This window comes from Callithrix jacchus, chromosome 5, assembly GCF_049354715.1.
Source record: "Callithrix jacchus isolate 240 chromosome 5, calJac240_pri, whole genome shotgun sequence".
In the NCBI taxonomy this organism is placed as follows: domain Eukaryota; kingdom Metazoa; phylum Chordata; class Mammalia; order Primates; family Cebidae; genus Callithrix; species Callithrix jacchus.
Window position 1 is genome coordinate 158,235,289 of NC_133506.1, and position 72,089 is coordinate 158,307,377.

General features: G+C 38.4%; 2 protein-coding genes and 1 pseudogene across 9 annotated transcripts; 1 reads left to right on the top strand and 2 right to left on the bottom strand.

The window, feature by feature from the left end:
• Positions 1-4,781: 4,781 nt before the first annotated feature.
• Positions 4,782-34,177, bottom strand: PROSER1 (proline and serine rich 1). Of its 3 annotated transcripts, XM_078375325.1 has the most exons (15): positions 33,592-34,144; positions 33,263-33,459; positions 30,017-30,082; positions 27,500-27,568; positions 24,715-24,809; positions 23,656-23,749; positions 21,745-21,855; positions 19,948-20,031; positions 18,522-18,600; positions 17,766-17,861; positions 12,406-12,450; positions 8,806-9,084; positions 7,302-8,388; positions 6,695-6,845; positions 4,782-6,112 (listed from the first exon to the last, which is right to left on the bottom strand). In XM_078375325.1, exons 2-15 carry the CDS (start codon positions 33,305-33,307, stop codon positions 5,990-5,992), a joined length of 2,424 nt encoding a protein of 807 aa, XP_078231451.1. In that variant the 5' UTR covers positions 33,308-33,459; positions 33,592-34,144; the 3' UTR covers positions 4,782-5,989. The 3 variants fall into 3 exon arrangements, with proteins under 3 accessions (XP_078231451.1, XP_035158414.1, XP_008996413.1); XM_035302523.3 differs by having other exon boundaries at positions 7,302-9,084; positions 34,108-34,177; XM_008998165.5 differs by having other exon boundaries at positions 7,302-9,084.
• A 241-nt stretch (positions 34,178-34,418) lies between these two features.
• Positions 34,419-60,217, top strand: NHLRC3 (NHL repeat containing 3). 6 transcript variants are annotated; one of them, XR_004743777.3, is made up of 10 exons: positions 34,419-34,806; positions 35,214-35,366; positions 35,625-35,772; positions 38,145-38,345; positions 40,084-40,175; positions 43,065-43,177; positions 43,689-44,665; positions 52,945-53,055; positions 56,797-57,047; positions 58,403-60,217. XR_004743777.3 is itself a non-coding variant. In XM_002748991.7 (7 exons), the coding sequence occupies exons 1-7, from the start codon at positions 34,723-34,725 to the stop codon at positions 43,939-43,941; spliced, it is 1,044 nt and encodes a 347-aa protein (XP_002749037.4). In that variant the 5' UTR covers positions 34,419-34,722; the 3' UTR covers positions 43,942-47,753. The 6 variants fall into 6 exon arrangements, 3 of the variants coding, with proteins under 3 accessions (XP_002749037.4, XP_008996415.4, XP_002749038.4); XR_004743778.3 differs by lacking the exon at positions 52,945-53,055; XR_004743779.3 differs by lacking the exons at positions 52,945-53,055; positions 56,797-57,047.
• On the bottom strand, positions 50,785-53,136 carry LOC128931993 (anaphase-promoting complex subunit 10 pseudogene; annotated as a pseudogene).
• Positions 60,218-72,089: the final 11,872 nt, after the last annotated feature.

A 72,089-nucleotide genomic window follows, 5' to 3' on the forward strand; every position in this document is an offset into this window, starting at 1 on the left:
CTACACAGTGTGTGGGTGTATATGTACACTTTATACGTTGTATATACTTAAGTATACTTGATACAACAGCAGTAAGTAGCAAATATATTTTTCCAGTTGTCACCTGTTATTTCACCTTTTTAATGATGAATTTGATACCAAATAAATATAATTTCAATATATTTAGTGCTTGGTGTGCCTTGTTTAAAAATCCTTCCCTTCCTAAAATCTTAAAGACTGAAATATCAAGTCTTGATATTTAGTAGAGAAGGTCTCTCTGCTTTATTCATTCTCTTCAGAAGAATTTGGACTATTCTTCATCCTCTGGTCACCCATATAGTTTAGAATAAGTTTGTAAATCTTATTTAAAACTTGTTTCGGATTTTGATTGGAATTGTGTGGAATTTAGAGATTGAGAGATTCTATATTCTAGGGCTATGATTCATAAATATGATCACTGTGTATTCGCCATTTAAGTAGGTTTTCTTTAATGATGATTATGAAGTTTAAAAACAAATTCACCACAAAATTCTTACTCATCTTTTGTTGGATTTATTCCTAGGTGACATGTCACTGTTTTCTTTTTTTGAAAAGAACATACTGGCCAGGCATGGTGGCTTATGCCTGTAGTCCCAGTACTTTGGGAGGACAAGGTAGGTGGATTGTCTGAGCCCGGGAGTTCAAGATCAGCCTGGGCAATATGGCAAAACCCCTTCTCTACAAAAAATAAAATAAAATAAAATTAGCCACGCATGGTGGCATGCACCTGTAGTCCCAGCTCAAGAAGCTGGAAGATTCCCTGACCCAGGGAGGTGCAGGCTGCAGTGAGACATGATTGCTTCAGTACACTTCAGCCTGGGTGAGAGAGTGAGACTGTGCCAGAAAGAAAGAGAGAGAGAGAGACAGAGGACAGAGAGAGAAAGAAGAGAGAAAGAGAAAGAAGAAAGAAAGAGAGACGAAGAAAGAAGAAGAGAGAGAATGAGAAAGAAGAGAAAGAGAAAGAAGGAAAGAAGAGAACATGCTATTAGCTCATGTTTATATAATGCATCTGAATCTCACTAAGCTTTATTAATTCTAATATTTGTCATCTCTGAATATTGTCAGCTTTATATCTTCCTTTCCAATCCTTATACTTTTTACTTTTTTTGTACCTTATTGCACTAGCTAGGATGTCTAATGCAATGCTAAATTACTTTCCTTGACTGATATCTGATTTTAAAGAGGTATTTCTAGCATTTCATAATTAAAAATAAAGTATGCCATAAATACTTTTATAGATTTCTTTTACCTGATAGTTTTTTTTTAACCTAGTTGGCTAAGGTATGTTTTAAAATATTTTAGCCATTATGGTGGTTGAATTTTATCAAATGTTTGTTTTTGATTCATAGACTGAGAATGTTTTTTGTCTGTGTGGCAAATTGCACTTTTAGATTTCTTCATGTTATTTTGCCCTTGCATTCCAGATGTAAATACAACTTGATCATGCTGTCATCTTTTTTAAAAAAAGTGCTCCACTTGTATTGCTAGCAATTTATGACTCTGTGCTATTCCCTTGAGTAAGCTGACATGTATTTTTTATTTTTCATACTATTCTTGTCTGAGTTTTGGTATCATGGTTAATTAAGCTGGTCTTTAAGAATGACTTGAGGAGTGCTCTCTCTTTCTACTGGAAGAGTTTGTATGTTGAAAGGACCCATCCCTCAAAGCTCAGGACTCAGAAAAGCCTTCTGGCACTGTTTGCTTTCCAAGTGTTGAGATTACTAACATAGGAGGTCCTCAGATAACATCCTTTCATTCAACATTGTTTCATTATCACCTGAGTGGCTGGGGCCTCTCTCTGCGTGGTTTGCATTCTTCCTATATCTCTGTCTGTACGTATTCCGGTTTCTTCCACATCCCAAATTGCCTGTTAGGTTCACTCGCATGTCTAGATTGTCTCAGTCTAGTGAGCATGGGTGTGTGAGTGTATCCTGGGATGGGATGTCCTGTCCAGGGTGGGTTCCTGCCTTGCATCTTGAGCTGCAAGGATCAGCTCCAGCCACCAGTGACCCTAAACTGGAATAACTGGGTTGGAAAATGAATACAAATAGTAAAATAAAGGTTTGTAAAGTCCACGATAATCACAGAAATGCATGACAGTAAATGATGCGGTGCCTAAGTGCTCAGCGAGGCGGCCACGGTTGATTGTTTCTGAACTTGGTGGTGGTGGGAGGTGCTCCTGACGGTTTTCATTTTGTAAAGGATATGTACGCGTATTGCTTGACTTAGCTTGCCACCGTGACCACCACCACTCACTGACTGACAAAAAGTTGGATAATTTTCTAGTTTTTATTAATCTTTCCTAAATGTTTGTTTAGCTCCCATTTATTTCAATGTTTAATTAGAAGTGTTCTGGGCTTTGCTTAGACATCTGGTGCAGTTTTTGTGGCCAGAAACATGCCATAGGAACTTAATTTTGCTTACATCAATTAGCCTATGGTAAAATTGTTTCAGTATAGTTACTCTTAAAGTCGCAGTTTCCAAAAACCTACTGATGACCCAAATGAAGACACACTGGACAGGAAAGCATAACTAACATCTTGCCGTGTACTTACTTCTTACACGTGTCTGTGCCTTTCTTCTTGTCTTTTATATGATTTTGCTTATTCCAATTACCCTCTCTACAAATTAGGAGTTAGGAACACCACTGACTTTTAGCTCTTACCATAAAATTTTCGGAGACACTTCAGTATCGTGCCTCATCTGACTACAGGCCCTTGGGGATGTTAAAGCAAACAATAAGGCCTGAGAACTCTGCATTTCTATATTTGAGTCCTTCCGGGTGAACTGCAACCTAGCTTAACAGTCAGCCAAAATTGAAAACCTAATTTAGGAGCATGTGCCTGTAACAGTAACTGAGTCTTGGCCAATCCCAGCGGCCATACTTCAACCTCTCAAACACGGCCAAGTGTTCAAATGAGGCAAACGCCAGCCTGTAAGCAATCCAGCTGCTTCTGCGCCTCACTGCCCATTTCTGTACATCGTTTCCTTTTTTTGGTCTATAAATCTTCTTCCACCACGTGGCTGCACTTGAGTCTGTGCAACTGCTGTGATTCTGGAGGCTGCCCAATTTGTGAATTGTTCATTCTCAATTAAACTCCTTTAAGTTTAATTTGGCTTAAGTTTTTACCCAGGACAATTTAGATTGCCCTTTCCAACTTACTTGCTAATGTTCGGTATTTAGTCTTGTAAGTGATCAAATTCTATAGTGTTTGCCAATATGCTGTCACCTCTAAAAACACAAAACCTTGGAGTCCTCACTAAATTTGGAGTCTTTTCTGCAATTCTGAAACCAACTGTATTTTATAAATATACAAAGTAAGCTTATCTGGCAAATCAAATGGTGAGGCTTAAAGTTCGTCAATTATGTGCATTAACTAACAGCTTTTGCAGATCTTATATATATTACTAGCCTTTACATAAGGGGGATAGAGAGGAACACAATCTTCATTTTTGTGTTTCTTCAGTAACCTCTAATCCAACCTCCATGCTGCAGTCTAAGTGATTTTTCTAAAGCCTTATAATGCATTTCCAGACTTAACCAGAGAACAAATCCCCAGTTCCCTGGTGGTATGGTTTAAAGGTCTTTCATGATCAGGTACCTCTCTTGCTTTTCATCCTCATTCACATTAGTATGCTCCATCCAGCTGTATTATATTGCTATGCTATTGTCATATTCTGTGCCTTTATTAATCATGTAATTCTTAGTCATTCTTTAAGACTTTAATGTCACTGAGAAATCTTTCTAGACTCCCTCAGGTAGTAAGGTATTCCCTCACTTCTCATGTTTTCTTAGCACTTGGCAGTAGTATTCATAGTAGATGCTTGATTCAGATTTACCACTTACCGTGTGACTTACATCTTGGATTCTTTAGTTACTTTAGAATTAGGTTACTTATCCCATAGAGTTGGGAAACACCTACATAAAACTAGCCTCGAGGAATTAGTGCAAGGATTCTAAAAACATTCACTTTTATATATATCTTTGAATGCCCAATTATGTGTGAGGCCATGGACCTATGAGATGAACAGGATATAGCTCCTCTCCTCAAGGGGCTCATCAAAAAGCAGAAATACACTTTGTAGTGGCATCATATTGTATCAAGACTCATTCAATAATTATTTTCTGAATGGTCAACACATATAAAAAACACCATTATCATTTTTAAAAAGTTTTATGGGTACAGATTTAAAAAAAACAAATGACAACTTTCAGCAACCGGTATCAGATTCAACTACAGCTTATATTCTGTGTTTAAAGATAAAAGACATGGGCTGGGCGCGGTGGCTCACACCTGTAATCCCGGCACTTTGGGAGGCTGGGGAGGGCGGATCACAAGGTCAGGAGATCGAGATCATCATGGCTAACATGGTGAAAGTCTCTACTAAAAATACAACAGTTAGCTGGGTGTGGTGGCACGTGCCTGTAATCCCAGCTACTCGGGAGGCTGAGGCAGGAGAATCACTTGAACCCAGGAGGCAGAGATTGCAGTTAGCCAAGATCGTGCCATTGCACTCCAGCCTGGGTGACAGAGTGAGACTCTTGTCTCAAAAAAAAAAAAAAAAAAAAGATAAGACATAAATCAGTCTGTTCATGTGTTGGTTATGACTTTTACAAAAGATATCATTTAAACGAATGAGAAATCAGTAGTATAAACTGAGTTACAACTAAATTTGGATTAAAATGTTCAACATATTAACTCTTAGCACATCCACAAAATTAGAAAGCCTATTCAAGCACTTAGCAACACACACAGAATATCTGTCATATCCATAAAGTTTATTTTAAAAAATCGTTAAAAACCATACAGGTTTAATAATATACTTAAAAAGTTGTTCCCTATGTTGAAGGAAAATACATTGGCAACATCTTCCAGACACCATCTTTATAAAAGTAAAACTTCTAGATCCTGAAATGTACTACAGTAGAGTGTACAGTGTACACTTTTCATCACAGGATTGGAATTCATTCGCCTCACTCCCCTACGCCCCACATGTGGCAGTTATTACTCCTAAATTAATGACACTCTCTCATGTTATACTACCACAGATCCTTAAATAGAGTCCATACTGCATAATTACTAACAGAGCCAGTCTTCTCTATTTGTTGTCACATATTTCATATAAGCATTTGACTTAAAGTACAAATAGAAACACTACATCCCATAATTGTAAACATTCACCAAGAGCTTCCGGAGTACATTAAGTAATAGAGGTGGCCCAAGAGTCAGTCAAGTGTTCTTCACTCACTGGATACTGCTGAGATTAGAAAAACTGTTTTGAAGGCAAATTTTCGTACGTCTTACTTGTATTTCTATAAGGACGCGGTTCTGGATATATATTTTTAGTTCAAAACACCTGAAAGTCATTCTAAAGACTACATTAAGCACCATTTTTACTTACCTGAACTATATTGAGTTAAATTCAGCAGTATGTATGATTGTTAACATCAGAAATTAAAAATAACTGCGGGTCTCCAGTTCCCTTTTGTGTATACATATAGAGTACTGAGTTCCCACTGATGCTAACAGAAACCGCTCATGCACACCAAGGGCAGTAACTCCCCCAGGGCCACGTGCAACCCCGACGTCTGAGGCACAACTATTACTTCTGTCAGTGGATGCTATACAAGCATGTTTAAGGCTGTATTCGGCTATAAAGAGTTCAATCTACTCTTTAATATTCTTTCTATTAGATCACATACACAATTCAAAATTTTATAGGACAGGAGGTGAAAAGTCTCCAAACACCTTTGAAATACCATTCTCCGTACAACTTACTGTCAGCATATTTACATAGGGGAGTGTTCCATACTTAAAACCATCCTTTAAAATGCAATCACAATTTTCAAATTGTTGTCACAATTTCTCCAGGATTATCCTCATTCTCATTTTCTGACTTTCGGCCACCTTCACATTTGTCAGATTGTTCACTGCAGTTCTTAGGCAATTCTGATGCTGTTACAAAGTAGTCACTGCCACCCACTTTGGGACAGGCTTGGTTGCAAAGAAAATGGTGTTCCTGGCGCTGGAGGATAAGTAGGGAGCCCATCAGGCTGAGCTGCATAGCTCTCCAGAGCAGAGGCTGAATGCACCTGAGGGAAACAAGAGACTGCGGTTTAGCAGAATGCCAAGTTCAGTCAAGCCTGCGCTCGCTTGCTCATGCCACACAAACATATCCAGAATAGGAAAGAAAGACAAAACTCGGAGGCACAATAAAGTCTGCTCAGTCACCTAAATTTTTAAGAAAATGCTCAATTTTTTTCAGGTGAAGGAGATGCACAGAACTGTCGTTAAAACGTTTAATATTCTCTCAAAAGTCAATAGGTTTTCCACAGACAATCTGCTTCCACGGTCGATCGTTTTAGCTTAAATTATTATAGAAAACAAGTTAACAGTTAACTGTCATGAATAGATTCTTAAACTTTATTAAGTAAAGTCTATAAGCAGGAAAAACAATTCGTACAGATGACTACATCCTACCACGCTTGTTACGCTCCTGAAAGAAGACAAGAATAATCTGCAAATTTGGGGAGAGCTAATCATCAAATCTCTACCCATTCTGCTAAGAGCCATTTTTTGCCGAAGTTGGGATAGTGCAAATGATACTGGCAACGTCATCACTACACAAGCTAGTTACATGTTAATGGTACTGACGCCAGCCACCGCCTGCTTACCTGCTGTAACAATGCGGACTGTGCAGCTGCATTATGCTGTGATTCTTGCAACGATGACTGTGAAGGATTCTGGGAAAACCCCGGGATACCCGGGAGAGACAAAAGGCCTGGAAAAACACAACTGCCTGCAGCTTGAAGTCCAGGTGATAAACTAAAGCAATTGATAGAAAAAGAATTTAACTGCAGAGAAGACATAAAAGCCACTGCTTCCATATTTTCCAAATACAATCTTAAGATATTAAAGACCAAACATCCCTTAGAATGTATTCCTCTTTAGGAAGGACCATAAAAATCAGCCATTCTCTGATATGAAACTTCCTTTCTACTTTTAAAGTATATTATTTGAAATTCAGTAAGTCTGTTTTGCATATAATCCTTTCTGCTGTCTTATAAATAACTATCAAATACAAATCCGAAAATTATGTCAACAGGCATTAATATTTTATACAGTTATCTTAACATGGTTCATAAGATGTTTTGAGTACTGAAGTTTCAGCCCAGAAAAACATCATTTAGATTTTGACATTCATTTGGAGGACTTAAAATAAGGCTGAACTACAAGTCAGATGAAAAATAATTTTACCCTATTTGCAAAGCATCCACATACCCGGCTTGTGCAACAAGAGCAGAGTTGAAATTGGAACTGAATGCTGAGGCGAATCCTGGGAGGACCGGAGCCGGGGATGGGGCTGTGGCAGCCACAGGTAGTGGTGTGACAGCTGCAACTGTAGAGGGTGCCTGCAGCCCCGGGAATGAGGCAAGAGCAGGGGTAACGCTTGGGGTATTAGAGACAGAAAAGCCTGGGTAGGAGGGATTTGAGGATGACAGAGGTCCTTGAGTAACTGAGAACAGGGAGGGAACAGCAGTGGACAGGCTGAGGGGGAAAGGTGCTGCTGAGACTGGTGCTGAAGCAGAAAGCCCTGAGAGAACAGCTGCCGTGGAGCTGGCATGAGGGACGGATGTGGAGGTGGCAGTGGTAGATGAGGTGGCTATCAGTGACCCTGGGACAGATACTGCTGGATTAAGAGATGGGTTGCCAGTTAAAGGAAAACTGTTGGTCAATGAAGTAAAAGGAGGAAGAGCAGTGAATACTGGTGCGATAGGAGTGGAGGACCCATGTGGGGGAAGGGAAATAGAGGAAAGGGGATTTGAACCATTTAAGGGAGTACTCAAGCTGGAGAGACCGGACAATGCAGGATTAAGGCAAGTAGATAAACTGATGGGCACAGATGTTGAAGTATACGCACGGCCCAATGTCCCTGACAAACCTAAAGTGCCATGAGAGGAATTCCCGGAATGAGACGGGCCCTTGAAGGCCGAGGGAGTAGGACTCGTGGGCTCAGTTTTGATCATAACAGGAAGAGTTGTTATAGCAGGGGTAGATGAAATATGCAGATCTGAGGTACCTGGGTGGGGGCCATGCAAAAGGGGGACTGAGGAGCCACAGCTAACTGGTGCTGACGTGGCAGCTGACACAGCAGTGGCTAAAGGAGACTGTACAGGCAAAGTCGGGGGAGTGGAAGTTGAGTTAGCCACAGGAGATGACAGGCCTGGGAACAGGGCCAACCCTGGAGTGGAAGTCCTCTGTGGGGCGGGGATGGCCGATGGAGCAAAGCACTTGTTAGGGGCTGAAGCAGAAGAGTCAGAGTTCTGAAGAGTAAGAGAAGACATGGAAGCCAGCCCACTTGTGACAGCTGGGGATAAAACAGAGGAGTTGATTAAATTGGTGTCATTGGATGTCAGAAAGCCTTTTAAAGCAGACAAAAGAGGACTGTTCACACCAAGTGAACCGGCAACACTGGGAGTACAACCACCAGCAATCACAGGAGTCAGGTTGGACAGGCCTTGGGATGTTGGTGGCAAGGGCAAAGGGAGCCCTGCAAAAACTGATGACAATGAAGCAGAATTGGGGTTGCTGGTGGAAGCAGCAGCAGAGCTGGTGGAAAAGGGGAGGCCAGTGAAAGGGGCAGACGAAGAAGCAAATGTTTCACTGGAAGCAAGAGTGGACCTTGGTGCAGATGTGGCCTGAGGGGCGGGGGTAGGAGTAGCAGAAGGACCTGGCAGTGACACTAGGCCAGAAAAAATGGAAGGAATAGGAGCAGTGGTCGTACTGTGGATGGATGTAACAGGTGCAGCGGCCAACGAAGGGGTTCTGATAACTGTTGGGTTTGGCGTTGATGGCTGAGCTGTGTGAATGGCTGAGGAGACCTGCCCTGGGAACACAGGAAGGACAGTATTCGGCAGGTTCATTGCAGAAACGGTGGCAGCTGCTGATGCTGATGGATGACTGATTGCCTTGACTGGGGATGCAGTAGGAACAGGAGTTGCAGCAGGTGTTGAAGGATTAGAACCATGAGGAGAAAAGAGTTGACTTGCTGGGGTGGAAAATGCTATATGGAAGGGGAAAAAGGCAAGAAAGAATGTATCATCATGCCGAAATGTCAAATTTTAAATAAAAAAAAGCATAACCATTTTTTCTAATATGTAACAAATACCAAAGAAAAACTGACAGGTGTGTAACAGGCTCTTATCATATCTAAATTGCTGGGTTCCATTTCTTAGATCTCTACTCTGGAGCCAGTCAGATCCAGTTGTTGTCTACATCCTGCTCTTGAGAAGCTTGCAAAGCGTCCTTTCATATTTTTCCACTTTTTAAAAATTCAAAGCATTTATTTTAATTTTGATTAGTGATGCTTCACTGACTGTACCTCTAATTCTTTCAATCGATTTATCTAGAATAATAAACAAACACAAGCCGGTCCCTCTCATAGGAGCCTTCACAACATGGCTTCTCTCGCAGGGCCAAACAAGGAACGGTTCCAAGGATTCATACCCATCTCTCAAGCATAGTTTGTTGCCACTCCGGGAGTTGAATCTAATATTCCAGATGGTTAACCTGTACAGTTCCCTCACCCCACCCCCATACATGTGCTCACACAGACCACTCTACACAACATTAACCCCCAACCTTTACCTGGCAATTCCTTTAGGGGCACAAGCTGTGTCTAATTCATCTTTATAGTCTGAGTACTAGTGCAGAGCACAGCACCTGCGTACCTGATGAGTGTCTGCTGTGCTGGATATATCATGATTACCTCAAACTGCAGTTCCCAAACCCACTCAAGGACTATTCTCAACACTGTTTCTAGAGTTGACTATAGTATTTTTATTCTGACAAACTCTACAAATAATAAGCATTTTGGGGGATGACGTGGGTTCCTCTGTGAATGTACTTCACCTGTGACAATCTTGGCGTCAAGGGAAACTAGGACTTAGGTAGCTAACATCATAAAGACAACTATCATCTGGTACTGTACTCACATCCAATTCTGTTTCAGTTGTAAACAGAGAATGTTCCTGTTGCAGTGACAATCAACTGACAAATATTTTCAGGGACTAAGACATCTTAAAATGTATGTATAATTGACTCTTTTGACATAAGAAAGCTGACATGGTCAATGAATACACTATGCTACTCATAGATGGGAAGGGACAATATTAAAAAAATGGAGGTAAACAACACATACACAGTTCATTTGCACTAAGTGCAGGCCAAAGGGTGTCACATTGGGCTGAACAAATTTTGTAGTTGTTTTAGAAAAAAAAAAAATGGCTTGTCAATTGACAAGCAGTATATTAGAGTACATAAACTGCAAACTCAAAAGTCCTTAAGTCTGGACGAATCTTCTTTTTCTGAGACAGAGTCTTGCTGTCACCCAGGCTGGAGCGCAGCGGCACAATCTCAGCTCACTGCAACCTCCACCTCCTGGTTCAAGCGATTCTCCTGCCTCAGCCTCCTTCATAGCTGGGATTACAGGCACACGCCACCAAGCCCAGCTAATTTTTGTATATTTAGTATAGATAGAGTTTCACCATGCTGGTCAGGCTGGTCTCGAACTCCTGACCTCGTGATCTGCCCGCCTCGGCCTCCCAAAGTGCTGGGATTATAGGTGTGAAGCACTGTGTCAGGGCCATCCGAACCCTTTTAATGGTTGTAAGCAGTGTTTTGGTTTCAGCAAAATAAGACTATCATTTAAAACTTAAGAGTACTTATAAAAATGGATTTGTACTTTTTTGTATTTAATTTCTTTTAATAAGAACTAGAAGCATAAGGAATATATACCTAATCTTTTGTTTGTAAATAATGTACCAAAAAGGCATTAAGTCCATAGATGTTGGATACCATTTGAGAATTCACCATCTTATTAAACTACATGTTGAAGACCACGCAGCTAATGACGAATCTAAGGTAAAACCAAGTTATCCTAGAGTGTTCTCTATAGGAGCCTCTGTTGGGTATCTTTTTATTTAATAAAGCAAAAGCTATGCATTATTACTCAGCACCTGCGGGTAAAAATGAAACAAAAATCAAAACATTCCAACCACATACCTTAATAAACAGCACTTTCCTGTCATTTAATGTGGTTATTAACCATAAAACATGATCTGCCTGTCAAATCCTGTGCTAAGTCAGGCCCATGATTTCACTTGTCCTCAAAATAACCCTCTGACCAACACCCTCATTTTATAGATGGGCAATCTGAGGCTTGCTGTGGCTAAGCAACTAGATAAAATATCATGCAGCTACTACATAGTGGAGCCAAGACTTGAACCTGGGTCTTTCAGACTGACATCTTTAACTGCTATACTAGTTTATCTTAATTTCTGTTCTTGATATAGTTCCAAAAGGAAAAAACAAAATCTTAATCATGCTAACATCATACAACATAGGAAACGAAATATGCTATTCCTGCCCATGGTACTTAACAACAACTGACCTGACTGATTACTACCCTTCAAAAACATTTGAACATAAAATAATGAAGTTTAACACACAAGCAGAAGTTTCCTTACTCTCCGTTACACAGGAGTTACATTACCAGTATAAGGTCACAAAGCTAGGTGGTGCCAGAGGAAGGATAAGAAACTGGGTGTCCTGACACCTCCCTTAGCGTTCTTCATACCCCACTATGCTACCTCCTTTAGAAACGACCAGCTCAGAAGCACCTGCTAAGCACTGTTCTCAGGGAATGGAATTCTCCCACTGAGACTCCTAACCATGTACAATGGTTAGACTCATGTGCTACTTTGCTACACAAGAATCCATGTCAGTTTTTGTCTCATACAAGGAAGCCTCTCCTTCCTGACCACACAGATTTTTATCTAGGGAGAAAACACAACGTTGCAGCACTGCTGCCATCTGGAGGCACTATGTAGGACACACTTCATTGTTATTTCTCAATTCCATTTTCTGCTTTGGTGCCCCTTGTTCTTTTCTACATTAAGATATGCTTAATATCACTTATTGAAATAATTAAATCTAAAAATAGAATCTGACTAGCATTTGTCAAAAAGGATTTTTATCACCCCATGTGTTTATATCAAAAAAGAAACGAGGTTTCCAGTATCACAGAATGTAAAGTGAATGCGGACGTAACTCTACGTAGTATTTAAATTAGACTGCGAGGTTTGCAAATTGCATACAAGGTTCTAAGATTAATTTTAAATCCAGTTAATATGTGCATTTCATGTTATGTATATAAAATGTAACACCAGCAAACCAATTTTAACAAGCGTTATATTCTTTAACTTGAAATTTTTCCTAAAACCTAACAATTCCAAATACACTCAACTCAAATTATTCTCGGTGAAAAACAGAACAGACAACCATGACAGATATCCATCATCTTTGGATCAAATTTGGTACTTACTTTGATTCTGTATAGGTTTTGACTGATTGGAAAGGTCTTCACTCTCTGTATAAAAATAAATAAAAGTTCATTTTAAAATTTAATAAAAAATCTGCCAACACAATAAACAGAGATTTGGATTAAAAAGAAAAATGCAAGATATAAATATATATGTACACTGTGTTAGGAAACAAAATGTACACATATGGAAAAAGAAAACAGAAGAAAAATGGTAGTAACTCTACTACTATTACTACTAATACTTTACTACTCTATGTGAAGATCAGGAGGATTACAAGCAACTGAGCAAGCGCTCTTTTCTCCCCTAGCATCTCCATCTCAGCTTGTCAAGTTTTAAATACACACTGTTAATTTTATATATGCACTGTATTCAAGAGCACTTTCTGGAAAGATGCTGGCTCGAGGGTGCCATCCACAAGAAAGTGCACTCTGCAGCTGCAGTGCAGAGAGGACCACTGTCACTGGCTGAGCTGACAGCTCCGAGCACCAGTGTTTACAGGAATGGGAAAACTGGGAAGTGAAAGGTGGCAGCTGGATAGAATTCACTGCCATTCACTGTGAATTGCCCAAGCCAACAGAAAGAAATTGCTCTGCCCATTTGCTGTACGCAGCTCTGGGAAAGGCCCTGTATTAGGTAGTTGAGGCTGAATGGAAGTCTGTGATATTGACAACCTAAAGCATACCCCTCAAGGGAAAGGATCTATCCAACCAGCCCATTAGCAAAGGATATAAAGGAGGAAAAATTTACCCTCTTAGAGCTTGACAACAACTGCCCAAGAAACCAATACTGTGACAGGCATATGGTGTAAAAGAAACCTCCATGCCTTGGTATAATGAGCAAAGAAAAAGCACAGCTAGTTTAAGGAATTCACAAGTTTGACTGAGGTGACAACAAATAACCACCAAAACAATGGAGATTACATTAAAGAAAAAGGAGTTTTAAAACCTGTACTTCTCTCTCCCTCCCTCTCTCCCTGTCTCTCTCTCTCTCACACACACACACACACACACACACACCCCTCTATACCAGGAAATAAGCAGAGAAGACTTCTACATATAAAAATCTGATTCCAAATTAACAAATGAAAAGAATAAACATTAGAAATAAAATGACTAAAAGTTATGGTTGGAAATGAAACAAATACCACTTAGAATGTCAACAAATAAAAACAAAAAATTTAAAGGAAAAGTTGTCATAAATGAATAGGTAACAGGCTTCTTAGAAGGCAAATTTAATACATGTGAAATAAGAGTAGTGGAAGGAGGGGAAAAAAAGCAGATGAAAATGCAACAATTAAAAGAATAAAAATAAAATTTTCCTAAGCTTCAAAGACTTGAGTTCTCACATCCAAACGACTTACAGAGTGACAGAAAAGATTAATGACAAGCTGCACACCTAAACATCCTGGTAAGATTTCTGAAATCCAAAGATAAGAAACATTCTTTGTAAGCTTACAGAAAGACACTAAGTTCCCAATAAAGAAAATTATCTGGAATTGGATTTTCCATCCACAACTCTATACATGTGTCCTTTCTGAATAAATTTCTTAAAGACGTTTTCTACCAAAAAAATTGGCACATCCGGACAAAGAATGAAACAACGGAAGAAACAAGAAGTCAAGATCAAAGGCAATTTTAAAGAAATTAAATATCAGAACCAAAATGTATAGTACCCCAACCAGACACACAAACTGATTTCAAAAAGGAGAGAAGATGGAATTGAAATGATGAATAAACAGTCTTCAGTTTTGTATATCGACAACCATTAAGAACAGGAAGGTAACCATTGGTGAAAATTTCTAAGATTGGGTAGGGTCAAGAAGAGAATAGTTGTTAAAAAAATAAAATGGCAATTTGACCTATACAATTTAGCAAAGGTAAGGAAAAAAACGAATAAAAGAATAATAAAAATAAAAAGGAAGGACTAAGAACAAATGTGTAATATTATTAAAAACTCCTATTAAAAGTCTAATAGGTTTAAAAATAAAAATTCAGCTATATATAATTTACAAACCAAGACAACCTACCAAATAAAATCATGGGGGAAAAAAATGGAAAATAAAGGTACAGGCAAAATCTTTTTTTTTTTTTTTTTTTTTTGAGATGGGAGTTTCACTCTTGTTACCCAGGCTGGAGTGCAATGGCGCGATCTCAGCTCACCGCAACCTCCGCCTCCTGGGTTCAGGCAATTCTCCTGCCTCAGCCTCCTGAGTAGTTGGGATTACGGGCACTCGCCACCATGCCCAGCTAATTTTTTGTATTTTTAGTAGAGATGGGGTTTCACCATGTTGACCAGGATGGTCTCGATCTCTTGACCTCGGGATCCACCCGCCTCGGCCTCCCAAAGTGCTGGGATTACAGGCTTGAGCCACCACGCCCGGCCCAGGCAAAATAATTTTTATAAAATAAGTCAGAATAATATTATTACTCAATAAGGCCTATGAAACAAAGAAATGTTTTATAGTTAAGACTGTAACTCAGTTGATATTTTATATTTAGAAAACTCAAGAGACTTAAAAAAAAGAAAAAAAACTAGAGAAACTGGTAATAAGCACCTAGAAATGAAATATTCTATTTATAATTGTAACCAAAAAATCTCTAAATTCCATAGATACAGATTTAAGGCATAGAATCTACAGGTAGAAAACTACAGTATCTTCTTGAAAAGGAATAAAATAAATCCTGGGGAAGAAAACACTACCAGCTTGACATGATATAAAGATATACACACATGACTGAATGGTAAGACTCATAAAAAGGTCAGTTCTCCTGAAATTACTATACAGCGCTCTCCTCTCTCTCTCTGTGCCCCCCACACCTGTTATTTTAAGTTGCATAAAATGATCTTAAGATTCAGATACAAGTTTTCTAGTAAGAAAAATATAAAAACATTATAGGTGGGAGCTTGTCTTATGAAATATCAGGACACGCTACAAACCTGCTAGTAACATTAGTATGAATATAATCATAAAGTAATGGCAGTGGAATTTTAATAAATAACTCATACCTGTGTGTGTGTGTGTGTGTGTGTGTGTGTGTGTGTGTGTATGAAACGTAAGATAAATGTGGTATTTCCAATTAGTGGGGATGACAGATTAGTTAATAAATGGTGCTAGCACAACTGGCCACCATTTGGGGAAAGATTAAGACAAACCTCTATTTCATCCCCTTCATGAAATGAGATTCCAGATGGAGTTATCTTTTAAGACCTACACTATCTAAACCACCCCAGGATAAGAAGATCTTAACCAAGGCAACTTGGTTCCAAGTTTGCTCTCATAGCTTGTTTTTGTCTAGGCAAATGTATAAAACTCAAACTCTAAGGGCAAAAGGTACCATAAAAAAGGGCAGGAAATAAAATGATAATTTTGGAAAAAATCTTTGCAACTTTCATCAGTCAGTGTACTCAACTCCTGCCTAGTAAAACAACAACAAAAGAATTATATATTATTAACCAACTTAAAAGTCTCTAGGAAGGGCAAGAAAATAATTAAGCTCTATTCCTATTGCACACATATACAAAAATATGAAGGCTGGTCAAACTAAAAGCTATACATTTTAAAGAACCACTTTAAAACTAATTAGAGAATATACATGGTATTTTCATACTGCTGGGGTGAGGAAGAATTTCCTAAGCAAGATACAAACTCATGAGTCAAACAAACGACAATTGACATAAATAAAAGTTAAATTTCTGTTACAAAAAAACCCCCCACAAAAACGTAAGCTAAATTAGTCTCCCAGACTGGCAACGTTAAAAACGGGAAATCTTCCGTGTTGAAAGGGTTTGAAGAAACCATTCTCACATACTGTTATGGACAGGTATAAACTGGTAAAGGGTTTTTGGAGAATAGTTTGACAATATATGGGGAACCACTTATTCTTCATATCCCATGTTACCGAAAGACCGAATGAAGAAGGTCGGCCTGGTAAGTGTTGGGGAGTCTTAGTCCTTCTCACTGCTTTATAATGAGCCCTTCCTCGCCATGATAGGAGTAATTTACCCAAATGATGGCATGTGTTAAGTAATGACGCTTCTCCATAGCACATCAAAGTTTTACTACTCATGAGAAATAGTTCTTTTTCCCATAACTAGCCTGTGTTCACATATGTGGCCCAAGGCCACTCGAATTGTCTTTATGCCATTAGCGAAGTGAATAGGGAGACAACCATGCCAACTGGCAGTGGAACTCAGGCTACAGTGGGCTGAATTCCAGCTCCCTTCCTACCTCTGCTAGGCTCCCTCCCCAAGTAATTACTCTTGTCAACTGCATGTGATAAACTGCCTTTGGGCAGAGTATTCTTTGCTACCCTGTCAACTCCATACATATTCATCCATCAATTTCAGTTTCTGACACCTCAATTTCAGTTTCTCAGCTTGCTGAGTCAGAAAGATGCCTAGCTTAGTGTCCAAAGATTCTTAACAAAAGTCTGGAGGCAGAAAGTCCCCCAGATCTCTTCAACCTGGCACTTAATAAAGATCCTTGAAAAAAGGTTGATACTTTGATCTCTCTTGGGTTTTCTGTGCACAAATCCTAGTATTCCCTAAACTTGCTTGAAGAACCACCAGTAGATCATTAAAAAATAAAAATACCAGGCACCCCGCACAATACACTGAATAGAATCGCTACAAGTGGGGAACTAAGGATATTTTTTAAAAGCCCTGGGTAGTTCTAGGCTACAGAGAAACCACCACATTGTTACCTTGTCATTCCTCATATTTCACTATCAGTCTGTTTTTACCTGTTTCTTCCTCAACTTAATTAAATGACAACTTCATTATTGGGGCAACAAGCTTTAGCAGTTTATCATGTAAGCAGCTCTATTTACTTTAGTGAGGCTGGTTTGCACACCCCTCCTATAAGGCTCCATAGCACCCTGGAACACTGATCATTCCAACTTATCTCTTTGAATCTATGATGCCACTTGATGTAAACCACATTCTAATTTCAGAGAAATTAAATTATAAAAAATGTGCAATTCAGAACTAATGATGTAGAATATATAGAAATGGCCTTCTCCTTCCTCATCTGTATTTTTTCACTAAACTCTCTGCAAACATGACTGTGTAGCTTTGTATCCACAGCATATAGCAGGTGATAGGCTCATCTAATATTCATTAAATGTTACTGAACAAATACTATTAAAATGTTATCCTCTACTACAAATAGGGAACGTGAAGTCCATCAAGACTACAAAAACTGTCCAATTATTACCAAGGATTCACTTCCAGATCCTTCAGGCTCCTGAGCTTGCTCTCCCTCTGTTAGAATACGTCATGTGTCAAACAACTGTCCCTTTCAAGTGTACATTTGTGTATGAATAAGTTACTTAAACACCTGCAAATAACATGACTTTACCTGTTCCTACAGGATTAGGAGTATACGGAGGTGGAGGGGGCACACCTGGAGCTATGACATTGGCTAACGGTACCAGACCTGCATTGTTATAAGCACCTAAAATAAAAACAGAAAAAAATATAATTTAGTATTGTTCTGTGATTAATACTGTCTGGTGACTAGGAGTTCAAACTGTATTAATGCAGTTATTCATTTTTATTTTAAAACTCCTATAGAGTTGAATTTTAGATGGAGGTTTAGGTCTAGAGTTAAGTGAAAACTGAGACCAAAGGGAATAGGTCTCAGTTCCTAAAACAGGAATCAACCAGAGATTCTTATTTCCCACTGCACTGCGTGCTCACTGCAGGGATAAGCTCAGCAAATGGCACGGTGGACAGAACCTGCTATACTTACACTGTTTGTCTTTTCTGCCAAACACCCATATTTGACCTTCTTAAGTGAAATGCATCAATGATGCCTCTGAACACCAACTACCAAAAAAGGAATTCAAGATGATTTACCAAAGTAAAACCCCATAAATTGTAACAGATGACTAAAAATAATCTGTAATTAATTTATCATAAAGAAAACATCCTAAATAAACTTGGTCTGCTGCAGTGTTGTAGACCAGGACACTACTAGCTAACTATGTGCAGAATTAAGCTCACAGTAGCATTTCCTAAGTGCTACAGATTTCCCAAGCACTTACTTTCAATCTAATAAATAAACAGTATAAAAAACAAACAAGAAAGAGTAAAAAATAAGGGAACTCCTTACTTGGTGCAATAGTTGCATGTGGCCGGCATGGAGGTATCGGATAAGGAACAGGTTTATGTGGATTATATGTTGAAGGAGGCTAAATGATGGGGGAAAATATAGTAGTTAGAAAATAACCAAGTAAGCTGTCTTCTGGCAACCTGTTTTTCAAAATATTTAGTCCTAATGGGCTAAAAATGTCCCAGCATATCAAATACTACTGGACTACATGGCACAAATGAGGTAAATTTTTTGCTTTAATAAATGTGGTTGCTATTAAATTCCAAAGGTAGATCTCGCCAGACGGCCACGGAGGTATTTATTTTTTAAATCTTCTTCAATAAGGGGTCAGAACTCATCCTAAACAGCAAACTCCTCTCAGGTCCAGCCTAAGCTAATCCAAGAATTCCTGTTTCCTCCTACATAACAAAGACAAGAAACCTTCTAGGTTTTACAATCTCAAATTACACAAGACCTCCCAATGGCAACATTGTCCTAAACTGATAGGAATTCATTCTCTCAATCCCATCCTCTTTTCTCCTTTTGGAAGAAAAAAGCACTGTTTGCGTTAGCATTAGGCTTTCTGACACTTCTAGTAGAATGTAGAATGGAATTGGGAATTCGGTATTTTAGCTGTTCTTTCAAAATCCATAAATCCACAAATACTTATTTTACAGTTGATGGAGCTTATCTAAGTAACACAAAGCATTCAAAGAACTGGTCTTTAGAAAACAAGAAGTACCAGAAATTAAGCAAAATGCTGTACTTTTTACCTGCAGAGAGCATGTGCATGCCTGTGAGGCAGGGGAAAGGATCCACTGGTGGTAAGGGAGGCAGATTCTTTCCAGCTCCCCTAAGTGGGGCCCTATCTGAAGTCTTGTGCAAGGACTATCACCTGTGACTATTCTGCGATCAACGACTCCACTGGAGTTCTTGCCATGTGGACGGGCAGGTTTTGCAAGGTGGTTGTATGCAGGCCTGTAGTATGTCAGCTCCAAAGATCCTTCAACCTATGGGGTTGTCTTCTCCTGTCTAGTTTACATTGTAGTTACTATAATCACTATCTTATAAATACCTTCAACTTCCTGGCTTCACTGTGGTTTCATGAACACTAATTCAGCTAAACTACAAACTTAGTTAAAACAAACTCTCCACACTCCGTATCTCCAGCTGAGCAGCTAAATGTGTCTAGAGAAAAAAATTTAAAGCAATTTGACTGATTTTACTCTAAAATAAAAACCATTTGACTGATTTTACTTTATCCTCAAAAGGGCTCTTACTAATGTTAAATATTTATATTCCCCTCAACCACTCCCCTCCCCCACTCTCCTACAATTTCTAGAATACTTCAAACTTTACAACACAAAAATAAAATGTATGCATTGAGTAAATGGAAAACTTTATGTAGGAAGGAGTTTCGGCTCTTCTCCTCATCTTCTAAACATACCGGTTTGGATGGTCCAAGAATTCGTGCAGCTATTCCTTTGCCTTCATTGGTACATTCTTCACCATCTTTTTTCAAAGGAGTTCCCTATTAAAAAAATAAGAGAGAGAAAGGTAATTGAAACTTAAAAAAACCCTCAAGCGAGTAACAATAACCAACCTCACTGTATCACACTGAGGAAAAGGACTTGGTAAGAATGTAAAGACTTCCATTCCGTTTCAATTCTGCACCACCTGCAGTGTGACCTTGACAAGGTCCTCAACCCTTCTATGCTATGGAACTCTCATATCACATGCAATGGTATTCAGCTGTGAACATGCAAAATACAGAGAGGATGACAGGAAAAGATAAAGTATCCACCTCCTCCACAGATACCAAAATACACGGATGCTCAAGTCTCTTCTATAAAATGGCATAGTGCTGGCATATAACCTAAACATATCCACCCATATACTTTAAATAATCTCTAGACTACTTATAATACCAAATACAATGTGGACGCTATGTAAATAGTTGTTATGTTGCATTGTTTTGTTGTATCATTGCATTTTTTTGAATACAGTATGTTCTAATTCTTTTCCTTCATAAAAAGGAGCAATCGGAAACGAACTTCCAATACCACAATATGTATACTCCTCAAAAAATAAGAGTACCTGTGTTATAGTTGAAAATAGATAAGAAAAAAATGCCATTCTCTATAAAGTGTGATTATTTCTATTGTCAAGGGTAAATGAGACCTTATTCAAGACTGCTAAAATTAACAGATCAGAAAAAGTTGATAGACTATTACATATTACAGTGTGTCATCACTCTAATATGAGTGTTGCTAAATGGTATATACTGGCGTGGAAACCAACTCTCCCAAGATGTCCCCCGCTGATCCTCATCTCTTATGTGACCTTGCATCATTCCCTCCAGAATGAATGGGGCTGACCTGTATAACACATGACACATTACAGAAATGATGGCATTTGACTTCCAGGCAGCTTCTACTTGTCCTCTCTTGCTTGGATTACTTGCTCTGGTAGAAGCCTACTGCCACGTCATGAGGACACTCAAGCAGAATTACAGAAGAGTCTTTGTGGTGGGCAACAAAGGTCTCCTGCCAGCCACCAACTCTACTTTGCCAAGTACACAAATGAGTCACCTTGAGGTCCTATTCTTGGGCTCCAATCAAACTTTCAGATGAATGTAACCTCATGAGAAGACATGAACCAGAACTACCCAGCTAAGTGCTCCAATATTCCTGACCCATAAAAACTATGTGAGATAATAAACATTTATTGCTTTAATCCACTAAGCTGTGGGGTTGTTACAGAGTAATAGAAATATGACATTCTTTGTTGTTTTACAAAGAGGTTCAAGGAACATTAGATGATATAAAAACGAGTTTGTTTTTTATAGTACTTCTCAGAGCCTTCATATGCAATGTGGTTCTCCAGGAAGGAAACACTGCATGCAAAGTCTCCCAGACACACTTCTCTGAATGAAACTGAGACTGTAAGAATAGTGAGAATTTGAGAACTGTTCCTTCATTAAATGTAAATCAGTACTTTTAAAGTACTTTGAAAAATAAAACAAAACAAAATCATCTTTCTTCTATCTGTCTTGTTCTATGGATTTTATATAAATACGCTTCCGTAATACTTTAATGACGTTTAGACATGAACTTGCAATCAGTGGTGAGCCTATGAATTATGTTGCTGACATAAATTCCTTTCCTTTAAATATCATTAACGTATTCTATACTTCATACTTAACAATGAGAAGTTTTATACACAGCCATGGAAGTATGCTTACTGGGAAAATTCCATTTATGCGGCTAGGTTTTCCTTTGGGATATGGATTTCCTGGGATCGTTCCACAAGAAGATATCATAGCATGAGGAGCTTTGCAGCCCCCCTTGAAAGCCTGTACATAAAAAAGAAGATGGTAGTAAAAAAAAATTCTTAAAGTCAAGTATTCTGGACATTGGGAAGGTCAGCAAAGAAAAAACATGAATTAAGGAAGAGGATCACGCTCAATCTGCTCATACATCATTCAGCACTTAACAGTGGTGAACAGGACCAACAGTAGTAAGTAAAATTACTTTACTTAAATGGAATAATTAAAATGGTAACATAATGTTAATGTTGCAACTAACAGACTCATACTGTAAACTGTGTAAAAAAGTATTATCTAATCTTTCCATTTCTTCAACTACCAAGAAATTACAGTTCCAATCTACAAACGCCAAGGTCATGGCACATTTCAGGAAAGGAGGACACAAAGGTGAAAGAAACATGGTCCCTGCTCTTTACAACCCAGTGGAGAGCGACATAAATAACATGACATTGGGTGGTCCGAAGAGCTATATACCATTGAAAAACCAACTTATAATGTTCAACGTAATACGACATATTTATGAGAAACAGTGAGGGAAGGGATATAGGTCTAGGCTGTTTATTTCTGCATCCTCAACTTCTAAATGATGCCTCACACATACTAAGTTAGTGCTCAATACATATTAATACATGAAGAAACACTGTATCAGGCAACGTATATTCCAATGTATTTACACTATGTTATATAAATATCCAGCTTTTATATATATATCTGTATTCACAAGTACATACAATGTTATATTTTGTTATATATTGGTCGTATAAATCCATTCTCCACACATATAAGTAGATTAGCTATATAATCCAGCCCCTACTAAATACCCTAACCTTGAAAAGCATCTGAATCTTTGGCTATAATAAAGAGTACTAGGGTGAATGTCCTTAGATATAAATTTGCATATTTCAACATTTCCTTTGAATAAATTCCTAAAGTATAACCTTGGGGCCAAAAGGTATAAATATTTTAAAAGGTCTTCAAGTTTACCTTCTACAAAAGTTGTACTAATTTACATTGACCAGGGGACCGACACTACAGAACACTCAGGCCCAGGATATTTCTGAGAAGGAAAGTGACATGATCAAAACGCTTCATAAGAAAGAAAACTACAGCAATAATGTTGCCTTAAACATTTTAGTCAAGAAAACTGATAAGGAAGCTATTGAAGTAAAGAAACACGGCTCAAATCTGAACTCTTCTACAACCGTGTATGACAAAGGCGAATAAGCCGACCACCTCTGGGCTTAAAGGAGTTTGTGAGATTAAATACAACTGAGCTGCCAGGCTCATAATTAATGTAACCATTAATTCAGCTTCCAGCCATCATAAGCCTGCATTAGAAGTAACTACCTTAGATGACAAATCAAGTGTTCTAGGGTTGACAAGTACTATTTCTCCCATTCTTACAGATTTTTAACTAACAAACTGGAATTTTAATAAACTGGCTTTCATATTCATCTCTTATGAATCAGATTCAAAATAAATTGGATAACAAAGCAAATTTGAAAACTTAAGTTCCTAAATACATAAAGTTTAAGGCAAAAACTTGAAGCCATGGCAAAGGTACCTAGGGACCAAGACATACATTTCCATGGGGCTCAAGCTGAGTGGCCAACTGACTTCTGACTCTCAAGGCAGCCTGAGAGACACTTCCCCTGAGTGTCCTCATTAACCAACTCCATTCCATGCCATAGACTGCAGGGATGTTCATTTTTAACCCACTGTACTACAGCATTCAAGTTATTCACCAAAGTGAGTAAGGTACTTATTTCATCTTCAAAATTCACAAAAACCAGCATACCAAGTACATGGCAATCTTTAGAAAGCTACCTGTTCAAGTATTCTCTTGCAACGCTTCTTCTCAGACATATTTATCCTGAATAAATCTTCAATAGGACGAGAATTCTGTGCATCAATAATGTTTCTACCAAGAAAACACAATTTAGCTTTTTGTTGAAAAATCTGAACATACATAGAGGCAAGCAACCTTTGTTTATCACACAAACATATCTGAGTAAGCTTTTTCCATGACACAGGGAGAAAAGTGTGACTATTTACTTTTAATGGCTCAATTTAAGTAACGTGTTAACATATAAATATAATAACAGTTTTATCTAACTGAGTTTTAATCAGATAAAAAATAAAAGTAATAAAATACTGTTAATAAAAATGACTACATTGAGATTTTTCAAAATACACTCTCTTAGATGATAGTTAGAAGGGCTTTGGTAATAGAACGAACCCATGTGCTAAATTCATAAAAATCATTTTATGCTAAATGCATAAAGTTTTACCTTGTGCCTTATTTTAATTTTGTGCTTTTATGGACACCTATGAATATAAAAAAGACTTAAAAATGTATGTGTTACATATGCATAACTTATACACTCTTCAATTATGCAACACTTAGGTCTTTTTCTCTTTGAGCTTACATTCATTAGGGTCCTCTGTCAAATGCTGTGGTAGGCACTTGCACAGATTTTCTGGTATTTAAAGTTCATCACCCTATTAAGTGGGTAAGAGACTTATTTTTATAATTGAGGAAAATAAGGCTCAGAAAAAATAAGCACATTGCCAAAGTGGAAGAATCTCTAATTCTTAAATTCCTGTCTTTTCAGAGTAGAAGGGCAAAGCAAATGATCAAAATACCAAAAAAAAAAAAAAAAAATCAATCTTGGTAAGCCCCCTCATTTTACAAGTTATAACGTGTGTAATAAGCACACTGGATACTTATTCACATGAAGAAATCAGAACGTAACACTACGCTTTTGATTTTATTTTGTTAGAGTTCCATTTGACTAGAATTTTGACACATTAACACACTAATTAGACACTTAAAAGGCTTCCACCGTTTTTCCCAATAACGTAAAAAGAAAAAGAAATACTTACGAGGCTAACAGTTCAAGAGCAACTAGTTTGTCTTTACTGAAAGTGAAACAGTTGAGTATATTGACCACTTCTGTTGGCTGGACAGCCACCATTTTCTGTTAACATAAAAAATAATTTTATTTTTAACATGTGAAACTCTCATGCCAGAAATTGCCTTTTTCTGGAAGTATAGTTAAATGCTCTAATGTAAACATTTCAGATAAAATATTTCACAGTTTTGGTGAAAACCACTTACTCAAAAGAAAGTTATAAAAATAAATGAATTACATACACTTAACTCTTTTCAATGTAACCATTTCAGTTGAAGATCTAATAAAGATCTCAGTTCTCCTGCAAGCTCTTTTTTGAATCCACATTTCTCCATGTGTTTACTTACAGAATTTAAAAAATTAGAAGTATCACTTTCCTCAGAAAGGATATAAAAAGGTGATACTCATACATATGGGAGATTAATTTGTTAAAAGGTTAGAAAAATATTATTGTTCTCCTCAGTTAGGGGCTAAGTATGCTACAGATCAGTGTTTCCATGATGTTAAACGTATTACACAAAAAAGGTTACACTGCCATAGAAGGTAAGGAAAAGCCGGATAAACAGGTTTCTCTGCTGCAGAGCTGTAAGTCTTACTAGCCATAGAAGGTAAGGAAAAGCCGGATAAACAGGTTTCTCTGCTGCAGAGCTGTAAGTCTTACTAGCCATAGAAGGTAAGGAAAAGCCGGATAAACAGGTTTCTCTGCTGCAGAGCTGTAAGTCTTACTAGCCATAGAAGGTAAGGAAAAGCCGGATAAACAGGTTCCTCTGCTGCAGAGCTGTAAGTCTTACTAGCCATAGAAGGTAAGGAAAAGCCGGATAAACAGGTTTCTCTGCTGCAGAGCTGTAAGTCTTACTAGCCATAGAAGGTAAGGAAAAGCCGGATAAACAGGTTTCTCTGCTGCAGAGCTGTAAGTCTTACTAGCCATAGAAGGTAAGGAAAAGCCGGATAAACAGGTTTCTCTGCTGCAGAGCTGTAAGTCTTACTAGCCATAGAAGGTAAGGAAAAGCCGGATAAACAGGTTTCTCTGCTGCAGAGCTGTAAGTCTTACTAGCCATAGAAGGTAAGGAAAAGCCGGATAAACAGGTTCCTCTGCTGCAGAACTGTAAGTCTTATCTTAACATGCATTGTGATGCACCAAGATGCTGGGAAACGTTACATCATTATTTGACTAGGGTACCTTTATTTTTGAAAAACATCCAGAAGATTTGGCCAATTTGGAGATTTATGTTAGCAGTGAAGCAAAATTAAAAGCAATGTCAATAGAAGAATATTGGTCAGAATCAATATTCAAGAGTTCCTAAAATTTGTAGTAGTTTTCACATACTATTATTTATGTACTACCAGAATTGATAAAACTGTATGCCCCTTTGCATATTTTCAAATTGACATCTAATGATTTTATCAGAAATTTAAATACTCAGAAAAGGTCAATTTTCCTAAATACATTTATGTAACTGCAACAACTTTGAAACTACTAATTTAGCTCATTTAATTTATGGAAATATGCATTATGTAACTGAATTGGCAAAATCAGTTTTCAGCGTGAAAACAATCAAATCAAACTGACTTTGTTAGAAAAGGCAGACTTAACTTAATTCAAACAAGTACATTGAGTTGTCCCTGTGATACCCTCCTCACCTCTGAATTTTAACTCTAAGGTAGGGAGACAGGCAAGCAGGCCTCAGAGCTTTGTCATGAGTTTGTTGTCCTGATAAAATAAAGCAAAACCTTCATCAATATTCCCCTGCCTGAGCCTCCTGAGTAGCTAGGACTGACTACTGGAGCACACCACCATGCCCCATTGATTTAATTTTTTTTCTTTTCCTTGTAGAGACAGGGTCTTGCTATGTTGCCCACCCTAAGCCAGAACTCCTGGCCTCAAGCAATCCTCCTACCTCAGCCTACCACAATGCTGGGATTATAGGCTTAGCCACCACCCCTAGCCTGTTATCAGTATTTCTTACAGAGCCTCTCTTTGCTTTGGTTTACCTCTTAAGAGCAAAACATTGTCCTTTTGGAACATAGAGAAACATTTTCACCCCCAGAGAACAGGCGTGATAACTCTTGAAAAGCAGTAAGAAAGCAAGTATTTAAGAAGAGGTCAGAAAGCAGCACCAAACAGACCCAGCTACTTTCTTAGGCTCATCAGTTTAGAAAGTCAAGGATCTGTAAATTGATTCCACTGAAGATATCCATGCCTGACACTGCTTCAAAAACCTTCCTACACGGCCAGACACTCCTGTGTGATCTAGATGCTCCTGTTGACCTAGGCTCTAGAGCTGTGCCATCCAATATAGTAGCCACTAAGCACATGTACCTATTTGAACTAATTACAATAGAATTAAATAGATAGTTCCTCAGACAAGGCACATTCAAGTGGCTACCACAATGATATAAAAATTTCCATCATCACTGAGAATGTATTTGACAGTGCTAACTCTTCTAAGACAAAGATGGTGAAGACGGATATTAAAAAACAGAAGTACAAAAACCCATTGAGAGTTCAAATCCTGTATTTTGCTTGCCAGTAAAGTGTTCCTCTAACTCGCCAATCAGGACACTGTGGCATACAATTTAAATTTGCAGTTTGGAAAATTTTAATTTTTTGACATAACTATTTTGAATCAAAGTACAATAACACTTAGAGTCAGCTTTTCTGATGCAAATAAATTACATGTGAAATAAATTATAGACAACTAGGAGAATTAAAAATCCTTAAATTCTACATTCTAAAGGAAAAAATAAATACTTACATGCTGTAATGCTTTCATTGCTTTCAACTGGGGCTCAGCCCAGGAAAAATATCTCAGCAAATCAACCACCTGAAAACAAACAACTAACTTAGCTCTAATGTCAGCCATGTTTGCAAACATTTCTGTAAGATTTATTTCAGTACTTGAAATTATTATTCAGCATGTGCAGCCCAGACCCAGATGATACATGTGGCATCAATGTCTAAACTGTGCTAACATAATAGTGACATGTGGTTATGTAAATTTAAATCACTTAAAATCAAATTTAAAAATTCAGTTCCTTAGTGACACAAGCCACATGTAAGTGTTCAAGAGCTATGTGAAGCTGCTAACTACAATAATGCACACTGCAAATAGAGAGCATTTCTACCAACACAGAAAGTTCTACTAGACAGCACTGGTCTAGAGAGAAAGAGAAAATACACAATATAGGAAAAAGAAAGTATCCTAAGAAGAAAAGGATGGTTGGCCGGGCGCGGTGGCTCAAGCCTGTAATCCCAGCACTTTGGGAGGCCAAGGCAGGTGGATCACGAGGTTAAGAAATCGAGACCATCCTTGTCAACATGGTAAAACCTCGTCTCTACTAAAAATACAAAAAATTAGCTGGGCATGGTGGCGCGTGCCTGTAATCCCAGCTGCTCGGGAGGCTGAGGCAGGAGAATTGCCTGAACCCAGGAGGCAGAGGTTGCGGTGAGCCGAAATTGCGCCATTGCACTCCAGCCTGGGTAACAAGAGCAAAACTCCGTCTCCAAAAAAAAAAAAAAAAAAGAAAAGGATGGTTGAAAAGTACTAGATGGGGATAAAACGTTGGCTTAGGAATATGAAAATGTACTGTGAATGGAAAATTTTTCAACTTTAGGGGACAATAGCACTCACAAGGGCACAGTGCTTTGTTTTAGTGTAGGTCCACTAACTTTAGTCCTAGTAGGCCCTTCAACTTGAATCTGGAGGCCATAAACTCAAATTATAAATCTAGTCCCTTAAAAATGTTAAGAATCAACATGAATTACTCTAGCAGCCCCTAAACTATAACATCATATGAGAGCTCGGAGCGTACAGCTCAGACCAGCTCCCACCACCACCTAAGAACTTCAAACAAATGAGGAAGCATTGTGGGCCAACCAGTACGAGGTGAGTACAGGGTATAAAGTTCAGGACACGGCTGAGCGCGGTGGCTCAAGCCTGTAATCCCAGCACTTTGGGAGGCCGAGGCGGGTGGATCACGAGGTCCAGAGATCGAGACCATCCTGGTCAACATGGTGAAACCCCGTCTCTACTAAAAATACAAAAAATTAGCTGGGCACGGTGGTGTGTGCCTGTAATCCTAGCTACTCGGGAGGCTGAGGCAGGAGAATTGCCTGAACCCAGGAGGCGGAGGTTGCCGTGAGCCGAGATCGCGCCATTGCACTCCAGCCTGGGTTACAAGAGCGAAACTCCGTCTCAAAAAAAAAAATAAATAAAGTTCAGGACACTGAAGTCTCAGCATGATCACCACCACCCTGTTTCACCGCCTCCAAAGATGTTCCAAAGGGAGAAAAAAGTGATACAAGAAGACAGTTGCTGAAAATATGCTAAGGTTCAAATTATTCTACAAAGCAAGGTCAATGGCGCAAACGAGAGTGGTATGTGAAGGGAGTAAAATACTTTTTACTTCTTACAAAGAGATATATATAGTAAATAAGCATCATGTATACTTTCCAGTTAATCTAGTAAGTGTGTATGTTCTTACTTTTATGAAAATGTTTTTACTATCTAATAAATGTTATATTTTACCAACCATAAATTTTACAAGCCCCTATATCTAAGATAGAAAAATCTTTAATAAGCTCATTTAGAAAGTGGCTTAATAGACTTTTTAATGACTTCAGCAAAGTGGAAGATTTCTATTAATATTTATGTCTGATTTCTGTATCAAGAATTTTCCAACTATCCCTCAGAAACATGCCCCCTTGTATGTGTGTATGTGTATAGACATACACATATATTTTAATTAGCAAATTTCCCCTAAGGTGGAATGAGTCTTCACTATCATGCTTAAAATGTTAGTATTCTGGCAATTACAGAAATAAACACTGTGTATTTTTTTCTTATTGCTAAAATTTTTATGTAGTGGCTTCATATAAAAACCTATTTCATTATTTATTCACATTTTCTATCACATGATGATTTTACAATTATTGTCTTACATGTAACTATATAAATTTGGGCAAATTTACCATTACAAGTTTCTAAATCTTTGATATTGTCCCCAGAATCATAAACACCACTTTGAATTGCTTTAAGAGCCTGTATTTAAAATTACTTTAGAATATGAATTGGGGTAAAAGTCAAGAGGTGTTTAGTCCCTGAATTACAAATTCTGTAAAGTTTTCTGTCAAAACTGAGAGCTTCTTGAGTTCCTGCATAAATACAGCAAAAAGGTAAAAGCAATTTTGAATTTGGCCCGCAGATAAATAGACATTAACCAGAATACTGGTGTAAAAAGAAGGCTTTGTTTAAATAAATAATGAGGAATACCTGTTCACTAGAAAAGTATCCGTGCACATATTCAATTGCCTTTAATTTGTATTCTGTCAAAACAGCCTAAAAAAGAACACACACACACACACACACAGTAAAACATCATTAATATACGTAAGCAGCACAGAATATGCATACATCAAAACTGCCTCAGCAACGAAACAGCGGCAGGTCTACTTCAGCCCCATCATGCCAAGGAACCAAGGTCACTGTGGTGAGAAGACCTTCCTTCCACATTTCCAGGTTCCATACTGTGAGGGAAACACTGAGCAAGCAGGAAGATCTTCTGGGCCTCCCTACCAACTTCTACAAAGACAGGGAATAAAACTGTAATAGATATAATTCAACATTAGTAGGCATTACATATAGAATTCCTAAATATGTAATTAAAGAGTTTCGAAACATCCGAAATCCAATCAAATTCTCATTTTTAAGATTTTAAGATTAAACATAACAGATGTTGTTACTCATCTGAGTAACAATGTTACTCATCAATGTCTGTGTCTGCCACTAACTGGCAGTGTAGACTTCAAAAGGCATTTTAATTCCCTTAGAGTTTCCTCACTCACAGAGGGAATACTATTTACCACCAACCTCAAAGAGTTACTGTGAGAACTGTAACAGTGGACATGAGATCAGACACATTATTATGTATTCAGTAAATGACGGTTCCTTTCCTTTATGGAACCCGTCAGTGAGTGAGAGAGAAGTTGGTGGCTTTGATGCAGCACTATCTACAGTCCACTAAATCACATATGCTCCCCTTGCAGCTATTTGCCCGGCTTAGAGATGGAAACAGCTATCCTAAATTGGTAGCCACTAATCATTGAAAATGAACTAATTCAGCCGGGCGCAGTGGCTCACGCCTGTAATCCCAGCACTTTGGGAGGCCGAGGCGGGTGGATCACAAGGTCAAGAGATCGAGACCATCCTGGTCAACATGGTGAAACCACGTCTCTACTAAAAATACAAAAATTAGCTGGGCATGGTGGCGCGTGCCTGTAATCCCAGCTACTCAGGAGGCTGAGGCAAGAGAATTGCCTGAACCCAGGAGGCAGAGGTTGTGGTGAGCTGAGATCGCGCCATTGCACTCCAGCCTGGGTAACAAGAACGAAACTCCGTCTCAAAAAAAAAAAAAAAAAAACAAAAACGAATTCCTTTGCTTGTACTACAAAAAAATTATAATAATTGTACTTCTCACATATATCATTCTGCTAGGAGAAAGTATTCTACCAGTCAACTGAAATATGCTGGGTGCTCAGTAGTTCAATATTCACTGAAATGGGAGAAAATAGCATTCCAAATAATATTCACCTAGAAGTTTGGTTATCAATATAATAATCAGACACAGTCAAATACAAGTTTCTGAATAAAATCTTGGATTGTACTGATGCCAATCCTGAGAGGTTCAGCTGTAACCCCAGGCAGGACAGCATGTGTTCCGCAGGCAGAGTTTGAATACTGGACCTCCCCACTTACCAGCTGGGGAGACTTGAGCTGACTAGTTAACCTCACAGAAAGCAGGCTACCGTCCGTAAATGACAAGTATAGTGCCTATCTCAGGGGTTGTAAGGAGAATCAAAAGAAATAATGACTGGAGAAAGTGCTTAAAAACAGGTCCACAAAGTAAGTGCTCAGCAATTAATAGCTATCATTCCCTCCTTATTGAAGAACTAATTACGCATTGTTTTTCCCCCTTTCTATTCCGCTTCCTAGTTCTCCTCCCAGTGGCTTCTTACATGCCTCTGTTTTAAATGACAATAGTGACAATGAGTATTATCTATTATATAAACTCACTGTGATACTCAAGAGATGACCTGGTTTAAATTGACTTACATTTAAAAGTCTCAGAGCAATTTTTAAAAAAACAGTAGTAATGCTCATATTTAGACATGCCAATATTTTATTCAATTTTAATCGACTATGACAATGTTCATGTATTCAATCATTTGGCCAAAGTCAGTAGAAGACATATTATACCTGCGGACCAGAAATGCAGACTTAAGTTGCCATCTCATGTGAACAGGACTTTCATATCTGGAAAATTTCCTGTTCCCCTCTTTAGAATTTACTGTGACATTTTTAGACACTTGGAAGTAAATGTGCACACCGACAACCGTTATCTTCCAAAAGTAAAAATCTGCTGGTTTACTTGGACTCACAAATTATTTTCTCACGAAAAGTAATTAAAAATCAGCTAGAGAACAAACTGTGACAAATTTCTAGGCATGTAATTAGTAAAGCAACATTTTAGTCCAAAAATTAATTGGACACATTGGGTTTGCAAAAGCAGAATTTGTTCAAAAAAAGTTCAGTATTATCAAATATGAAAAACTCAACACGTCAATTTGAAAAAAGAAAAAAGCTGTATAAAAACAAAGTAACACAGCAAGCCCAGAGACAATTTTAATAACAGCTTTGTAAACTGAAATAAATAAGCACCAGAGCACACGGGAACGATTCCTTCCGTTTCAGTCCAGGGTCGTAAAGGTATGCAAATGACGAAAGAATAATCGCAGCGTGTGTTGATGTAAAAATGGTACATCAAGTCCCTACATTTTAAAATAAGTAACTTCTCGCTATTCTTGTGCTTGAGATACTGTTAGGCTCGACTACCTTCTAGAATTGTTGCTGTCTGGTTCACCTGGGAGGTGGGATCCGCACAGCAGCCTCAAAAAGCAGCAAAAACTCAGAAAGCAGGAGAAAAAAAGTTTTGAAACTCAAGTTATTGATGGCCAATTCCTAAGAACGTGACTTTAAACTTAATGCCTTTAAAGTTATCATCAGGACACGAATTTTGCATGGCGAACGCAACAAATATGTTCTACCTAATGCTTAGATTTGAAAATCCCATCACAACTACCATAAAAAAACTTTCTGAGTATTACCTCTCGTTTTCAGTCACTCTTGTGGTACTGAAAGATGATAAACTCAAAAATATTCAACTACCTACCCAAAAGTACAGAGCTATTAAGGATTTGTAAAGCCGGCGTCGGAACTGAGGGCCGTGGGAATACAATTCCCACGACACCACGCTGAGTCTCAAATTTAGCGTTAACCTAACTTAATTTCTATTTATATTGGAAACGTATCAAGATACAAACTCCGCCATTACACGTGAGAATTCAAACCAATCTGGCAATCCTAGGACCCTTATTCTGCACAATCTCTACACAGTACCTCAGAGTCTAAACCATGAGAATTCACCTCTCACAAAATAAGTCATGGAATGAGTGTAATTACCTTTCTAATTTCATCCAGCACCATTTCAAAGGACTTTTTATCCATCTTGACTACTATCCCGACTGTGGTTTTAAACAGTTATACTTGCAATTACAACACGTTCATCCCTGGTCTGTTCCGTCGATAGTAAAAATATTTATAGCTGAGGAGGACTCCACGAGCAAGAGAAGATGCGAAGAGGTAGAGAGTATTGCAAACTTCGCAAAAAAAAAAAAAAAAAAATTTTTTTTTTTTTTTCAAAACTAAGACTCGGAAAAACTTTTTAAATTAAAAGCAAAAATTACTCCAATCAGGCTTCCCCAGCGTATTCACACAATGCTTCAGGGTACCTCGGGCAAGCGCCAGGTCCTGAGTCCTGCAGAGAAACCCGCGGCTCGGCGGCGGGGCTGGGCGCCGTTTCCCTGCAGGGAGGGCAAGGTGTCGCCGGAGGAAGCTCTTGAAGCCGCCTTTCCAGGTGAAGCGGCCGGCAAAGCAGAAGCACCTGCACTCGGAGTCCCGCGGGCGGCAGGGAGGGAGGCGCCGGTCTGTCGACCCGCCACTTGCGTTCCGGCCGCCGGCCGCGCCCCTCACCGCCGCGAACCCGGACACATGGCCCTGTTTGCGCTCATCCCCAGCCGCTCCGCCCGACTCCTGGGTACCTCGGCCCCGGCAGCAGGCGGCTCGGCAGGCTCTTTGTTACCAGCTGCTGCGGCTTCCGGGAACGGGCCGGCGGCTGGAGAGCACCGGGAGCCGGGCGAAGAGGGGCACGGCCTCGCATAGGGGGACTCCGGAAAAACGCAGCCCCGACAGCGCCGGGCGCCCTGCCTGGTTACCCCTACAACCCCCACCAGCTCTTGGGGACCTACGATACGGCCAGTCGCGCCCAAGTAAACTCAACACTGCGCCGCCAGCTTGGGCCCCTCTTTCCTGAAAGCCAGAGGTGGGGTCCTGGTGTGGGAACATAGGCATCCACAGCGGATGCCTGGATGACAGGAAAAGGATGTGGCAAAAATCCTTCCCGAAGTCCAGCAGTCATTATTTTGAATGTTATCCCCATTACACGTCGTGTTTGAGTGTGCGATGTTTGGATTTTGCGGTCTGAATTAAAAAGAAAAAATGGCGAGTGATTAAGGCATATTTACGGGCTCCCATACTTTGGTGGCCACGGGAAGTCAGCGGCGCAGACTGCCCCGAGGGCGGGAAAGGGTGCTCACTGGGTCAGTCCGAAGCATCTGACATGAGGGCGGGGACCCCGAAATGCACACGAAATCCGGAACTGGTCTTCTTTGATTTTCATTCGCCCTGGTCTCTGTTCCTTTTCGTACTCAGAGCTCGTGCCTCCCGGGAGGGGAAATTGGAGATACGGCCCCGGGCCCGGGGGTGACCCTCTGTGCCTCAAGGAACCGTTCGAGCCTGAGGCTGTCCAGCCCTCCCCAAGACATCTGCGGACCCGTCTCCCTCGCCTGGCTTCCCGTCTGGTCATGGCGAGATTCTGGGTCTGCGTAGCCGGTGCTGGCTTCTTTCTTGCATTTCTGGTTTTGCATTCGCGTTTTTGTCGCTCTCCAGTGAGTTGGGTAGTGAGGAAATGACTGTCGGGTGTGCGGATGACCCTGTTGGGAGGCGTCGCCCCAGTCGTGGGATGGAGGAGGCAGGCCCTGGTTCCCTCAGTAGCTTGTTTCAAAGCCTGCATCTGGGTCCGAACTGCTTGACTCTTTAAGTTTAAAAATTTGTATGTGTTACATCGCCATTTTCCTGTCTTTCCCAACTCCTCCTACACCCTCAAATAATCTGCAGACTTGTATGGGGTCGTGTTGGTCTTAAAGTGTATAAGCCCATTTCTTTGGAATTATTTCAGTGTAGCAAACTCCTAGTTGTCAAGGCATGCTTCACAATAAGCCTCGTTACCCCCTCCCGCTCTTTTTTTCCTTACCTAGAGGGTAAACTCAATCTGAATTGTCTGGTTTTATTTAAGGTTTTGAGGAACTTTACTTTTGCAGTTTCCTGGAGAGCTGAGGAAATTCTTTACCGGCTGGATGTGGATTGGCCTAAGCACCCGGAGTATTTTACCGGAGCAACATTTTGTGCTGCAGTTGACTCCCTCAACGGATTGGTTTACGTAGCTCAAGTAAGTAAAATTGGGATTAAAAAGCAAATTATGAGCACAAAGAAAGCCTTCCAGTCTTGCTGTGGTAACTGACCATATGCATTTTTATCATGCTAATTGTGCGATTTATTTTTGAGTTGGTTTCAAGTATTTTGCTTTCGAATGTGAAAGCTATGTTAGATTTTGAACATTAGTAAAATTCTCAGTTAATGTTTTTCTTCGTCAAGATACAGATGACCTTTCCTTAAAACTAATCTTTTATTTTTTGTATACCTTCAGAGAGGGGATAACATCCCAAAGATATTAGTGTTCACAGAGGATGGATATTTTCTACGAGCCTGGAATTATACAGTTGACTCGCCTCATGGTATATTTGCAGCAAGTACACAGTATGAACAATCCGTCTGGATCACGGATGTAGGAAGTGGTATGTATAGTAATATCTTAAATTATCTTGCTGGAAATCGCATCTTTACACATGTCCTTGGTTGTATTGTTTAAAATCAGAGTTGCCGAATGCAATTGTAATTTCTTTAACGATTCATGAAATCATATGTTTTTAACTTTATCTTGTGGAATTAAGAAATTTGACAAGGAGCCTGTTAGTATGATCTTTCCTTGAACTTGTCTAGGGACTTTTTAAAGCATCAGTTGTTTTCTCCGATTAAATAACTAAACCTCTTCACTGAAGCCAAATAAAGTGGCAGTCTCTAAAAGCAATGACTGGAGTCCTTGACTCTTCTTTTCCTTTTCCAGTTATCGTCCATAAAAGATTGTGAAATCGTAACTGCTTCATTGCTCAAAGTGCAAAGATTGCAGAAACTGGGTGGGAATGTTTTTGAAATTCTACTGACCGAAGCATGTCTGAAATCTTCCTGCCATCAAATATTTTTAATAGAAAAAGCTGAAAAATGAAGTGAGCACAACTGAATGTGCAGCTATGGAGAAAGTTTTCAGAGAAACAATTCGCCTGTGGCTGTAGCTTAAGACAAGGCAATATCTGAGCTATCCTGGCATTACCCGAGGAATTCAGGAAGAAAGGGGATTATAAAGACAGTATTTCTAGTATTCCTTGGCCCAGTTATGTTCATGAATTGAAGGGCATCCTGTTTCTACAGTTCTGGCTAATTCAGATACGTTTTTTATTTTTTGAGACGGAATCTTGCTTTTTCGCCAGGGTGCAGTGCAGTGGCAGATCTTGGCTCACTGCGCCGGCTCACTGCAACCTCCTCACTCAGATTCAAGCGATTCCCCTGCCTCAGCCTCCTGAGTAGCTGGGACTACAGGTGCACGCCACCACGCCCAACTAACTTTTTGTATTTTAGTAAGAGATGGGGTTTCACCATGGCCAGGATGGTCTTGATATCCTGACCTCATGATCTGCCCACCTCCGCCTCCCAAAGTGTTAGGATTACAGGCGTGAGCCACCAAGACCGGCCTCACATACTATTCTTTAGAGATAATGAGGTCTCAGTTTCTATAAGTAGTGCCATTATCACAGCTGTTCTCAGAACCCATAAAATTTCTGGGCCTCAGCTGATGACCCATTTATTTCATGCTGTGTTTTAGATGGTGAGATTTTGGTTAAACCAAAAAAATCTATAGATTATTACTGAGTGAATTGTAATGAGAGTTTACTATTTTCACTTTTTTCCTGAAGATCCACTGTTAAAGACCTTTTAGTTCGTTTTATTCATGTAATTTTAAAAAATAAGACTTCATTGATTTCCAGAAATAGAAAGAGCACAGACAATCCCTTCATTCTTTCCATTACAGCTAATTTTCTACCCAGAGATCTGAAGACAGTTTTATGTTCCTATTTCCCAAAGGAATAGATTTCCTGTAATGAAAAATATGGCTAAAAATTAGCCCTTTTTAAAATAAAAAAATTGTTTGTTTATAGTCTTTTTTGCTAGTTTTTAGAAACTTTGAGGCTTGTGTGTTTTTTATTGCTTTTTTTATTGCTATAAACTTTAGCTCAACTGTCCAAAAGTATAATAATAAATAAATCATTTAAGATAGAATTATAATGCAAGCTGATTCACTTTCTGGTAAACTCAGTGTATCTAGTTTGTCTTTTGAATACCTGTCAATTAATTTGGTATATATACCTTCAAGTTGATTTCTGTTAACTACTTTATGATATTCACTTATTAATATTCTGCTTTATTTTCTTGCTTGTAAGATATTTTAACTTGAAGAAATTTTAACATGAGAAAATAAGACACTCATGATTTAGAAAGATTATTTTCTTCTTAGCAAAGAAATGTTGAGGGATTGAATTCTGAATTCCTCCACAAGGTGAAAATGCAGTTTAAAAAAGATCTGTACCATAGAGAAAGTTTTTGTTGACTTACTGAAGTTTAAGATCTGTATATGAATGATTGAAATAACAGTTTCAAATATAAGTTGTTGCCTTTACATTTTCTTCTTGATTTCCTTTTATAAGCAATGTTTATTCAAGTTCATAAGATTAAAAAAGAAAATGGTGCACCAATAATTTGTTAACCTTCTCAGTTTTCTGTATAATGAGTCAATTATATGGATGTTATTTAATTTAGAACCTACTTATTTTGGACTAATGGAGATTTTAATTCATAAGGCTGTAATTTACGAAGAAGTTAGTGTTTGTCAATTATAATATGTAATTTCCTAAGCCTATTATGGTTTAGTTCTATCAAATTTTTCAACTATTTATTACTGTTTAATTCTATCACATTTTTGCTCTTAGCTTACTTGAAAAATCTGAATGTTTGTATGGTGGCTTTATTTGTGAGATGTACATATCTATCTTTATAGGAGTCTATGGTCATACTGTTAAAAAATATAGTTCCTTCGGTGATCTTGTTCAAGTCTTGGGTACTCCAGGCAAAAAAGGCACTGGTTTGAATCCCCTGCAGTTTGATAACCCGGCAGAACTATATGTAGAGGACACAGGAGATATTTACATTGTGGATGGAGATGGAGGATTGAATAACAGGTTGATCAAACTGTCCCAAAGTATGTGGCTCGTTTATGGTATTATAAAAATATTATAAATTGGATTTAATTTGTTTGATACTTGGTGTAATGTTTTAAGTGTTGTGTATGAAGTGGTATGTAAAGAGCTAAGTGTATTACTATGAGAAAACTGAAAAACAGATAGGTGTGATTGCCCACAATAAATGATTCTGATAACAGGCCAACTTATTCTTCACCAAAGGCCAGGAGATTCCTCCAAAAGTAACTAGCAACGGTGTGAGAATTTACAGTGGACTCAGGAGATAAGTGTGTATCCTATTCAATTAGGAATGTAGAAATTAGAAACCTGGAATCCCAGAATCAAGTGTCCTACGGGCTGATTAATTGGCAAACATTTTATTGAGTGCCTTCTCTGTGTCCTCTCTAGTACCAGGAGGTACAGATCTATTATATATGAAACAGTGAAATGTATATAGTCTATGGTATTGATTCTTAAAGCAAAATGGACTTAGGAGGAGAAACTAAATTGCCTGAAGAAATAGAACAAACTGTCATGAAGAAAGTAGTTATTGAGCTAAACTGGTTTTGGTGGGAAGAGAAGGAAGGATGGATGGAACATTCATGGAGGGCTTATCATGCATGGTCTACAGGCAGTTATTAGCAGGAAAGAAGGTAAAGATGCACTTTTTCAGCAGCAGAAAATATGATTTGGGATGTTTTTGAAAGCTTATTTGAGGATTTTTAAAGCCATGTTTTTGCCTATAAAGAGTTTTTGAGGTTTTCTTAGTAGGCAAGTGATGTCACAGTAGCAGTTTTATGAGACGCTCTCTCAGGATCTGTCATTTGGAGGCTGTGTAGTCAGTTTATCATTTAGTAACTGAATTTGGTTGCTAAAAGTTAAAAGGGAGATAGGGTAAGGATAAAGCAAGAATCCAAAACATTCAGTGAAAGACATAACCAAATCTAGGAGACAGATTGAATATGGGTGTATTAGTTTCCTGTGGTTACCATAACAAATTGCCACAAACTGCATGGCTTTAAACAACAGAAATTTATTCTCACAGTTTTGGAATCCAGAAGTCAGAAATCTGGTAATGCCATGCTCACTTTAAAGGCCCTGCCTTGCCACTTCTAGTTTCTGGCAGCTCAGGCACTCCGTGGCTTGTGGCAACATAACTTCGGTCTCCATATTTACATGGTGGCCCCTTCTCTGTGTGTTTTCTTACTTCAGTCTTTTCCTTCTTTCTCTCAACAAGGGTTTATAGCCCATCCAAAATCCAGGATGATCTCATGAGCTCCATAAGTTAATTTTATCTAAAAAACTATTTTCAAATAGCCTCACATTCCCAGGTATTCAGGAGTTAGGACCTGGACATCTCTTTAAAGGACCACAGTTGAACCCACCATAGTGGGTAATGAAGGAGATAGATGGCAAAATCATAATGTGAATTTTTAAGGTCTGTGGAATACTAATATCAAATAACAGGTTAGTTGGGAAGGGAGAGGATGGGATAAACCTTAAACAATGATTTAGAAGCAGTCATGAAAAGTTCAAGTGGAGATCATAATTAAAGAGGTAGATTAATTGCCTAAAGCAGAGAAGGAACTTGTGAAAAAATGAATCGTAAGAAATGGGCATATGGACAGGAAGCTGAGAAAGCATAGTCAAGCGAACCAGTCATGTAATTAAATCGCTATTTGTAACCTGTTTCATAAAATATGCAAATACATGAGACATTCTATATGTGCTCTGACTATATATTTTTACCATTTATAGATTTCATGATCCTTTGGCTGCATGGAGAAAATGGGACAGGGCCTGCTAAGTTCAACATACCTCATAGTGTTACACTTGATTCAGCTGGTCGGGTAAAAATACAGTGTCACTGTGTCTGGGACTATGTGTCTGAATATGTTTGTGCGTGTGTGTGTGTGTGTGTGTGTCTGGGCGTGTATATATATAGATTGTGGCATACATGTGTGTTAGTGGGTATGTTTGGGCAATTACTCTGGGGCTGGGCGTGCACACATATTTCTTACAAATGTTTGAGTCCTACAGTGAGGGGTTCCCCAAATATTTAGAAATGAGCGAAATGTATTTCCTATGTCACTTGAAGGATGGAAGGAACAAATAATGGATCTGAAAATAAAGTTACCTGGAAGAAAAAGTTGCCCTCTTACTAGAAAAACTTCACTGAAAGTGTTTGAATGTCTTTTCAGTTCTCAAGGGAAAAATATGTACTGATCTAAAGTGGAGTGGGAGAAGTTAACCTTGGAAGTTTCAAGAAGAGTTACCTAGGCAAACTCTTGTCCTCACTAGCTCCACTCTGCTTAGGGAACAGAAAGCTTTAGCTAACACATTTCAGTCAGTTTCTCTCTTTTCTACCCCACTCACTACTATCTCTTTTGCCTTTACTCAACTTCTAAGCATAGATCTCACTTTTTTGAGGTTACCTTTTTACAACGAACCCCCACCAAAAAAATTTGTATATTAGTTCCTCTTCCTCTTTCCCTATAGCAGCCTGTACTTCCTATCATAGTAACTATCATGCTATATTATAATCATTTGTCTGTCTCCCCTAATAGATTGTAGGCTGTTTGAAAGCATTTACTGAATCTCTTTTGCTTTATATCTTAGTGCCTAGTACATAATAGTCATACTTATTTATTAAATGACTAAATGTCTTGACACACAATGGATACATTAGGCTCCTTACCTTCATACCATTAGGCATTTAATCCATTTCTACATCTGATTCAGTGCTCAGCAAACAAACTTCTAATTGTGATTTGGCTTCCTAATCATAATTGATTGACAAGAATGAGAATTTTGTTTGTTTGTTTGTTTGTTTTTGAGACGGAGTTTCACTCTTGTTACCCAGGCTGGAGTGCAATGGCGCCATCTCGGCTCACTGCAACCTCCACCTCCTGGGTTCAGGCAGTTCTCCCGCCTCAGCCTCCTGAGTAGCTGGGATTACAGGCACGCGCCACCATGCCCAGCTAATTTTTTGTATTTTTAGTAGAGACAGGGTTTCACCATGTTGACCAGGATGGTCTCAATCTGTTGACCAGGATGGTCTCAATCTCTTAACCTCGTGATCCACCTGCCTCGGCCTCCCAAAGTGCTGGGATTACAGGCTTGAGCCACCGTGCCTGGCCGAGAATGTCATTAAATATTCTGATCTGCCATAAGATGTTAACCAACCATGTGAACTTTGTATGTAAATTGGGAACCAGAAAGTTGGGATTATGCTTTTACACATTATCCTCCTGAGCATGGGTAACTCATTGTGTGCTAAGAAAAAAATCAAATTTCAGAGCATGCAAGACCTCAACCCAGGTAAATTAATCATGGTGAGGAACACCCTTCTAAAAGGCCTCGGAAATCATTGGATGGGGTACTTTGGCATTCCGGAGTAACAAAGACTGTCAGTTTTACACAGGTGTGCTTTATAACAGTAGCAATTCTGTTCTGAGCATTTTACATAACCAACTCAGTTAATCATTAGCACAATCCTCTGTGAAAGGTTAATCAATTCCAGAGTTAAAGACTTGTTGTTTTGTGTTAAACAGGATTTCCCATAATCAAAATGCATTGAGTGTTGAGCAGGAAAGATGATGCTAACAATCTAAAGTATCATTCCATCCTAGGGTGTAAACCGTATTTCCTCCTTGGTCATTTGTCTGAGATACTAATCTAAAAATCTTTAAGAAAACCCATCCTTAGTAAAGAATCATAGATTAGGAAAAGACCTTGAGAAATTGCTTCATTTAGGCATCAACAGCCTTTCTAAAATGATCTAGTGAGTCTTCATTTGTTTCTGATTGGAGATGAATTCAGTGGCTATCAACATTGACACACATTGATGAAGATGTAGTCAGGGTTAGCTGTGAAGACATAATCTCTCAATCCATAAATCCAAGAAATCCAAAGGACCAAAAGCAGGGAGGTAGAAGTAAAGAGGACCGACCCACCCCCAGTCCATTCTTTCATACCTCTCTACAGTCCTGGCCACGAGTCATCAAAAACCATTTCCCTTTATGTACGCCTTAACTTGCGTGCATGTAGCCATGAAATGTCATTTAGAGTGCATCTCACTTATTGTCTTGTAACAATTTCCTTAATAACCCATTACAGCCTACAACAAACCAAAATGAAACCTATTGCCATTCTTTATGTGTTGCTAAAATATCTCAAGCTTCCTCTTTAATTGGTTCAGCACTCTGGACATATCTTGGTAATAGCAGGTATGGGTTTAATGATACTGCAGTATGAATGAGTACCTCATCTTCTGCTGCCTTGAGCTCTTGAGAAGTAAGGCTGCTTTTCTTTGTCATGTTGCCTGGCCCAGGAGCTGACAAGCCAGTAGTACTCATTGAAAAATGAATGCTCGTTAGAGAAATGAATGAATATTGTTACTTTTCAGTATCTACTGATCCTCTGCATTATGATAGAGTACTTCAGCTTTTTAGTTATTCATACATTTCAAACAGTAGACAGTATTATAAGCTTTGGGTTAAGGCAGCTTTGGGTTGTGCCTCTCCCATTTGTAAGCTCACTTGAGAGAAGGCAGTCAACCTTTCTGAACTTTAGTTTTTCTTCATCTGAAAATCGGACTTATAATACCATCTTTGGAATCTTCTTAAGTATTAAGTGAGATAACGTATGTGAAACTAATGAAAATAAACATTCTTTTCCCTTTTTTTCTTCTCATACTATGGATATTTTTCAATTGACTTTTTTTGTGTGTTTCTCAGGTGTGGGTAGCTGACCGAGGAAATAAAAGAATCCAAGTATTTGATAAAGACACTGGGGAGTGGTTAGGAGCATGGAATAATTGTTTCACAGAAGAGGGACCTTCTGCAGTCAGGTAATTGTTTCTTTTTATTACAAAGTGCTTGTTTTAGTTAGTGCACGGAACTCACTTTCTCTGAATAGCTAGCTGAAAGTTTAAAATATTTATTGTTAATTTTGAATTAGGGGAAAATAGAATTATACAGAGAAATTTGATATTTGATATTTTCAGATGTCAGATCAAGTGAAAACAAGAAATGACCTCTCCTCTAGCCTTTACTTGGTAAATTTTTAAACACAGGACAAAATTCAAACCTAGCCTAACATCAATTCTTCATTAGTTTCATTTTGAGTAAGACTATGATATTGATACTTAAAAAAAATTTAAGCTAATCTTTGGCTTGGCCAAAGATTATCATGCACACCTTACTCCCTCATATACAGAATTAGATCAAATTAAAATTCTCCTTAAAAGAATCATTCAGCAAGTAGTTGCCTACTGTTGTTTGGCACAGTGGGGGATTAAAACGTGGAAAAAAATACCCTTATGTTTATTTCACAGACATTTAACATGTCTTTCTCCTTAGATTCACTCCTGATGGGAAGTACTTGATTGTGGCCCAGCTGAATCTTAGCAGGCTCTCGGTTGTAGCAGCGCCCCCTGTGGGAAGCATTGGAGAGTGTTCTGTGATCAGCACAATCCAACTAGCAGATCAAGTTTTGCCGCATCTCCTAGAAGTTGACAGAAAGACTGGAGCAGTCTATGTAGCAGAAATTGGAGCAAAACAAGTACAAAAATATGTCCCTTTGAATAGCTACGTTACTCCATTTGGTTCATAATGTGTCCTTCCTGGAAATATTTCAAGTGGCAATTCAGATTCTCAAATTCACCAAGAGCTTTCAGCACATCATGAAAAATGATGTTCAAGCACAAAAGTTGTTGATTTTTACCTGATCTAGAATCAGAACGGTTTGTTTTTATGTCATTAAGAATCAATCATACGTTTTTGTTGCCCTCTTGAGACTTAGTTTTACTTAAAGTGCATAAGGATATTTTAATGAAGGGAATGTAACTAAAAAATGGGGTTGGAAAGAGAGACTAAGGTTGTAACCTCATTATTTGCCCTGATAGACTAATTCTCCCTGGATAAAAAAAAATGGGAATAAAAGTGAGCTTGCAGAATAATTTATTAAATTTCACGTGAAGAGCTCCAGACCTCCAGATCGTGCAACTAACATAAAATGAACTGCCTGAGAGACTGTAAATACGATAAACTACCGATTAATTTGAGTACCCACAGAGTGCTGTGTCTTGACGACTTAAAATTGAGAAGCAGAATTGCCTTTTGAGTAGCCTACAGTCCAGTGGGGAGACAAGCAGGCAAACAGTCACAACACAGCAAAAGCAATCTTGGAGCATAGTGGGACTTTCAGAAGTAGGAGTGCTTTTGACTGAGGTAATCATGGATACTTCATGAGAGAAGTGACTTTAAGTTCAGACTTGAAAACTCAGGAGGAGCTTACCACGGGACAACGAGGAGAAAATAATTTCCAAGTAAAGAAGGTATGAAGAGTTAGAAACATACTGTAAACTTTGGTAGGCTTTTTTTTAAAGCCCAACTTGGCTCTTGTCCATTACCTGTAAGATACTTAACATCAGTCAGCCTTTAAACGTAGGAATAAAATGGCTGGCATCTAAGCACTTTTCTAAAAGGTTTTTACAAATAACGAAGGAATGTAGCGATTCCTTCTCATTGTTTTCTTTTTGTTTCATTCTTCTTTTGTTTTACATGAACTCAGCTTATTCCTAACATTTGTCTACCTCAAAGAAATTTCAGGATTATTTAGATAACATAGACACGTGCCAAATACTTTGGATAATTTCGGCCCGGCATGGTGGCTCATGCCTGTAATCCCATCACTTCAGGAGGCCGAGGCAGGTGGATAATGAGGTCAAGAGATCGAAGCCATCCCGGCCAACATGGTAAAACCCTGTCTCTACTAAAAATACAAAAATCAGCTGGGTATGGGGTGATATGCGCTTGTAGTCCCAGCTACGCGGGAGACTGAGGCAGGAGAATCTCTGGAAACCAGGAGGCAGAGGTTGCAGTGAGCCAAGATCATGTCACTGCACTCCAGACTGGCAACAGAGCAAGACTGTCTCAAAAAAAAAAAAAAAGATGGATAATTTCCTGCCTTCCTCCTTCTACATTTTCTCCTCCCAACCATCCTTGGGTCTGAATATTGGCTTCCCAAATAAGACCTTTTTTTCAGTTTGTTTTAGCTTATTACCGTTCTGGAGGAGCTTGGCCATTTTATAATCTTTCAAATTGTTCTTCCCCCTTCCTCACATCAGCTTCCTGCTTTCCCCGGTGTTATACTGTAAATTATGTAGCATGTGACAAATCTTGAGCTGCCTTTGCTCATTACCTGTGCTGGAGTATTTTCCAGACCTAAAGGGACTCACGCTTGTTTTGACACGTGGATCATATCTCTTCCGTGTGGTTAGGAAGGTTAATCTACCAATAGAAAGCCCTGTACTCTATTCCAAGGCCACTGATAAACGTGTTTGTGCCACTGATTGGACTATATGACCTTGAACAAGTCACCTTCATTTTCTCTTTAGTGAAATGGGAACTTCATTGTCTCCTCTTTCATGAATGCTGTGAGAATCAGATGTGCACAGGTATAGACTTGCCCTTTGAAATCTATACCTCTGGATTCATTGGAGGCATTTTATTAACAAAGGCCCTTCTAAATGTGCTATTTATCTGATATATCTACCAGATTTGCCTTAATTTTGTGTTTATAGCATTTATCAAAATGTATCCTCAGAATCTTTATGTAAATTAACTAATGTGGTCAATTGATTTGGATAAAAGAAATTAATTTCAGGGTTTGTTTCTAAGCCAGGGCAAGAAGTGCAAATGCCTCCTTGAAGCAACTTAGGCTAGGTAAACTAATTTTGTCATTTCAAAATGTTTCGTTTTACTTTGTTTTATATTGGGGTCATATAAAACTTGCTGAAAATATTTCTGAATATCTTTGTAAGATCCATAAGGTTGGATTTTTTAAGTAGAATATTTATTGATCAGAGGAAGCTTGGATGAAATCTGATGGCAAACAAAGATTCACCACAAATTATTAAACACTTTGTTCTTAGGTCACTTAAGAGATTAAAAGACTGCTTCAAGCAATGTAGTGTAACGCTAAGGCAGTAACGTCCAACTTCGGTTTGGCCTTTGCTGGTATTAAGCACTTTTGGATTTCAAAACTGAAATCCAGATTGGATAGCCAACATTAAAACTGGAAACTCAAATTTTTGCTTTTTAGGCTCACCAAAATAAATGAGAATTTTAAAAGTCCTAAATTTATTACTTTATTTTGTTGTAGTCTCTGCTATATATTTTCAGCAACAATAAAAAAAATCAAAATACTCAGCTTTATTGATTCAGTAAAAAGTTGTGAGACAGCAAACATATAAAGGCACTCAGGCAAGTGTGCTGTGCTCTAACAGATCCCTACCCAGTGGGGAAAACAAGCTGCTTAAACCTTGTCCTTCAGTAGTTTAGGAGGTACCATTTTTGGCACTTGCATTACGTTACATTCTTGATACACAAGAGGTCAGTAGCGTTCTGCTTATGATAAGCATTCTTGAAATCAAACACGAGCTAATCTTCATACTTTGATTTATTTTTAAATTGAAGCTACAGTGTTCACTATACTTTTATTGTTTTTCTTTTTTCTGCAACTTGCTTATATCTTGAGGAAATTGGTTTATGGGTGAAACATTTTCCAAGCATTGTTGGAAATTTTTTACTGGTTCATTGGACTTGTCCACAATTAAAAAGAAAAGTTTAAACTTTTTCAATAATTCAAACTAAATTAATTCACCAGAAGTGAATTAATTTATTTTAAATGAAGGTGAAACTAATCCGAATGTGTGAGTTTCGTACAATAGAGAATGAATTTGTATTGGGGGGAATTATTCTTTTTTATCCCTTCTAGGTGTGTGTTGTTGTTTAAAAAAAACAAACCAATTTCACCTTGTGGTTGCTATTTTACAAATAAGAAAAATGAGGTTTTTTGTTTTTTTTTTAACAAAGACTCTAAGTAATTTCTTCATCAGATACTTTATGGCATCCATGAGTTTATAAATTAATCCTCTAATAGAATTTGAGCAATGAAAAATAATACTACTTAAAACTTATTTTTTTATTGTAAGCGATGAAGTAATATGATTTAATTCTGCTTCTCTGTAATCCATAAATAAAACTCATTGTAACACATGAAAGAAGCATGTCCTACATAAGTTATCCTTTAAATAGATTAATTTGCATGAGTCACAACAAATTGACATTATAAACTTGCTTCTCAGTTTTCAGCTGCTTTACCAAAGGAAGAAAATTTTAATATCATGGTCCAGATTCTCAGATTTTTTTCTAACTAGAATTGGTTACTATAATATGTGTTAGAAAAAAATTTTTTTTACTATAGGACATTTGTATACAAATTGTCACAATTACCAAAGTTAAATGTTTTTATAGCTTCTTTCTTCACAGTGTGTATAAAGAAGTATTTAAATACTTTGATGCTTCCAATATTGAACTGAAATACTAATTTTTATTTCAATAAACGGATTAAGGAACTAACTGTATTTGTTTTTAATCAACATTAATTTAGGTAAACGTATTCAGTTTTTTGTGGTGTGTATGGGGGTGACGTGCACGCAGTCTGTGTGCATATGTGTAAATATAAATGTGCATCTAAAGGACATTGTGCCTAACTAGGTGGAAGAACTGAATCAAAGCAGTTGAAATTTTACATGGCCAACTGTAAGTCTTCACGGGAGGAAACCCGGTTTGGCAACAAATTATTTGAAAAAGTTTTAGAAAGTTTGTTATTAAAAATGTTGCAGTCTTAGATAACATTGAAGTGTAGATCTAATGGCAATTTAATTGACAAGATAGTCTGTATACCTAATAAGCAGCTCTGTGGTGTTTTGGCTACTACATTTTAAGAGGGAATCCTATCAACGGTCTAACCCAAAAGCAGTGTGGTGGTTAATAGTGTCTACTTGATTGGATTGAAGGATGCAAAGTCTTGTTCCTGTGTTTGTCTGTGAAGGGGTTGCCAAAGGAGATGTACATTTGAATCAATGGACTGTGAGGGGTGGACCCACCCTCAATCTGGGTGGGTGCCATCTAATCAGCTGCCAGTGTGGCCAGGATAAAAGCAGGCAGAATGAACGTGGAAGGATTAGACTGGCTGAGTCTTCTGGACTCCATCCTTCTCCCATGCTGAATGCTTCCTGCCCTTGGATATTGGACTTCAAGTTCGGACTTACACCAGTGGTGGGCCAGGGGCTCTCAGACCTTCTGCCACAGACTGAAGGCTGCACTGTTTTTGAGGTTTTGGGACTCAGACTGGCTTCACTGCTCCTCAGCTTGCAGGTGGCCTGTTGTGAGACTTTACTTTGTGATCGTGTGAGTGAGTACTCTTTAATAAACTCCCTTTCATATATATATATCTATCCTATTAGTCCTGTCTCTCTAGACAACCCTGATACAAGCAGGTAACCAAAATAGCAGTGTTTGGAAATAATTCTGAAGTCTCAGAGGGTGATCCTGTAGTACAGTGAATAGAATTCTGCACTTTCCTCCAGAATTAAGGCAATGAGTACAAATAGTGGAGTGGCCCATTGGGTCAGCCCAATAAAAGAGCCCTCCTGTAGCAGTGGAATGGGCTATAGTAGTGGATGTGGTAAAGCTTGGTGTTTTTTTGTTGTTTTTTTTTTAATGGAACAGTATAGTGCCTTCTTGTTTCATCTGAGCAAAAGACAAGGTTAGGGGCCCAAGCTTGGTGTTTTACAGCTTGGAATCCAGAGTTAGGTTGACCTATGTTCTAATCCACACCCTGCCACTAAATTGTATTGTTTTGAGCTACTATGCCTCATTTTTTTCTCATTTGTGAAATGGGAATATTGATACTTTCTTTTGGGATTATTGTGAATACAAATAAGATCATGTATGTAAAGCATTAAGCCCAGTCTCTGACACTCACTAAGCACTCAAGAAACCTTAAGGGATTCACTTGTGGTATTTCAGCCAGACAATGGCAGTCATGGCACCACCTTTGGGAAGGGTTTGGGAGAATGGTGAGGCCACATGACCTTCCCTATTCTATAATTCTGTGTTTAGTCACAGTATTGAAAACTAAAAGTAAGGCTATAATACACTAAAGCATCTATCATTTAGAAATGCCATTTTAAAAAGCATGGCTCTTTTTCGTTGGCATTAATGCTATGTATCCAATAGATAATTTATGAGCAAGGTAAAGACTCCCACCTTTTTTTAAGAATAATATTCACTATTTAATACTTTCATGTACCCAGCAGTGCAGGAACCACAGAGAGTAATCTTTCCCAAACCTGATTTGGCAACAAATTATTTGAAAATGTTCTAGAAAGTTTGTTATTAAAAATGTTGCAATCTTAGATAACATTGAAGTGTAGATTTAATGGCAATTTAATTGACAAGATAAGTCAATTAAATTGTGAATCTGGGTAAGTTCTGTGGCAAAAAAGAGTGAATCTGATTAAGTTCTGTGGCTAAATAACCATCCCCCCAAAAAAGCAATACATCTGGAGAAAAAAAGATACAAAACCAAATCTACTCATTTTAAACCATGGAGAAAAAACAATTTCCACGTATTTCTTTAAAATCTTTTAATATATATAAAAAATTTAATATGCTTTTACAGTTTTATGGGATATATGACTGCCCAGGGAATGCTACAGTGTCAGGCACAATTTGAAACTCTTCCATGAGTTCTGCTAGAACTGAGATGTATAGCAGATTATAGAGGCAATTTTTAACTAATATCGTTAAGATATGGACAACCCTAGGGCTGTAGGTATTCTGTGAAGGTAAAGATGAGACGATTATATTCCCCATATTAGATTGCTTCTCATCAGACACGTAACACTAAGCTTGTTTTGACACTGTTTTTAAAAAGATCCAGTTTTAATAAACTTCCTCAAGGTAGAAAAAAATAGTAATTTTGATCTATTAAAGATGATATATATTGATAAAACACAGTCTTGTTCCTGAATAAGCGATAAACTATCACTCTAATGTATGAACACTCATGAAATAATCACCTAGCTATTGTAATTGTACGTATTGAAATTTTCAGTTCAACTCTTTTCTTTTGATATAAGGGAAAATAAAATGATTGGCTTCAAATCTATTTTTAGTAATGTAAAATATGTGAGCTTTATTACATATTAAAGAAAATAAAAATATGACCCCAAATTTATTTACTTACCAAAATTACAATAAAATATTTTAAACATGTGTAAAATTACAAATAACTGATTTTTTTTCAATGAAGTTACCTGATACACTGTTTAAAGGCAGGATCAAACAAAAATACGTTTAATGATTTTCAGCTCATTTTCAAGTCACCTTATTGAAAGATATATCATGAAATCTATAGTTGTACATCTAGGAAATTTACCAATGGAGCTCTCTTCTACCAGTGTGTATATTTTAATTTGTCTCATATGGATGTCTCCTCCGTTTGGATGATTGGCTAGAACGGCAATCTGTATCACGAGTGTGTGAGTTGGCTTCTTATGATTATCAGTTAAGGAAACATGAAACCAGCCACTTGGTTCCACTAATTCAAGTTGCTCCTTCCCTTTTGGCTTCTGCCATGATTCAAGGCTTCCCCAGCCATGCCTCCTGTACAGCCTGTGGAGCCGATTTCTGGAAGGTTGTGAGAATTATTTCCTACTCTGACTGAGATCTTGCTTGGAGTATAGCTTTCATTAGATTTGTAGTCTGCATAAATACATAATGTCTTCACTGTTGTTTTTCTTCTGAATTGGATGTTCACTAAATGAAGGGAACCATCTCATTGCTAATAAGCTTCTAGATTGTCATCTCGTAACTGATCCACTCCAAATCCTGGTTTGCAAGATGAGAGTGACCAAACAGCTTGTGACCCCATTTCCTGTACTGCTCCAGTAGGATCAGCACCAGGAGGTGTCTTGTTTGGTGTGGTCGTTTTTTAAATATTAGTTGCCAGCCTGGCTGCTTGCCGAAACTCAGGTTCTCAGGACCCCCAGCAGCTCTGTGCCACTCCCACTCGGCTTCCTAGACTCCCACCTTCTAAAATTTACATTCTCGTTGGAAAAATGGGATTTCAGTTATCATTTATGGCATACATTAACGCTTAGTTGGTTAAGCAAATACTCATTCTCAGTGTTCTCCTTGCCCTTCCACTCCTGTAACAACTGGAAGAGCTGGGTGCTCGCTTCCTCGGCTGCTGGCATCTATAGGTAGCTCTGTGACGTGGCTCTGACCAATGCAGCGTAATTGGAAGTCTACTGGTAGACTTCTAGAAAAGCATTTGCTTTTGATTAAAAAAAAAAAAAAAAAAAAAAAAACAGCATCACTCCTTTATTCCCTTCTTCCCTGCTTCGAACTTGAAGTGATGCCTGAAGTTGCAGTAGCCACCTCAGAACTATGAAGCCACAAATTAGCAATTCTAGGGCGGAAAGATTTTAGCCTGGGTTTTTAGCATGTTGGGGAACCACTGCATTGTCCTTGTATTCCTCTCTCCAGACTTGTTTTTACGTGAGAGAATTAAATGTGACTTAAGCCACTGTTAGTTAATGTTTTCTTGCAGATGAAAACACTGTAAGAAATACAATATTGAGTTAAACTGCATTATTTGGGAAGGATGGATATTTTTATGGTTTTAAGATTCTGTATCCAGGAATATGTCATTCTACTGTCTTATGTCCTTTAAGATTTTACAGATTAAAAAAAAAAATTTAGATCCTGTGCCTTTCTCTCATGACGAATTTAGATTTTGTGTCAAATTTATTCTATGCACTTATTACTGATACTAGTGTAGGATTTCCCTCCATTTCCATTTAGTTATTGGAGATACAGAGAAAAGGAATCCATTTGTTTTATATATATTATATATTAACCTTACTCATTTTAATTAGCTATTATAGACATTTGGATTTTATGGGTAGAACACTGAAAAAAAAATACACCTTTTAATATTTGTATTGTTTTGTTTGATTTTCAAAATGTTATTACATCAGCTACACTATTTAAAACAATTTTGAATGATGGGGGATATCCTTGCCTTATTTCTGATTTTAATGGAAATGTTAGCACTACACCAATTATTAATGATATAATATTTGCTATTAAGTTTTGGTAATTTTCAAATTCAAGTTTTTTTATCTCAGAGTTTTATTGAGAATACTTACTTTTATTAAATGGCTTTTGACATTGATGTAGATAATATGTTGATGGAATGAATATTAAAGATTATTTTTCTTACTATTTGTACCATTTACTAATTATGTTTCTCCCATCTCCAAAAGGAAATTGACTTTTCTTACAATAAAATAATTAGAATACATTAAAATAGAAAAAGTAATGTCAAACACACATTTTATAGGAAAGTAGATTTATTGGAAACCTCGATTAGTAATAGTTACAGCAATAAAACATTAGGTTAATTCTGAGTTTTCTGTAGCTATGGCAGAGAATCAAATATAAGTATTTCTCATTTAATCTCATTCATTTGGAAAAAACTAGAGCTCTTATTTATTTATTTATTTTTGGTTCAACTTGAAAAGTTTTATAATGTTTCCATAGTCTTCCTCAAATAACAGATATCAGAAGAAACTTTGGTTATCAACAATAGCAATTAAAGTGATTTTTAATGGACTGTATTATTAAGTAGATTAGTGCAGTTATGTACCAAAATCATGCCTTTTACTTGTTTATATATGTTTTTAACTTTTAGGTTCGGGAGTGGGGCTACATGTACAGATTTATTAAAAGGTGTATTGCATGATGCTGGCATTTGGAGTCTAATTGAACGTATCATCCAGGAAGTAAGGATAACGTATAATAGGTACTTTTTAAACCCTCTCCTTCTCCCAATCTCCTGCCTCTTACATTCCCCAATATCTGTTGTTCCCGTCTTTATGTCCATGTGTACCCAATGTTCAGCTCCCACTCATAAGTGAGAACATGTGGTATTTGCTTTTCTCCTTCTGTATTATCTCATTTAGGATAGTGGCCGTCAGCTGCATCCATACTGCTGCAAAGGGCATGATTTCACTCTTTTTTATGGATGCATAGTATTCCTTGGCGTATATGTACCACATTTTCTTTATCCAGTCCAACATTGATGGGCATCTAGGTTGATTCCATGTCTTTGCTAATGTGAGTAGTGCTATAGTGAACATGGGTGCATGTGCCTTTTTGGTAGAATGATTTATTTTTCTTAGGTTATATACCCAGTAATAGGATTGCTGGGTCGAATGGTAGTTCAGCTCTTAGTTCTGTAAGAAGTCTTCCAACTGCTCTCCACAGTGGATGCACTCAGATACATTCCCACCAACTGTGTATTAATGTTCCCCTCTCTCTGCAACCCCACCACAGTGGATGCACTCATATACATTCCCACCAACAGTGTATTAATGTTCCCCTCTCTCTGAAACCCCACCACAGTGGATGCACTCATATACATTCCCACCAACAGTGTATTAATGTTCCCCTCTCTCTGCAACCCCACCAGCATCTGTTATTTTTGATGGTTTAACAGAAGCTATTCTGACTAGTGTGAGATGGCATCTCATTGTGGTTTTGATTTGCATTTATCTAATTATTAGTGATGATGAGCATTTTCCCATTCGTTGGCCATTTGTATGTCTTCTTTTGAGAAGTGTCTGTTCATATCCTTTGCCTACTTTTTAAATGGGATATTTGTTTTTTGATTATTGATTTAAATTCCTTATAGATTGTGGACATTAGGCTATTTGCAGATGCATAGTTTATGAGTGTTTTCTCCCATTCCATAGGTTGTCTGTTAACTCTGTTGACAGTTTATTTTGCATTGCAACAGCTCTTTAGTTTAATTAGGTCCTACTTGTCAATTTTTGTTGTTGTTGCAATTGTTTATGAAGACAACCATAAATTTTTTGTCAAGGCCAGTATTGAGAAGGGTATTTCGTAGGTTTTCCTCAAAAAAATGTTGTGGTTTGAGGTCTTTAATTTAAATCTTTAATCCATCTTGAGTTAATTTTTATATATGGTGATAGATAGGGGTCTACTTTCATTCTTCTGCATATGGATAGCCACTTAGACCAGCATCATTTACTGAGTAGAGAGTCCTTTCCTCATTGCTTATTTTGTTGACTTTGTCCAAGATCATATGGTTATAGATGTGCAGCTTTATTTCTGGGTTTTCTACTCCATTTCATTGGCCTATGTGTCTGTTTTTATAACAGTACCATGCTGGTTTGTTTATTGTAGCCTTATAATATTGTATGAAGTCAGGTAATGTGATGCCTCTCACTTGTACTTTTTGCTTAGGATCGTGTTGGCTATTCTGGCTCTTTTTTGGTTCCATGTGAATTTTAGAGTAGTTTTTTTCAAATTCTGTGAAAAACGATCTTGGGATATTGATAGGAATGGTGTTGACTCTATACATTGCTTTGGACAATATGGCCATCTTAATGATACTGATTCTTGAAGTCCTTGAGTATGGAGTGTTTTTCCATTTGTTTGTGTCGTCACTGATTTATTTCAATAGCATTTGTTCTTGTGTGGTCTCTCACCTCCTTGGTTAGATGTATTCCTAGATATTGTATTCTTTTTGTGGCTATTGTAAATAGGATTGTTTTCTTGATTTGGCTCTTAGCTTGAACATTATTGGTTTATAGAAATGCTACACATTATATCATGAAACTTCACTGAAATTGTTTATCAGTTCTAAGAAGCTTTGTTGGAAGCTTTGGCATTTTTTTCAGTACAGAATCATATCATCAGGAAAGAGAGATAGTTTGGCTTCTTTATTTTCCCTGTGTGTATGACTTGTATTTCTTTCTCTTGCCTGATTTCTCTGGCTGTAACTTGCAGTACTGTGTTGAATAGGAATGGTGAGAGTGGACATTCTTGTCTTATTCCAATTCTTCAGCCAAATGCTTCCAGCATTTGCTCTTAAGTATGATGTTGGCCATGAGTTTGTCATAGACAGCTCTTATTATTTTGAGGTATGTTCCTTCAGTGCCTAGTTTGTTGAAGGCTTTTATTGTGAAGGGATGTTGGATATTACTGAAGTGTTTTCTGTGTCTATGGAGATGATCATATAGTTGTTGTTTTTAATCGTGTTTATGTGGTGAATCACATTGATTGACTTGTGTGTGTTGAACTGTCCTTGCATCCCACGAATAAAGTCTGCTTGATCATGGTGAGTTAACTTTCTGATATGCTGCTGCATTCAGTTTGTTAGTATTTTGTTGAGAATTGTTGCATCTGTGTTCATCAGGGATACTGGCCTGTAGTTTTCTTTTTTCATTGTGTCTTTGCCAGATTTTTGGCATCAAGATGATGCTGGTATCGTATAATGGATTAGTATAATGGATTAGTGGGGGAGGAGTCCTTCCTCCTTGATTTTTGGGAATAGTTTCAGGAGGATAGGTACCAGCTCATTTTTGTATGTCTGATATTATTCAACTATGAATCCATCTGGTCCAGGTTGGTAGGATTTTTATTACTAATTCAATTTTAGAACTCATTATTGGTCTGCTTAAGATTTTAATTTATTCCTGGTTCAGTCCTGGGAAGTTGTTTGTAGTAGTAGAGATGCAGTTTCAGCATGTTTGCCAGGCTGGTCTTGAACTGGTTGGTCTCGAACTCCTGACCTCATAATCTTCCCGCCTCAGCCTCCCAAAATGCTGGGATTACAGGCGTGAGCCACAGTGCCTGGTCCTATTCTGTTCTTTTTCTGACTTCTTAAGTATATGCTTAGCTCACTATTTTTAAAAATTCTTTTTCTTTTGTTATTTTATGAATTTTTCTCTAGTACTTCTTTAGTTAGGCCATCCAGATTTTGAGTGTAGTATCTTAATTGTAATGCAGCTCCAAATATATTCTTATTTCCATAATAATTCATCTTTGGAAGTCTGTCACTAAATTTGCAAATTATAATGAATTATACTTATCTTTGCATTATTGATTTCTAACTTAATTGCAGAGTGGACAGAGAAGGTAGTATGTTTGATACAGATCATTTGGTATGTTGAAACTTGCCTTGTAACTAAGTGGATGGTCCATTTTGACCCGCTTCATTTGTGCATGAAAAGAATGAGTCTTCTCTAATTGTTGTCACCAGATAAAACTACCTAATTATTTGATTTTCTATACTCTTAAAAAATTTTGCTGGCCATGAGTTATTAATTAATGGGAGAAATATGAATTTGTTGATTTTCTTTGGAATGTTATCAATTTCTGTTTTATATATTTTGAGGCTATGAAGCCATGTACATAGAAGTTTAGGATCGTTACTTTTATGGTTAGTGGATTAAGTTTAGGATTCTTATTTTTATGGTTAGTGAATTATTATTTTTCTGGCAACATGGTAAAGTTTTTATTCTTAATAATGATTTTTGCTTTAAAGTTTTTGGTTTCTGAAAGACTTACTCTGCCAGCTTTTTTTCTTTTTTTGAAAAGCATTCATTGGTGTATTTTATTCTACCTTTGTATTTTTCAGCCTGGGTTCCTGTATGTTAGCTGTTTTCTAATCTCTCTCTCTGTCTCTCTGTCTCTCTCTCTCTCTCTATCTGATTTACAAACATTCTTCTATTAGTCCATTCTTATGCTGCTAATTAAGACATACTCAAGACTGGGTAATTTATAAAGGAAAGAAGTTTAATTTACTCACAATTCAACATGGCTGGGGAGGCCTCAGGAAACCTACAATCATGGCAGAAGGGGAAGCAAACACTTCCTTCTTCACATGGTGGGAGCAAGGAGAACTGCCTAACAAAAGAGGGGAAAACTGTTTCTAAACCATCAGCTCTTGGAAGAACACACTGTCATGAGAACAGCAGCATGCAGGTAGCGCCCCCATGATTCAATTACCTCCCACCTGTTCACTCCCATGACAAGTGGGGATTATAGGAACTACAGTTCAAGATTAGATTTGGGTGGGGACACAGCCAAACCGTATCAATACTTTATTATCATTCTGTTACACATTTTGTATGACTGCTTTGTGGAATATTACAGTCTAGGTACCCTGTCAGAATATCACATCTTATATATAGCTTATTTTAAAGTTTACTACATGACCAAAAAGCCATGGTTTCTTTACATAAACAGTATAAAATTAGGGTAAGACACTCACATATATTGAAGTGTGGACATCTATGCTTCTTTACAGTTAGTATGAAAACACCAAAGGCCATGCAAGGAATTCCCATTTTCCTTTGTCCCGAGATCATACTTCTTTTCATTACTGGTGTCTTTTGTGTGGTTCTTGGTGAATCAGATCATCTTCTGTGTCTTCTTAGAAGTTAACTTTAAAGTCTTCAAAAGGAAATTGAATTTCCTCTGTGAACATGATGGGTTTCCTTTGTAATGGAGGATTAACAAAGTGAAGGCACTACTGGTATTCTGACTTCATTTTATGTCTTAAAGCCTGTGTCAGATTTGGTGCCCATACATTATTCTCACCTGGAAACTTGTATCTTTGCTTTTAAGAAGTGCCGCAGGGGCCGGGCGCAGTGGCTCATGCTTGTAATCCTAGTAGTTTGGAAGGCTAGGGCCGGTGAATCGCCTGAGGTCAGGAGTTTGAGACCAGCCTGGCCAATATGCTGAAACCCCATCTCCACTAAAAATACAAAAGATTAGCTGGGCGTGATGGCGCACACCTGTAGTCCCAGCTACTCAGGAGGCTGAGGCAGGAGAATCATTTGAACCAGGAAGGCAGAGGTTGCAGTGAGCTGAGATGCACCATTGCACTCTAGTCTGGACAACAAGAGTGAAACTCTGTCTCAACAAAAGAAAAAAAAGAAGTGCAGCAGGTGACAGGACTTTTCAGCTGTGACCTGCTAGGCCACTGTGTTGTCATGAACAAGTCCATTCATCCTTCTGAGCCTCAGTTTTCCCACATCAAAAGGGAGGAGCTGGAACAGATAACCTCCAAAGTTCTGTCCAGCTCCAAATGGTATGTTCTATGATGATTTTTCCACATGTAAAAACATCCAGTCCTTGCATCTGTAGCCATTATGTTAAATACCATTATACAAAATTGTGAAGAGCTTATTTATATTTGTAATGAGAAGTCAGATTGTTCCCAAGTTCCATCCCTAACACTCATTTTTCACCTATAAATTGCAAGGAAAGTAGTAGCACTTTCTAGAATAATCAATTTTATTCACCATTTCTCAAACTTCTTTATTTTATTTTAGATTCAGGACCTTGCTCTGCTGTCCAGGCTAGAGTGCAATGGCATCATCATCGCTGACTGCAGCCCTAAACTCCAGAGCCCAAGGGTTCAAGCAATCCTCCTACCTCAACAGGCACATGCCACTGCACCAGCGTAATTAAAAAAACGCTTTTTTTTTCATGGATGATGTCTTGCTTGATTCATTCACATTAAGTATTCCCACACCCTCACTTTTCCAGTCTCTTCATTCTGAAGCTTGTTGAATGCCTTGTTACTTTTACGGTTTCATTAAAGTCACAATGCTCAGCCCACCGTTTTGTGGAAAGAGATAGGAGGTGCCTTCAGGAAATTTCAAGCCACCTGGGACATTGAAGCCACCTGCTTCTCTGAAGCTTCTTTTTGGGGTTTACATTGCCTTGAGTAGTGACTTGTCACTTCCCACCTTCAGTAGGTGGGAAGGAGTGAATGGGCACGGTGCCCACACATCCTCTTACACAGTTAATAATAGTTAAAGAAGAAAAAGAGGCCCTGCTAACTCATTATGGTTGAATTTAATAAATTTTCTAGCCATGATTAAATGACCTTTTTTTTTTCTGTCTTTATTCTTTCTCTTGATTCCCTTTATAGGCACAGTGACGTCACTAGCACCTGTTTTTCTGAACAGTTAATTTTTTTGACACAAATGTACTCTTAAGTGCAAAAACTATAGAGTTCCTGTACTTTCTTCCATTATATTAATATCTTCCATAACTGTACAGCGCTGCATTAACATCCTCTCTAGCCACAATACCTTGATCGAAACAAAGAAGTGCATCTTGTTATAACACTGTTAGCTTTTTAAAGTTAATAAACTATGATCACTTAGATTTCACCTAATGCCGTTTTTTCTGGTCTGTGACCCAGTCTGAGAACTCACATTAGGTTCAGCTATCACAACTCGTTAGTCTCCTCTAATTTGGAACAGGTCCTCATTCTCTCCTTGTCTTTCATAACCTTGACACTTGCCAGGAGTACTGCTCAGTTATCAGAAAACAATAAACAACCTCAATTTGGGTTTATTTATCATTTTCTCACGATTATGCTGAAGTTACGCACCAATGGGAAGGATACTAGGAAAGTGATGGGTCCTTCTTAATGCATCCTATCAAGGGTGCGTGTCAATGTGTATATATTACTTACAATGCTAGTCACAATACGTCGGCTTAGATGATGTCAGCCAAGATGCTCTACTCTAACGTTAACTATTCTTCCATTTGTAATTACTACATATTTCAAGGGAGATACATTGAGACTACACAAATGCCCTATTTGGACTTAAACTTTTACGTCAGGCTACCCAAGGCCTGGTCTTCTATGAATATAAAACTGATGTTCTTAGGTTACCTAAACTATCAAGCACCCTCCCCCTTTACCTAAAGCAAACGTCTTTCACAAGGTCAGCTTAGAGGGTTGCCAGCAAGGTTTCAGTTTCCTTCTGGTTTCAGATTCATATCAATTACTTCCTACTGTCTTATAAACTCAGTTAAAACACTGAATGGAGTGCTTGTTATACTTTATCCAGCATTTCTCTGCGTTTTGTAATGGGGATTATCTCTTCAGATTAACTCTGCTAGCAACGTGCTGAAAATGATTATTGCTTTACCCACCTGCGTACACTGACACCAACATACATTTATTTTCTCAAGGCCCTCATTGTGATACTTATGTTTTCTAAACTTTTCTTGATTTGTGAACTTTTTCATGTGAAAAGACAATTGTGTAAAAATTAAATTCTTGTTACACCTTTAGTCAATCACTGTCATTTTTTTAAAGAATAAAATTAAGACAATCACAGGAAGTCCTGGGCATATGTTGTTTGCGTCTACAGCACATGAATCACATAGCTCAGCTTCTCCATTTCTGTTCAGGGCACGTATTTCCTGCAACACAGCTACATCTCTGGACACTGAGTTCTACTCTTTTATTTGATGATGATGATGATGATGATGAAGACAATATCAGGAAATACCTACTATTTCCAAATGACAAATAGAGAACAGAGGTACAGGTAGACTTAACGAAACAGTTCTTTAATAATGGTTCTGTCATCCCTTACTGCTATTCTATTACATTGCCCATATTTGACTTATACACTGGGACCCTGTCAGCATGCTTCTTCCATAGAGCTATTTTTTTGACTGGTACCATCTGTCATTATAGCTCATCCTCCATACTGAATAGCTTTGCATGCGATGATTATTGGTTTCCCTGTCACTTAGCCCTCGCAGTTCTCCATGAAAGGGTAGGATCTCACCATAGGCGTACTCTGATACTAGACTCATCTGAATTTCCTTCTGAGATTAAAGCTTGAAATGGAGAGTTGATCAAGTATTCTGTTCAGGCTGGGCTGGGCGTCGGGGTTATGCGTGTGTGTGTGTGTGCATGTGTGTGTGTGTGTGCGTGCACTCGCACATGTGCTCATTTGGAGAGGGCAGGCTAATTCCCATTGCTCAATAAAGCAAGGAACAGATGGCGCTGTCAGTTCTAGGCACAGCACAATCACACACCATATGAGCATTCCCAAACAGTGCTGCATATGCAAACGCAAGCTGCCAACAATCCCTGTGATATTTAAATCCCCAGAGCTCCAAGAGAGCATATTGCACTGCATTCCTTTGAACAATAAAAATTGCTTGACTTTCTGCCTCCTCTCCAAATTCCTTCCCACTCCCTGCTCCCCAGCGTAAGTTAGAGATGAGATTCAAAGTTTAATTTTCTGAAATCAAGTCTTTCTTTAGTCATTTGTTACCTAAAGCCAAAGGACACTAAGACATTGTGGTACTGGAAATAAATGAGTGGGACTCTTCACAATAAATGTGAAAATTATTTATTCTGTGAACAAGTATATGAAAAACTTTCTATGGGTAAATGGAAAAAGCCTAGATGGAATAAATAATGATACACATATGTACAGTCCTTACCCTCAAGCCACTAATAAATCGGAAGAGATAAGATACACAATGTGGCCAGAATACAAATTGGGACATTAATAGTGTAAAGTGAAAAAAAATTTCAATAAGTGAGATTACTGCTAGTTGACAGGATAAGGAAAATTGTATGGACAGTAGCTGCATTTGAGTTTGACTTTGAGAAAGTCTGCTTTAAGTTGAGAGGCAAAAGGAGTGTGGCTTACTGGTGTCTAAGTGAAATGCATAGATGGAGTACTAGAGAAATTCTATTTCCATCACTACTCTTTTCACCATAGAAAATTAAAATGAGAAAAAAATAGAATATTAACCAGTTATGAGATTTGGGCATTTTCCTCTCATCGGAGAGCTCCTTTGCAACAGTTTTCCCTCTGTTTGAAAACTTTCAGTCCATCTGGAACTCTCACACTTCTGCTTAAGTGTAAGCTGGGACTTCCACTTTGAAAACGTAAAGCTAAACACAGGCTATTCCGTGATCCAACTAGTCCCCTTCTATGTATATTTACCAAACGCAAGGTTCTAGGATCTTCTAGCTGTCCCTTGTAGTCTCAAACTAGAAGCTACCCAAATGCCCCTGACATTAAAATTGATAAATACATCATCTGAGGTGTTGGCGGTATACTATTTCTTCTTGTTGGTTCTGGTTAATGAGTGTGTTCATTCTATGAAAAATAATCTAATTGTACTTCTATGATATTTTCAATTAGATATTTTTAATTAGAAAAATAATCTAATTGTACTTCTATGATATGTGCACTTTTCTGTAGGCATACTTTAGGTTAAAAATTTTTTTAAATATTTTGTCAAATTATGATAGCCTAGATATCTTGAGTATAAGAATTAATTTATTTAATTGGTCTTGCTTGTGATCTTTGAAACACAGTTCTTTATCTTACCATGATTCTGAAAATTTGACTCAGTCTGTAAGGCTCTAATGGCTCTTCTGTACGGATGACATGTATTTTTCTTAATAGGAAAGTTTGAACTAAGTCAGGATTGATGTTCTTCGGGCCCTTCTCCTTAAATATCGTTCAGTAAATTTCTGTCTTTATATTGCTTTTCTTTGCATTGTACCTTATATTTACATGCTTTCTCATTCACCCTGTAGCTTCAGTTTCTGCCACTAAAGGGTAATACATTTCTAGCACTTTCCTCCCTAGCTCCAGAGGCCCTGATGGCATTTCCCCTTGATGTATCACAGGCCTTTAAATGTCATGTGAAAAACTGGAGCTTGTTATCGCCCTACTGCAACTTCCCTTTCCTGCCTGGACTGCCTGTCACAGTGAATGCCCCACTGTCTACCTCGTGATCCACTTACAGTCATCTAAGGCTCCGCTTTCTTCCTTTTTCTTCCCTGCCTACATCTAATTAGTCCACACATTCTGTCAGTTCTACCTCTTACAGCACTCTTAAGCTTTTATTCTCTTTCACTTGGAAGCCCACCTAAAACAAAACAAGATAAAACTTGTGAAGCAAATGAATCTCCACGGTCACCAAACTCCTGCTTCTGAATCAGCCTCTTCCCACACATCCATTCCTTCCACCAGTCTTTATGTTTGTAAATGATACATCTATGCTTCTAGTGTCTCAAATAGGCATCTTTGAGTCAGCTTGACTCTTCTCTCACATGCCATAATGGATAGCTCTAGCTTCAGAATATACGCAGAATCTGGCCATTTCTTATCATCTCTCTCCCATCCCCACCTCCCTGATCCAGGCCAGCCTCACACCTTTTTATGTTCCATGCCACACTGTCTATTTCTCCGCCAGTACTTCATACCTCTGTGTGTTTGCACACTTGCCTCTCATTGCTAGGGATGCCCATTCCCCTCTTAACAATCTGGCTGACTTTCCCCCATCATTTCAGGTGAGCACATGCCACCATTTTCTTTAGAAAATCTTTCCTGGGTCCTTTGGGCTGAGAGAGTACTCTATGTTTCTATTTTTCTTTATATTCGGAGTGCCAAGCACATTACCTGGTATGTAGTTGGTGCTCAATAAATTCAGAGACACTGCTGATGAACTACTGACCTGTAATAAAGCCTTGACACATTTCCTCTTACAAATCTTTATTATAATAATCACACCTTATTTCAACTTTCAATTTCTCCGTCTAACTTCCTCACTGAGTTATGGGCTACTTAAGGTTAGGAAATGTGTGTCTTAATCATTTTTGTATGTCCATAGTAGTGTTCAAAAATAATTGCTAAATGAAGAAGAATGTGAATAACTAGGAGTGCACTTATAAATATATATTTCTTGCTATCTGCTATGGACTCATTTGTGTGCCCTGTAATTCACTTGTTGAAGTCTTAACCCCAATTCGATAGTATTCTAAGATGGAGCCAACTGGGACTAGGTGAGATCGTGAGAGTCAATTAGCTTATGAATCCCGTCTGAATTAGCTATTTCCGGCTATTACTGAGAGCTATAATTGAGAGCCTCCTCCATGAAAATACACATAATATTTTCTCTACAAATTATTGCTTTGGCTTGACTGTATACTTCAACTGATTGGCAGGTAACCCCAAAAAGGCCAATTAAACAGCCTGTCATGCCACAAAGTCACAAATCACATCCTTAGCCACAACTAGTCATCTCAGAAAAGTGGACCGGAATCACTCCACCACCGCTAAATCCACCTAAAGTTCATTTCCTCTCGAGCAGGGGTATAAAACTCCCATGCTTATAAATGAGATTACTTTCTTGTAACCAACTACGAACATCGATAGCTAATTGTTTCCCTCTTTACTGACTCTCAGGATGAGAAATGGCTCTTCATTTACGTTACCTCAGATATTTAATCGTTACAATGATTACGTTTTCAGAATCCAAAACTATTTACTCTGTGTAATTTCAGAAAAAAATAGGAAATTCCTGTTAAGAATATTTATTTCCTCCACTTTGCAATGTCTCCTGAGAGAATTTACCTGGCTCAGTTGATCCTGACGGAAAGGCAACAGGTGGCACACTTCCTTGTATTTAGAGCTTGTGGTTTAATATCTTTAAGTGTAGCACACGTCTGTGGCAGGGCACATTGGGCAGCTGCATTCACAACACATGTTTTCTTGGACCGTTGCCAATGGGGATTGCAGACCACTGTAAGTTTGAAATCAGAAAGGCCTGACTCACGTTGCAACCTCCTGATTGTCCCTTTTTTAAAAAAATTTGGAGAGTCAACTTAACATTTAGAAATGAGGACACTCAGAGGACTAATTCAAAACAGACAAAGCAGGAAGTGATTGTCTAACACTTCCCCATCGAGTGGCTTCTGAGGAATCCCACTCCACTCAGTGTGTCTTGCTTCCTTAGTCTCTGTACTGTTTATTCCTAAATAAAGAATCAGAAGGCCGGGCACGGTGGCTCACGCCTGTAATCCCAGCACTTTGGGAGGCCGAGGTGGGTGGATCACGACGTCAAAAGATCGAGACCATCCTGGTCAACATGGTGAAACCCCATCTCTACTAAAAATACAAAAAATTAGCTGGGCACGGTGGTGCGTGCCTGTAGTCCCAGCTACTCAGCAGGCTGAGGCAGGAGAATTGCCTGAACCCAGGAGGCAGAGGTTGCAGTGAGCCGAGATCGCGCCATTGCACTCCAGCCTGGGTAACAAGAGCGAAACTCCGTCTCAAAAAAAAAAAAAAAAAAAAAAAAAAAAGAATCAGAAAGAGGACAGAATGCTAGTGGCTGTGTCCCATGCTGTCAAAACATAGCTGTGATGTGGTTACAGGAAGGTGAGTGGGAAAACACTGGGGAAATGCCTGATGTAGGTAACGGGGTTACAGAGACTTCAAACCACCATAGCATGTGTGTACCTATGCACAACCCTGTGGGATATGCACATGTACCCCAGAGCTTAAAGTACAATAAAAAATATGAAATTAGAAACAATGACAACAAACCCAGAAAAGAAAAAGTCTAATTTGGATTGTACGACTTCATAATAAAATGTATGGAAACTCACACCAGAGGTGCAGGCTCATGAAACAGTGCTCTGCTCTTAAACACTCACTCTTTCTTACTTCCTCTGTGTCCCTCCCCTACTCTTTTCCTGGGCAACTACAACTACTGAATTTAGAAGCTCTTTGTTATTAAGGGAAGGGGGAAGACATTATTCTTGAGGTAGTCGGCAAGGGAGCAAGCTATCCCATTACCAAAGTGATAAAATATTGACTGCATATAACTGAAAATATCACCAAGTTTCCCCCAAGAGAATGTCCCTCTTTCTCCTCAGCAAGAAAGCAAGCCTCAAAGGCCAACATGTTGTCCCTACAGCTATACATCATAAAGCTGACCCCACAGATGTTGACTGTGACATCTCTCCCCAGCTCTTCTGGGAAGGTGTCATGCCAAGTGTCAGGTTCCAGCTCATGCTGTGATCTGAGGGGAGTGGCTAGATGGGTGGTAAATAGCTGAAAGAACACCCAGGGGGGAATAGGCAGGTGAAACATGGTTTTTTTTTCCGGCAGCTCTCTTACACTCTCCATCTTTGTTTTGGCTGCCTGCTCCTGCTCTTCGGCTCTTGCCCCTCCCACACTTACAGCTGCACTCCCTGGCAGGCAGGACTTCCTGGCTCCCCTCTGTCCGTCTGCAAGAGCTGTGTGTACAGCATCAGCAGGGCAGTTATACCTTTTACAGACAATAGTGGCTTAGGGCCAAATATGAGCTTACACAAACAGGTTATGTAACAAGTGGAGTTGTGCGCCTTCACTCTAAACTCCCTGGGTCAAGCTGGCCTGGATGTCTGCCTCAGCCTATTCTTGACCAAAGCACATCCATTTACCTAACAGAAGGAGACATCGTTGGTGCTGGAAAGTCTGGAGAAACTGCTGGCTAAGTGTGCTTGACAAGGAGTCACTAGTGCACCAAGCATGCCGGGAAGCGGGAGGCAATAGAATCCCAAACGCCTTGGGTTAAATTTGCGGCTCAATCCAGGTAGGGGGTGCTTCTCTCATATGTACTGCCACATTCTACCCCTGATCCTCTAGGCAAACTGTCTCAGCAGCTTTGCTGTCACAGCATTCTAGGGGCCAGCCAAGCAGGAAGGTGAAGCTGGCTGCCTCCAGGGAGGCTTTTCTTTCCTGAGGAACAGAAGGGAAATCTGCAGCTGAGGCTCATCTCTCAGCTGATCTAGGGCTTTTAAATGTTATTTTTTCCCCTTTGTACTGCATCTGATGCTTAAGACATTAGCCTAAAAACCCATCAGTGAAGACTATATATATCCAGTCTTCAGGATCCTCAATTAAGGTAACTGTCTCAGTTATCTTATAAGATTATCAGATAAGATAATCTGAAGCTAGCCTCTGTTAATAGTTATGTTTTGTTTTTAAATTTGGAGATATACAGCATATTTTCCAGTTAAAACCCACTGCTGATCAACACACTGTTCTATCTTAAAAGGAGAAGAATGTGCGTACGTCCAAAATTAAAAAAAAAAAAAAAAAAAAAAACTCTTAAAAAAGAAAACGGCTGTTTTCCTAAAGAAAGCAATCAGCCCAGGTCCACTGCAATGGTCGTGACTGTGCTGATCATCAGCAGAGTTTCCAGACAAGCAGCACTTGATGCTGCGTTTCGTTTCCATCTCCTCTAGATCTTGTCTAATTTTCTCCAAAAAGAGGCCTTTCGAATGCACTCAAACTCATATGCCTGAGTGAAATGTAATAGAAACAGGCTAAGCACCTACACTTAGGCCTCTGTAATTCTCTACTCCGATATCTCCAATGAAGAGACATTTGATTAGTTATCGGGAGACACAACAAGAACCCCAAGGAAAGTCAGGTTCAAGTTCCCCTGTTGTAATTACTGATGCATATAATTAAATCATGTACGAAGACATTAAATTTCAGCAAAGTCTGTTTCAAGTTGTTTTACCTCTGAAAGACACTAATGCGAAGTGATTTTCTCAGGTAGATGAGGTTTAGCTGTGTTGGTGGTTAGACCAGACACAGCAGCTGCAGGTTTAATTAAACGTTTGCCTAACCATATAAAAAGACAGTGATGTATCTTCATAGCATCTGGCAGCCCCACTATCCTCCAGTCATTCTTTAATTAGCATGCTGGTGAATTTAATAGAAAATGGCTTTAACTCAGAAGCAGATGGTTCTTCTGAGTGACAAGGGGAATGACAATTTCTGTCATGTTTACTTCCTATGTAGCTTTCTAGTTCGAAATACTCCAGAGCACAGTTTGGGTGAAATCAGGGGTCCTGTTTAATATCTTCAAAAAGCAACCAATTCTGAATCTCGTTCTCTTGGAAAAGTCTGGTTTTCTTTTTCTATCCTTTTTCATTTCTCATATTTTATGATGATATTAGCCTTTTTGTTAAGTTAAAAGAATGGTTTTATGTAAATTTATATAGTATCTCTGAGGTAGATAAAAATACAACCGTCGGACACAATCCAGTCTCTGAAGTGATATTGATTATCAGAATTTTAAAGTTTAGAAAACTTGAACCCATCTCCCTCTTAGTGTAACTGCCAGCCACTGGCTTCAGAGAAGAGAGGGAAAAAATTATTGCTTTTCATAGTTGTTTTAGGTAAGAGAAAATTCCAAGGAACAGAAAAAATGAGAACGTCTATAATTGTTGGTGAGCTTTGGTTCTTCTGGGCCTATGGTTTGTCTCTGTATCATTTGTCTCTGTATCATAAGCTCTTCCGACTGCTTATTACATACCTTCTTGGGCTGCAGCTCTGTTGCACCTAGGAAATTATACATAATAATTTAGTTTGCTTTACATGGTTAAGATGGACTGAGTGAAAAATGGACAATTTATCTATTTGGAATAAGTGTTATTTCTCCACTTATGCCCTTATTTTCATATTTTCAAATTCGGCAACTAATCCAAACCAATCACATGCAATGTGCATGTGCTAAGAGCTTCCGGCTGTGATGATAGACACTTTATTTAAATTATCTCATTTAATTCTCACAATAACTCTGTAAGGTAGGTTTTGCCAATCCTTATTACAAATGAAGATATAGGCTAAAGGGGTTATGTGAGTGAGAGGACCCAGTTTTGAACACAGTTTGCAAACAGCAATATTGTTCTCTATACTTTGGTGCTGCATTGTTTTAAGACCCAGAAGCTAGTTATTGCCCATTCACAGAACCAACATGTACCACATCTAACCATGTGCCAGACAGGTGATGGGCATCCAAAGTCATATAGATCCTCACTACTGCACTTGAGGACCTCTCAGTCAAGGGGGTAGATATGCATAGTCATAATCATCATATAGAACGGGGAGAACTATGGCGAAGATGCTTTCAGCTACATTGCGAGCCCCGAGGAGGGAGCAGGCAATTTTGCCACATATCACAAACAAATTGACGTTAGATTACAGAAGGAGAAGGAATCCTCCTGGGGGAAAGCTGGGGAGTAGCTTATTCCAAGCAGAGAGAACACCATTAATAAAAGCTTAGAGTACTGGAAGAACCTGGACTATTTCAAGCACAGAGGGATGTTTCCATGAATGGAGATAAGAAGCATGGACATCGCAGAGGGTACCTAGTTCTTTGCAGAATGTCAATAAACTCAAATGTTCCTGATGCCAGGTGAGCAATAACAATGACAGAAATGAACTGTGTTTGGTGATAGGGTGTGGTGATGGCTTTGGAAAGTAGTTTTTATGCTTCGTTTTCTCAAAAGGAGATTTTGATTTTCAAAAAATGTTAAATTTTTATTGGTCCAGAAGTCCACCTTTTGGGAATTTATGTTGAAATTACACCTTCCTTATGCAAAACGACATTTGTATCCATCTCGTGTTAACCTGTTTGAAAGAAAATATTGGCGAAAAACTAGGACCTTTTCAAAAAGAACTCGTTCAGTAAAGTTCTTAGGTTTCAAAATAAATACAACTTTTTCAAACCTAAAGAAAATTGAATGGGTCTGCAAGGTGTATTCCTCTCAAGCTGCCAGTTCGCAACTATTGGGTGTGGGGCACCTGCTAGCTCCCTGCTTGCTGATCACTTCAACCTCTATTTGCATTAAACACATGTCCTGCTGGCAAGTTTGGGAAAAACGGAATATCATTTAGGGGCGGGCAGTACACACAGGATATTAAAGTTCCCGTTACAGTTTAGTTTTCTTGGGAGTTAGCACTTTGAAGGAAGATTTAACTTGAAATGCATTCACTTTGCACCTTTTCAGCAGTTCTTTACACTTGCTTGTGTTAAAATGAAAATATTTAGCTACAGGGAAAAAAAAAGGCACAGGCTTGTTTGATCAACTGACACAAAGAAAACTTTGGAGAATCTGGGGGATAGGGACTAAGCAAGAAGAGAGAGAGGAAGAAAGTGAATAAAAATATCAGGTCAGGAATCCACGTGCCCTAACAAAGTATCTCTTCTCCCCTAGGTTTTTTACAGTTCCATTGTAAAATCTAGAATCTCATCAGGACACATTTTATCAAAGAGAATTTCCCAGTATACGTTATGTTGCTAATTAAATTTTGCTTAATAAAAATAAAATGTGTATATAAAAATAAGGAGTATGTATATCTTGCATTCCTTAAAGGAATGGGTATTCTTACTTGAAAAAAATATATTACATTTATCTTGGGAACCCAGTCTATCTTTCTAAGTGTGATTTAGCCTGGTCCATAGCAAGAAATGTATATTTTTCCATTACGAAAACCTTTTCAAAAGACATTTCACTGTAAGAGATATACGAATGATCTTTAAGTGTATGAAACGATGCTCTATTTCACTCATAAGAAATGCGAATTAAATGTACATTAAGAGACTATTTACTACCTATCAGTTTGGCAAAAATTTCAACACTTTCTGATACCCTATCAACAAGGCTTTGGGAAAGCAGGCGCTTTCGTATGTGATTGTTGAGAAAGCCAAATGATATAGCCCTTGTATTAGTCAGGGTTCTTCAGAGAAACAGAACCAATAGTGTGTGTGTGTGTGTGTGTGTGTGTGTGTGTGTGTGTGTAGGGACAGAAAGAGATTTATTTGAAGGAGTTAGCTCACACTGCGATGGAGGCTGTCAAGTCCGTAATCTGCAAGGTGGACCAGCAGCTAAAAACCCGGGTGAAGCTGGTTCTACAGTTCAGCTTCACAGTCTGCCAGGCTGGAGAATTCTCTCTGCTCCTCTCAGAGCAGGCCTGTCTTTTATTGTATTCTGGCTTTAGCTGATTGGATGAAGTCCACTCACATTGGGGAGGGTAATCTCTTTTACTCTAACTGTTAAACTCATAGAAAAATATTTTCATAGAAACATCCAGAATAATGTCTGACCACATATCGGGGGCATCCTGGCCCAGCCAAGTTGACACATAAAACTAGCAGTCAAAACATGATGTAAGAGAATTTAGAAATATCTAGTAATGCTACATATGCATTTACCCCTTGACTCAAAAAAACCTGCTAAAAATTGATTGTGAAGATACATATATACAACATAAAGCAACATTTGCACAACGTTATACATTACAATTACAACATTTTTTGAAATAACAAAATATTAGAGAAAAACTAGGGCCTAATCAAAGAGAACTGGTTGAATAAACTATGAAACAAGTATTTAGTAGATGAGTTAGTAGTAAAAATACTAAAATGGATCTCTAGAAACTGATATACAACTATAAGTTTTTAAAAAAGCAAGATGCAAGTGAGTATATAGTATGCTACTTTGTATAAGAAATAAGAGGATATTTAACTCTCTCTCATAATGTTTAAGCATATATGTGTACATATACATACGTATGTATATGTATGTGTATATATGTCCATGTGTACATACTTACACACACACACAGTTTTGCAAAATACACATGGAAAGACAAACCGAAAATAAATATGCTTACTTCTAGGGGGTGGATTAATAATCTCCAAGCTCCAAGTTCAAATGCTCTTCTTTTCTTTTCTTTCTTTCTTTCTTTTTTTTTTTTTGAGACTGAGTTTCACTCTCGTTACCCAGGCTGGAGTGCAATGGCGCGATCTCGGCTCACTGCAAGCTCCGCCTCCTGGGCTCAGGCAGTTCTCCCACCTCAGCCTCCTGATGCTCTTCTTTTCTTGATCCCACCCAAGGCTGCCTACTTTTCAGTTGTGAATCTGTAACTACTTTAATGTCTCCTTCAGATCCAGATGCCAGCAACTGCTTGCCTTTCCTCGGGAGAACCAAATGTATTTAAGGATTGTCATGTATTTAATGCATTTAAGTGAGCCAGGGATTCACGGGACCATATTATTGTTCTCAAGGTTTAATTAAGATCTCAAGTATTTTGAGTTCTCCTGTCATTCTACTCTTATCCACAATGTGGATGACGTTTTCCCCTACTAAGTTCCAATGATTAAAAAGATTCTATGTACCTTTTGAGTTTTTTTTCCTTTTTCTGCCCCAAGAGGATACAAAGTATCAAAAATGTGAAATTATCAGATATAGTCTCATATTTGGGGGTCATGATTTGTCTCTGCATCCAATGTCTTTCCTCTGTCTGATTACAACATATCCAAATCTTTCTTAGGTCGGTTACAAAAGAAAACTCAGGAGGAGCTCTAGTCTCACTGGCTGTTTTAGGGGTTAGAGAGGAAAGAGATTAGATGTGGAAAGGCCCTTAGGAGGCTAAATCTAGCGAATTGTTCCCAGGGTCTGAACTAAGGCAATGGCAGCAGCAAGAAAAGAGGGAAGGTAGAATAGACGGTTCTTGGAGATGCCCAGGTCTCTTGCTCAAGCTGTCAATGGTTACATTATCCTCCAGTATCTCCTTCAGAGAAAGTGACCATGTTTGCTTC

Excerpts from the sequence above, each read along its gene's own strand:
- PROSER1 (XM_035302523.3), bottom strand. The coding sequence starts at position 33,307 with ATGGATAAAAAGTCCTTTGAAATGGTGCTGGATGAAATTAGAAAG. Across the intron at positions 18,601-19,947 it reads TTCTTGGACCATCCAAACCG|CCTCCTTCAACATATAATCC; the intron begins GTATGTTTAGAA and ends CCCATCATTTAG. Across the intron at positions 9,085-12,405 it reads AAAACCTATACAGAATCAAA|CATTTTCCACCCCAGCAAGT; the intron begins GTAAGTACCAAA and ends CCTTCCATATAG.
- NHLRC3 (XM_002748991.7), top strand. The coding sequence starts at position 34,723 with ATGGCGAGATTCTGGGTCTGCGTAGCCGGTGCTGGCTTCTTTCTTGCA. Across the intron at positions 40,176-43,064 it reads CACTTGATTCAGCTGGTCGG|GTGTGGGTAGCTGACCGAGG; the intron begins GTAAAAATACAG and ends TGTGTTTCTCAG. Across the intron at positions 43,178-43,688 it reads GAGGGACCTTCTGCAGTCAG|ATTCACTCCTGATGGGAAGT; the intron begins GTAATTGTTTCT and ends CTTTCTCCTTAG.